Consider the following 72089-nt stretch of genomic DNA (forward strand, 5'->3'; position numbering starts at 1 on the left):
TGCAAATATTCAGCTGAGCATGAGATTTTCCTGCTGCACTTGTAACTGAAATATATTACACACAGTAGAATTCTCTTAATTATGACATCATAGTAGACTGTCTATTCTATAGGTTAAACCACAGTTGCAGTAAAACAAAGAGGCCTTCAAAAAAAAAAAAAAAAGACTTGGAACTGGTTAAATCATAGAATCATAAAAATGTAGGGCTGGAAGGGACCTTCAGAAGTCATTGAGTCCAGCCCCCTGGGCTAACACAGCACCAAGTAAACCTAGACCATCCATGACAGGTGTTTGTCCAACCTGTCCTTAAAAATCTCCAGTGACGGGGATTCTACCACCTCCCTTGGAAGCCTTTTCCAGTACTTGACTACCCTAATAGTCAGAAAGTTTCTCCTAGTATGTAACCTAAATCTCCCTTGCTGCAGATTAAGCCCCGTTACTTCTTGTCCTAACTTAAGTGGACATGGAGAACAATTGATCACAGTCCTCTTTATAACAGCCCTTAACGTATTTGAAGACTCTTATCAGTTCTCTCCTCAGTCATCTTTTCTCAAGATTAAGCATGCTCAGTTTTTTTAGCCTTTCCTCAGAGGTCAGGTTTTTTTAATCTTTTATCATGTTTTTGTTGCTCTCCTTTGGACTCTCTCAAATTTTGTTCACCTCTTTCCTAAAATGTGGCACCCAGAATTGCACACAGTATTCCAGCTGAGGCCTCACCAGTGCTGAATAGAGTGTCTTGCATATGACACTACTGTTAATACTCCCCAGAATGTTGCTAGCCTTTTTGTATCCGTATAACATTTTTTACATGTTTTCAATTAGTGATCCACGAGAACCCCATCTTCTTTTCAGAAGCATATAGCCACTCATTCCCCATTTTGTAGCTGTGCGTTTGATTTTTTCCCTTCCTAAGTGAAGTACTTTGCACTTTTGCTGCATTTCATCTTGCTGATTTCAGACCAATTCTCCAATTTGTCGAGGTAGTTTTGAATTCAAACACTGTCTTCCAGAGTGTTTGCAACCCATCCCAGCTTGCAGCTGCAAATTTTATAAATTCTCTCCACTCCAATATCCAAGTCATTAATGAAATATTGAATAGTATTCGACCCAGGACTGATCCCCGCGGAACCTCACCAGACATGCCCTCCCAGTTTGACAGCGAAACATTAATAACTACTCTTTGAGCATGGTCTTTCAACCAATTGTGCACCCACCTTATAGTGATTTCATCTAGACAGCATTTACCTAGTTTGCTTATGAGAATGTCATGTGGGTCTGTGTCAAAAGCCTTATTAAAATGAAGTATATCATGTCTATTGATTCCCCACTATCCACTAGGCCAGTAGCTCTGTCAGAGAAGGAAATTAGGTTGGTTTGGCATGATTTATTGTTCACAAATCCACACTGGCTATTTTTTATAATCCTACTATCCTCCAAGAAGTTACAAATTGATTGTTTAATGATTTGTTCTAGGATCTTTGCCAGTATCAAAGTCAGGCTGACTGCTCAATAATACACTGGGTCCTCCTTGTTCCCATTTTTAAAGATAAGTACTATGTTTGTCCTTCTCCAATCCTCTGGGACCTCACCCATCCTCCATGAATTCTCAAAAATAACTGCTAACGGTTCCAAGATTGCTTCAGCTAGTTCCTTAAGTACCTTAAAATGAATTTCATCAGGCCCTGCCGACTTATATATATACAACTTACCTAAATATTCTTTAACCCTTTCTTCCCCTATTTTGGCTTGTGTTACTTCCCCCTTGTTAATATTAATGGTGTTAAGTATCTGGTCACCATTAACCTTTTTGCTGAAGAACGAAGCAAAATAGGCATTAAGCACACTTGATGTCATCAGCTTTTAGCACTTTTTCCTCTCTAAGTAAGGGCCTATACTTTCCTTTGTCTTTCTCTTGCTCCTAATGTATTTAAAAAACCTCATCTTATTTTTGGAAAGTGTAGGGGACAATTTCCTGGTGCAAGTGCTGGAGGAACCAACTAGGGGCAGAGCTCTTCTTGACCTGCTGCTCACAAACAGGGAAGAATTAGTAGGGGAAGCAAAAGTGGATGGGAACCTGGGAGGCAGTGACCATGAGATGGTCGAGTTCAGGATCCTGACACAAGGAAGAAAGAAGAGCAGCAGAACACGCATCCTCGACTTCAGAAAAGCAGACTTTGACGTCCTCAGGGAACTGATGGGCAGGATCCCCTGGGAGAATAACATGAGGGGGAAAGAGGTCCAGGAGAGCTGGCTGTATTTTAAAGAATCCTTATTGAGGTTGCAGGAACAAACCATCCCGATGTTTAGAAAGAATAGTAAATATGGCAGGCAACCAGCTTGGCTTAACAGTGAAATCCTTGGTATTCTTAAACACAAAAAAGAAGCTTACAAGAAGTGGAAGATTGGACAAATGACCAGGGAGGAGTATAAAAATATTGCTCAGGCATGCAGGAGTGAAATCAGGAAGGCCAAATCATACTTGGAGTTGCAGCTAGCAAGGGAAGTTAAGAGTAACAAGAAGGGTTTCTACAGGTATGTTAGCAACAAGAAGAAGGTCAGGGAAAGCGTGGGCCCCTTACTGAATGGGGGAGGCAACCTAGTGACAGAGCAAGTTTGCAGATGACACTAAACCGGGAGGAGTGGTAGATACTCTGGAGGGTAGGGATAGGATACAGAGGGACCTAGACAAATTAGAGGATTGAGCCAAAAGAAATCTGATGAGGTTCAACAAGGACAAGTGCAGAATCCTGCATTTAGGACGGAAGAATCCCATGCACTGCTACAGCCTAGGGACCGAGTAGCTAGGCAGCAGTTCTGCAGAAAAGGACCTAGGGGTTACAGTGGATGAGAAGCTGGATATGAGTCAACAGTGTGCCCTTGTTGCCAAGAAAGCTAATGGCATTTTGGGCTGTATAAGTAGGAGCATGGCCAGCAGATCGAGGGACGTGATCATTCCCCTCTATTCGGCATTGGTGAGGCCTCATCTGGAGTACTGTGTCCAGTTTTGGGCCCCACACTACAAGAAGGATATGGAAAAATTGGAAAGAGTCCAGCGGAGGGCAACAAAAATGGTTAGGGGACTGGAGCACATGACTTATGAGGAGAGGCTGAGGGAACTGGGATTATTTAGTCTGCAGAAGAGAAAGATGAGGGGGGATTTTATAGCTGCTTTCAACTACCTGAAAGGTGGTTCCAAAGAGGATGGATCTAGACTGTTCTCAGTGGTACCAGATGACAGAACAAGGAGTAATGGTCTCAAGTTGCAGTGGGGGAGGTTTAGATTGGATATTAGGAAAAACTTTTTCCCTAGGAGGGTGGTGAAGCACTGGAATGGGTTACCTAGGGAGGTGGTGGAATCTCCTTCCTTAAAGGTGTTTAAGGTCAGGCTTGACAAAGCCCTGGCTGGGATGATTTAGTTGGGGATTGGCCCTGCTTTGAGCAGGGGGTTGGACAAGATGATCTCCTGAGGTCCCTTCCAACCCTGATATTCTATGATTCTATGATTGCCTTTTACATTGCTTGCTAGGTGTAACTCATTTTGTGCCTTAGCCTTTCTGATTTTGTCCCTACATGCATGTGATATTCTTTTGTACTCCTCCTCAGCAATTTTCCATGTTTCCACTTTTTGTAGGATTCCTTTTTTGATTTTTCAGGTCATTAAAGAGCTCCTGATGGAACCATAGTGGCTTCTTCCCTATCTTTCCTTCACATTGGGACAGTTTGCAGTTGTGCCTTTAATATTGTCTCTTTGAGAAACTGCCAGTTCTCATGAACTCCTTTTTCCCTTAGATTTTCTTCTCATGGGACCTTACCTACCAGTTCTCTGCGTTTTTGTTAAAGTCTGCTTTTTTAAAGTCCGTTGTCCTTATCAGGTCTTAAATTCAGCTGGAGCTGCCTGGGACAGAGCTCTGGTAAATATTTTCAAACCCGTCAGAGCCCTGGTGAGCAACACCCCCAGTTCCTTCCCTCCCCTTCCCGCACACCGAGGGGCTAAAGCCCGAACCCCAGCTCCCTACAGCTGAAGCCCAGAATGGGGGTGGGGGACTCTGGGAAATAATATCTGAGACTTTAAGCCCTGGTCCTTATTCTGTTGCTCTCACTCTTTCCTTTCCTAAGTGTTTATCATTTCATGATCAGTTTCACCCAAAGTGCCTTCTACCTTCAGATCAACAAATTTCTCCCTGTTGTTTAGAATCAAGTCTAAAATGGTTGTCTCTCTGCTTACTTCCTCCACCTTCTGAAACAAAAATCGTCCCCAATACATTCCAAGAACTTAATGGACATTTTGTGTTTTGCCAATTACTTTTCCAACAGATATCTGGGTAATTAAAGTCCCTCATTACCACAAGATCTTGAGTTTTGGATATTTCTGTTATTTATTCTAGAAATGCTTCATCCACCTCTTCTTCCTGATTTGGTGGTCTATAGTAGACCCCTACTATGACATCCCCTCTATTTTTACCCTTTTATTTTTACCCAGAGACTTTCAACTGGTCTGCTTCGCATCTACTTCTGGACCTCAGAACAAGTGTATATCCCTTCTTATCCTTCTTGAACAAGTTATACCCTCTCTACTAATATTCTAGTCATGAAAGTTATCTCACCAAGTCTCTATTACACCAAGTGTCATAATATAGCGTATGGACTAATACTTTCAGGGTTTTTTGTTTATTCCCCATACTCCTTGTATTGGTGTATAGACATCTAAGATGTTGAGCAGATTCCCCTACTGATTTCCTTCTTGTTGCTCCTATGATCCTATTGTAAATTTCCATGTCTCCCCCACAACAACATCTATCCCTCTTAATGTATCCCTTTTAAGCAGAACTCTTGCTAATACTGTCCAAATTATGTAGCAGTCATTGCAATTGGTCATAGAATGAATTCCCTGTGAGATGTCCCAGTAAAACAGCTGTGCCCTGTAACTTAGTATCACTATTTGGAGTGTACCATAGTGTATGAAATTACCTAAACAAAGTGTTAGACTTTTTTACTACTAAAAAACATACTGATAGTATATACCAGTGGTTTTCAATCTTTTTTCATTTGCGGACCCCAAAAAATTTCAAATGGAGGTACGGACCCTTTTGGAAATCTTAGACAGTCTGCAGACACACAGGGGTCTGCAGACCACAGGTTAAAAACCACTGGTATATGCTATCTTTATCAGTGGTCCCCAAACTTTTCAGGGGTGCATCCCCCTTACCACTGTCTGCACCCCCCCCCCAGGCCAGGAGCAGGGCCACATCTCCTGGGATGTGGGGGAGGGCGGACGGGGTAAGTAAGGGGGCTGGGAATGGAGCTGGGGGCAGGAGTGGAGCCGCAGCTGAGGCTAGGGATGGGGCAAGGCACGGGGCCATGGCAGGGCTGCAGTTGGCGGTGGGGCCAGACCAGAGCTGGGGGCAGAGCAGGGCTAGGTGGTGCTACCTCCCTGCCCCCTGTGGGGGCTGGCCTGAGTCCCACCGCACCTCCCTGAACATTCCTGTGCGCCCCCACAGTTTGGGGACCTCTGATCTGTATACATACATATATATGTAGGCCATGTTATCTGCAGCACCAGAGCTCTATTTGGCACAACAGAGGTGGGGGATATCAGATAGCTAGTTGCAAGTCCCTGATTCTCTGGATAATTCTGTGCTGCCCCAAGCCCTGGGGACTGCTCTAAACTCCAGTTCTTCCACCAGCTGGGGTTAGCCAAAGTTCAGCATGCTCTGGCCACACCTCCTACACCAGAGGCTGCAGTGGGATGAGGGCAGAGCTGCTGGCCCTATGCTCACTGGGGACTCCCTCATATTAAAGGCAGCCACAACAGAAGAGACCTGGTAAGTTTCCACTCTTTTTGCACCACCCAACTGGAGTAGGGGAGAGAATCTGGCCCACTATATGAAGGGTCGTGTGTGCGTGTGTGTACACTACAGTGTATTTATATATATATGATTACTGTCATGCTGTCTGGAGTGACTCATGACCATGCATGCCTACTTCAGGGCAGACCATCAGAAACAGGGCAGACACCCCAAACTGGTGGTATGTTCTATAATTAGATTTCACCAAACCAGTAACAAATGTGAACTCCTGGATCACTATGACAGTCTTACCATGGAGTCATAGACAGTCGCCTTAGACTTTCCACTCTATCTTGCCATCTAGGCAAGCTGGACTTAGTGATAAATGGTCACTTATACAAAAATCACAGAATGTTCAGGTTGCTTCCAGTCCTAAGAGACCAGTCAATTGGTACCCTAGTTCTTACATCAAAGACAACGCCGTACCCACTCCTGTAATAAACTATCTAAAGAATTATTAACTAGAAAAAAGAAATGAGTTATTTACAGGTTAAAGCAAGCAAACATATACGCACAAATGAGGTACCATCTATGATTCCTAAAGATGACAGAGGTGTGGCAATCTATCAATTCAAAATGTCTTTCAGGGCAGACCCGGGGCAACCCCTGGGCATCTCTGCCTTCATTTAATGTCTCTGGCCCTCAGAGAGTTCAAACAGCAAAGAGATGAAAAATCTTCATGTAAACTATTTTTATTTACCTCTTCCAGTATTCGAACTGATGGGTCAAGACCTTCTGGACATACTTCTCCATGGATGGATGGGGCAATTAACAAAGCTTTTGCCTTACACTGGCCCACTTAATTTTTGATAGTCCTCCTGGATGTGTGTGGAGGGGGGGGGGAGGGAGCAGGGGAAGATTCCCGTGCCTGGATTCACAAGTTCAGAGCAAACATTTTCAAGGTTATAAAGCAAAAAACTTAAATTTTTTCTTATAGCATGGAATACAGACATTACAAGTGAGATTAATGCATGCAGCAACTTACAAGCATTTCATGGAGTCTAAACACTAAATACATTCTTGTAAGACTAATATCTACTTTGAACAAAACTAACATATGGGTAAGCTAGTTTGGTTTACAGCTATGAGTTTGTCAGTTCTTAGCTAAAGCCAACAGCCTTGGCCAGAACTGGAACTTGGTTTACCAGCATCACAATTACATGTATACATGATATCATATGTTATAAATAGAACAGGACTAATAGAGATACAGTTTTTATTCTCCTTATTTCACAGATGCACAGAGGGACATAATACTAGTTTTCAGCGGAATTAGTTTGTAACAACAACGCTAGCCTGGCTACTGTTACAAAAACACTATAATAACAGAACATATTGCAAAACTTATCAAATAGGCTATAAATCAGTAGAATAATTAAATATATCTATATATGTATAAACAACTTACTTGTATTTATTGTGGACTCTCTCCACAAATCTATTTTAGTCTCACAGCCAAATAGAATTTTCATGTCATTGTTATGCTAAGTTGTACATCACACCTCTTATATTCCCCTCTATTTGGCCTTGAATAAAAATCAGTACAACAGTAATATAAATGGTATGAAAGTAGTCATGAACAGTAGCCCATCTGCACTGGACAGAATTCTACAAATCAATTAGACGGTCATAAAAAGCTAAACAGATGTGGATGAATCAACTGCAGAAATGAAATGGATTGAACTCTTACATTTATTGTTCATATATGACCCTTTTTAATAACTGAAGATGGGTAAATTACACTAATTAACCTTTAAAAATTAGATGATTTCTAAATAATAGGCTTTAAACAATACCTATTCTTTTCATTGTTGCTGTAAGTGTTTTGTTCATGACAAGGCATAGTTCCATTTGAAGATCTACAGAGGTGATTGTTTAAATGTGATTTTTCTCTTTCCTTGTCAGATTATTTAATACAATGCATGCTCCCTTCTCTCCGACAGTGCAAATCAAGTAAGCTGTGGCGGTAAGAAGAAGTAAAATTCAAATATTATACCTAGTAAAGCAAGGCAGGATAATTCATCTACATGGAGGCAGGAGCGGCGCCATGGTTTTTGGCGCCCTAGGCGGGGGTCCTTCCGTGCTCCTGGTCGTCGGCAATTCTGCGGTGGGGGGGTCCTTCCGTGCTCCCAGTCTTCGGGGCACTTCGGCAGCGGGTCCCGGAGCGAGTGAAGGACCCGCCGCAGAATTGCCGCCGAAGACCCAGAGCGCGGAAGGACCCCCCGCCGCCGAATTGCCGCCGAGGGTGGCAAAATGCCGCCCCCCCAAATCCTGGTGCCCTAGGCGACTGCCTAGGTCACCTAAATGGAAGCGCCGGCCCTGCATGGAGGGCAGGTTTGCATCCCTCTGGTTGGTTTGGACTTTTCCCCTTTTTAGCTAGGGGTAAATTGGCTGTTGTGGAGGCAGGATAAGGCCATTCCCGATCTCCACCAGCAACCTGCTTCTGCAAAAATGCTTTGCACTGCAAGAGACCAACCTGCTGCTCATGGCCAAGGCTGCAGTTTTCATCTGATATGAGGGCTCACCCTGCGCTTGGGCTGATCAGTCAGTGTAGTCTCTGGTCCAGCCCAGAAAGGCCATACTGCTGTTGCTGTAGATAGTGGTAACTGAGGCTTTGCCAAAGTTGTTGGACATCCTGGCAGGTTCTTCAGGAACCAACAAGGCTGCAGATTCCATGCCAGCTCATGTCTTCACACCATGCTCCCAACCAAGTCCCTTTGCTCCTTTAGGAGCCACTTCTTCACCTGTTATCCATAGGAGAAATAGTAGGCAGCAGTGGCAGGATTACATGGGAGCATGTAGGACTGCTCTTGCAGCAGGGACTTTTCAACCTAGCCACCTTAGTACCGTGACTGCCTCTCTCTCCATGACACTAGATACTGCAAGGAAAGTGAGGCAATTTGACTCCTGTGCTAGAACATGCTTCCTTGAGGACAGCACATCTGGCATTTGCCTATAGTATTTTCCACACTTCTAGTGCTACTACCTGCCCACCAATTATAGCTGCAGATTTGCCACACCCGCTGTAGCACCAGTGGGAACATTAGTGCAAACATGTGGCGATGAGAAAGGAAGGAGACAGGAAGCCAGGTTGTGGTAGCCGAAAAGCCAAAAAGCCTCTAAGCCTCCCAGGAAAACTTTCCTGGGGTTTTTATTCTTTCTACCTCTCTGCTTACAACACTTCTAAGTGGTTGAATTCTTGCACATAGAAGAAGCATACAGTGTACAGCAACATGAGATAACAAACCCATCTCTTGTGCACGTGAAAGCCAGCTGCGAGGGAGACAATCAAGTCAGCCAAATAAGTTTCCTAATCACAAACGCTGGGGTGAAGGTCACTCCTGCCTCGTAGCTCTAGACACAGTGTGCCACATCTGTGGGCTGGCGATTCGGGAGCTATGCGTCCCTACACAAACAATGTTCCAGTGGCTTCCAATGTTCCTACTGCTACGTCAATTAAATCTACGCAGCTAGTTTTCCACAGACGATACACTCTATACCCTTGAAGGGGAAATGTTGGAGGATGTGAGAGGAACTTTGTGGAGATTTTCTCTTCAAAAGTCTCCTCTCTGGATTTTCATTTGGAAGAGGATAATCTGGCCCAATATAATTCGGTACTATGGGGTTGAAAGCTTTTAATTTATTCTCACAGATGCAAACAAACTTCTGGACTTCTTATTCATATAAACATGCTGACGTTCAGTGTTCTGACCGCTTAGCTTTTCTTCCAGATAATTTAGATTGGCATTTTTAAGGTTAACGTTTCTCTGTGGAAGTGTAATTTCTTAATTAAAATTAAACAAAGAGATCACTTATTATTTATTTTTTAAAACTCCAGTACAGCTCAAAACAATAGATTGGGAAAAACAGTGAATGGTTCAAGTTTCCAAAATCACTGCTACTTCCTGCTGATGTGAGGGCTGTTCAAAAGGGTACTTCACTTTTTGGTTTATTTATTTAAATCCTGCACTCAGCTATAAGAAATTAGCCTCCTAGAGATGAATCACTCCCTAGTCAGGGGAATTTGCAGCAAAGAGGCAGATCACACATACATTCCGGAATCAGAAAATAAAATATCAACTGGTTTATTATATTCCCCCATTCAATGTCTAAAATAGGGATGTTATGTATCTAAAAATGATGTGGACTCTAGTAGTTTAAAGAGTGATAACTGTTAGCACCCATTGTACTAGGGAGATGGATTCTTTTGGTGATCTTTTAACATGAAGCTCTTTAATAATTGAAAAATTATATTGCTGTGAAGAGCAGTAATTCTTCCCATGTTATTCTGAAAGCTGGTACTCTGACTGAACTTGGAAAGATAGCGAGTGCTCTACTGAACCCTGCTTTCAGATAGGCTAGAATGGTCTGCTGCATGACAAGGGAGAGAATCCTCTTCAATTATCTGTGAAATGTTCTGTGCTGTGGGTGGGATATGGATTTTTCTTGGCCTCTTGCGGTATACAATGCTCAGGCTTCTAATGTCAGTTTTTAGGCTTCTCAGTCAAAGCATACATCTTGATAAAGTAAACATCAGCAGAGAGAAGGTACAGCTACTTTCAGTACTGCTAGCTGGAGTACTGTACTTTGGAGTCCCAATTCCAAGGAGGACATAGACTCATAGAACTATAGGATTAGAAGGGGCTGCATGGGTCACCTCATCTAATCCCCTGCCAAGATGCAGGGCTTCCAGACATGCTGAAGAAAAGAGAACAATTAAGGTCAGGTCTGTGTTAGAAAAGGTTTGCTAGTATAGTTATACCAGTATAGCTATACTGGCAAACCCCCCTAGTGTAGATGGAGTGTATACCAGCAAAAAAGTTCTTTAGCTGGTATAGCTTATACTGGTTCAGTGAGTGAAATAAGTTATTCCAGCAAAAGCACTTTTATTCCATTGGACACTAAACCTTTTGTTAATATAGAAATGTCACAAAAATACCCCTGTTCCTAGATGGCATTACTATGATAAAAGTTTCTAGTGCAGAGCTAACCCAAGAGATTTATTAAAGCTTTGGTCCTGCAAATTGGTCTATATGGAACCCCATCGTCCATCTGTATGGAACAACTTGCAGACTGGGGCCTAAATTATGGTATGCACGTGGGCATACTGTCTAATAATAGTTTATGTGAATAAATTATGGTTTTAGTTTTCTTATATTGTTTTATTGAGATCCTTGGGATGGATGACTAGAAATCAGGCATTTAATTAAGCAATATAATTTCTAATTAAATACATTTTTTTAATTTCAAAGAGGCTGGACATGAGCATGTGGAAATGTTTATAGGGCTATCAGCTGAATCCTTGCATATGGTACTGCGATGGGATGAGGATGTGCTGAATGTGAGAGTCCACTCACAAGAAAATAGTCTGCACAAAGTTACTGCAATACAACCCAGACTCAGGTGCCTTCAGCTAGTGCTCAATTATAGGTCCCCACTGCCTTTGAGGAGAAGCAGTTCTGTACTACGCAATTAACATACCTCAAACCCAGGAGTGAAATACTGGCCTCAATGAAGTCAATGGGAGTTTTGTCATTAATATAATCAGTGGGGCCAGAATTTCACCACAGGTGTCCAAATGCTGAAGGTTGGGTGAGTTAACAAACCACACCTGCTTTCCCATTAACCCTCATTCTTAAAGGATTTTCTCCTATATATTACTATTATTGTTAAATTACAGTAGCACCTATGGGCCCCAATGGCAGTTGGGGTTCTATTGTGCTAGGCACTAGGCAAAAACATAAGAAACAGTCCCTGCCTCAGAGAATTTACTAGCTAAATAAGGATCTCCTGGGGTTAAATATCATTCAGACTAGATTAGCCAATCTGGTGATCTTCCTACAGCAGTCATCCCCATCACCCTGATGCAGAACAGCCTCAGCAGCTAAGGTGATCGTGATAGGTCTGATTTCTCAGTCCCTTTGCAGGCAAAACTCACATTTAGCTCAGTGGAGCTGTGGGTTTGAGAATCTTGGGATTGATGCATGAAGCAACTTCTAGCAGCTCTTTCATATAGGAGTATGCATGAGGTAAATTCACCAATATTAGTCACTTCTCTGTTCCCCTACAAAATACTTTCTTTTCCCAGCATCTGCCAAATTGGGAGTGCTGCTAACACTAATACAGTAGAGCTTCCCCCTGGACTGGTGTTCTTAGTCCATGTTGCCAACAGTCCAGCTATGTTCTTTTGCTTTTTGTGGGGAGGAAGAAGCACCATTAACTTATGTGGCTTCCTCCCCACAGAGGCTACTGCATAGCCATGAGGGAATGCAGCCAAAGACAACATGGTTGCTGCTGGAGTTATGATGTTGGGGAAAGAAGTCACAGCAAGGCTGCAGAGAGGGGGACATCTCTCCATGTGGTTGTCTCCTGTCTCTGCCCATCTGGTCTTCTCTGCAGATCCCCAACAAGATTGGAAAGCCACACTCCCTGCCCATTCCATGGTTAACAGGGTTTAATCTGATTTGAGTGCATGCTTTTCTGGCAATTCAATAAACTTTGTCATGGCATTCCCTGGACTTCCCATCCCCCTGTCGTGAGCTTCTCCATGAACAGGATGCTCTAGCCTTTAGTAGTAGTAGTGGAGTTTTTTTGTTTGTTTTTTTCCTGATTATTTAAATGACAGATAAGCTGTATGGGTCTTGCTCTGGTTGCACTGACCAGAAAATCTGTAAACAGAAGAGGGAGCACAGACTGGAAGTCTGCTGCAGCTTTTTGGCAGGAATAGTCTTACTGGCAGTGAAGGGAAGGAGGTTGCTCCTGGAACTGCTAGCTATCCGTGTACAGTGACACATGAAGATGCTTTTCCATTTTTAAAATGTGCAGCTGTTTTTTTTTGGTGGCTAATTGGGTCTGTGCCAGTATGTGGCCTCTTTACAATAGTGATATTTTTACTATAGGAAAGCAGTACTATTATCTAGTAATGGAATCAATGTTTGCCTTAAAAATTATGATAGAATAGGTCTTGCATGTATAGAAACATAGATGGATGCTCTGCAGATGGCTACTGCCCTCTCTAAAATCTAGCACTGGTTTATAACACCAGTATTTCCTCTGGTTCTCCTTCTCCGTCAGAAATTGCAGTCAACATGTGACCTTACCAATAGGTATCACCGCTGGTACTAAAAATTGGAAAAAAATAATTGACCTGTAAATTTTACTGAGGAAGTAATGCTGGGAACGACCTTAAGCTTAGTTATAGACTGTTATAAAACCAATTTTATTGGTTATAAAAGGTTAAGTTAATGTTTGGGGGGCTATAGAAAGGCTTTACATCCTCTTCGCTTTAAGGACTGAAAATTAGGTTCTGTGATCTTAAATGTAAAGAGAGGCTGCTATAAGGGGGAACTCAGATACAGGTACCAATCATCTAGCCATGCTTTGGTTTCAGTTGGCTTTTAGGTGTTTAAGGCTGAAGTGTTTTGTAAGATTAAGCTTTATTTTATTGTCTGATTTTGTTTGACTAATCTTTGTGCACATGGTAAATTACACTGAAATGCTTAATAGTGTAAAAAAAAAATCCCACTTACCAAATATTTTGAAGTAATTTTAATAACAAAAATTAGTAGTAATGTAGCAAGTAATTACATGTAATCATTTATTGTAACTGGTAACTAATTCAATTACTAAATAAAACCTGTTACCTAGTATAATTAGAATTTACTATGGATTATTAAATATAAAAACTGTAATAGGAAGAAATAGGATTGATTCTCCTTTATCAAGTTTTTATGGCTCATTCTGAACCAAATCTTTTTTTTTTTTTTTTTTTTTAAAGTTGTGGTCAACTCTTGATGCTGAGAATCTTCTGCTTCTGTAAGAATAAAATGTTTGTTCTGCTATTGCTCTGCAGTGATACTGGGTTAATGTTGATGTCAAGTGGCTGAAACACAAATGGGAATAGAAAAAAACACTTTTTTCTTTTTTCTGGATTCAGAATTTCTTTGTCTGAGCTCTAGAGCGCAGACAACCAGTTTGGTTTTCTAAAGGAAATGTTTTTATTTTACAGCAATATTTTTCATGCTTTAATTGGTGCTATTGTTTTTAAGGGTTCCAGGTCTGAATCATGTAAGAACGCTAAATTCATAGGCCTGTGTGCTCCCTTCAATTAACATTAGCTGAAGGGTGCCAAACCCATCATAGTCCATGAGTGTGTATGAAGCAGGTGTGTTTGGATAGGGGCATGACTGGGTGAGCAGTTCCACACCATATTCCTTTTCTTTCTTGACTAGATAGGGGCTCCTCTCTTAACAGCATAGAAGTTAATGATGCTCCAAGCAACATTAATTCCCACTCCCCAGTTGCACTCCTTTTGAAGGGGAGAGATTGGCACTAGTAGGAATGTCAACAAAAAGATGATTCTAGAGTGAGACTTGCTGCCGTAAGCTGGAAAGAGGTAGCCTCTTATTGCTTCCTTCACTACCCCTCCCAGATATATATGGGCAAATCCTCCGCTGATGACAGTTGGCATAGCTCCATTGACTCCAATGAAATGACACTTATTTACATCAGCTGAGGAACTGGTCCTATGACAGAAGATCCTTGAATTGGATTCACAAGGCAGACTTAGGCACTTACCTGCCACTTTAAGCACTTAAATCCAAAATTTAGACCTCCAACACTCCTGCTCAGCTACTGCTTAACTTTCCTCAGTAAAAGTCCCTGAGGAGCCTAAACTTCTGCAGGAGGGCATGCACACAGCAGCCTCATTCCTGACACTACCAAGCACCTCAGTGCCTAATTCATGCCTGTGCCCCAGTGGGATTCACGGACTAGGTATTCCCTGCTGGGCCTGATCCAGCAGATGTATTCAGAGGCCACCTAAGCACACTTCTACTGGCTGGAGCTCCATGGAAAACAGCTGCTGGAGCCTCTTTTATGCTTAGTAGCCTAGTGGTTAGAACACTCAGGATGTGGGAAACCTGGGTTCAAATCCCCACTCTGGCTACTGCAGAGTAGGGATTTTGGGTCTCTCACCTCCCAGGTGCATGCCCTAATTGCTGGGTTAGAGGGTATTCTTGTGGGGTTCTCTCTCCTGTTAAAATACTTAATCATTGGAGCAGGGACTTGAACTTACCTCTCCTACATTCTAGGGAAGGGCCCTAACTACCTGGCAATAGACTCATTCATTGTGCCAGAGAGAGACTATTTAAATATTTTTTTAAACTACTGTCAAGCAGCATGGAGAAAACAGCCCTGAGCACTGTGATCCTGATGGTCATCAATATGAATAGGTTGCTCCACTTGTATTAGCAGTAACATGGTCTTTGGATGGGTGGGAGACAGCCACAGCAATCTGGATGGAGAAAGAAGAAATTGCAGTTACTTCTGCAGGACACTTTCCTGAAGTGCCATTTCTGGGCTCAGCCAATGAGTGCTGACGGGGGAGAAAAGAGAGCAATACAGAACTAGGGTAACCAGGGAGGAAGCTCAACCTTAATGAAACATCTCAGCCAAGTTTTTCCACAATAAAACATGCATGGACAAGATCAGTGAACATTTTCCATGTCTTCTTTTGCTTGATTTGGAGATATTTCAGATAAGCACCTGATAAGGCCCCTGTCTATCAGGGTCATAGCATTAGAGATGGGGGAGGGGGGAGAAAGAAATACAGCACCATTATTGGGACAATAATTATAAAAAGTTGCTTCACCCCCACCCCCTCAGTTTTGGGATGCCATTGCCATCCGCTCTTCCCAGGCTGGGGTGTGCTTAGAGAGCCCTTTCTGTAGGGCCCTGTACTAGTGCTAAGTCAAGGGGTGGTAGTGTGCAGGTTAGTAACTGCATATGCACCTGTGGAGACTGTCTTTATGTTGGAGGATATTACCCTGCGATGTATCCCCAAGAAGCAAAGGTCTTGTTCAAAAGGAATGGGCAAACCAGGAAGATATGCAGCACTATTATTTACCAGGAGTGGAAGGGAAAACCACCTATCCTGGCAGCCCTGAGAAATCTGCATTGCCTGGCAATGTGTTTGCCAAAATAGAGCACTATCTTTCCCTTTTGAGCTGAGTGTGATCAAAACGGCATCCGCACCAGAGACTAAGGGACAAGAAGGCGGGAGCTGAGCAGCTTTGCCCCATGGAACAAAGTTGTTCAAGTCCCACTATTGTAATACAGCACATAATACTTATTAGCAGTGGTCCCCTCCAAAGCCCCAACAAACCCAAATGCAATCTGCAGCACCTGGGTCTTTGGCTTGGGATCTGACATTCTAAAGAGATCTTTCCTACCAGGAGAAGATTCTCCTAGGAAGACCTCTGTAACCACTCAACACCCCACCCACCCCAGGTGTCATGACTCCCACCCCTCTGCTCTAACCACTAGACTTGCTGTTCTGCAAGTCCAGGCTTGGTTGCTCTAATGAGTATGTGGCTCTACCTGTGTGAATTTGCCATGAGTTAGAAGCACAAAGGGTGCACCCAGCTGTGTAACAGTATTTAAGAGGGGAAGTGACATTGAGTCTAGAGTACCTCAAAACAGTAGAGGGCACACAATTAAGTCTTGTGCAGCAATGCCATGTGGGATACCAATGGCAGAGCTTCCAGAAGCAAAATATTGTTACAGCCACACAAACCTCATGGGGGGGGGAGAACCCTCATTCAGGAATAGTTATTTCACTTCCAAAGCAGCTTTAATTGATGTGGGATAAGACACCAGATAACTCAGAAAAATAAAACACTTATGTGGATGCAAAGCAGTTTATTTAAAAAAAAAACCAAAACTGTTCTGTGTAGACAAGGCCCTACATTCATCTCCTCTCACTGACTTCATACATTTAATCAGCTTATTAAATGAGTGGCCTGGTCTAGATTAGGGAATGTTTAAAAATGCATTAAGTAGCATTTAAAAAAAGATTAGCTCATGGGTTAATACCTACTGTAGAAATTTTTTTTTAGTGTTTAAATCCTAGTTAGCTAATTGTGGTCAGTCTTTACAGGGCTATTGAAAAGTGGGTGCAGTCTGCCTCTATACACCTGTGTATCATTTATCTGAAATCATATCTTTGTCTAGTGATGTATTATGGGTGTATGTATTTCTGAAGCCTGGGAGAAAATGACAAACATTTACCAACACAATTTGCTCTTCCTATGCATACTCTTGATTTTGTGATGCCATATTTCTTTTTCTAAGATGACAAATGCACTCACACATTAAGTATTTTGTTTTATTTCACAAAATTACTTGTTACTTACATGAACACTAACATTTTAGTTAAGGTAGCCCTTTTGAATATTATTATTCAAAAGATTTTCCCCTCTGATCCAGAAAAGCACAGATGAAATACAGATTTTGCACAGTTAAATTAAAGCAGTTTTTCACAGCTGAATAATAATGTAGATCCTCCTTTACAACAGAAGGGAATAGATTTTTACAATGCTACTTGCAATGCATTCATCATTTTAAAGACACAACCTAAGGAACTTGATATACATTTTTTGGGCAATACTGTTACAAAATTAAAAGCAAGTTTCCAAAAACATCCAAATGAGAGAGTTAATAGGTAAGCTTTATTTTCATTACTAAAGTCATCCTGGGTGAAGAGTACTTGTATAAGTCTATAAGAGTTAAAATGAGATGAGATTTAGGAAATTTCATCAAAGAAGATCATCAACCTCCTTGGACTTTGCTTCATTTGTTTTTCTCAGTAATGCTTGTTTAAGTGCATTGATCTTCTCATCAAGTTCAGCCAGTGAATATTTCTGTTTTGAAAAAAACCCCAATAATTTACACATTGGAATTGCTACACAAATGTTCAAGCACAACTTCACATTTTACTACAGGAGTCGTCATTCCATACTGAAACTCTTGATGTTTCAGTGCTAAGATGAAAATACTGTACATTCAGAAATTTATTTGAAAACTGAAGTTACCTACAGAGATCTTGTAACTACCTCAATTTAGCAGGAACAAAAAAGGCTGAATATTTGACTCTTCAGCAACAGAACAAACAATGGTTAACTACTTTAAAAATTGATGAAAACCAGATAAAGTTTAGTGTAAGTATCCGACTTCTCAAATAGCTACACACTACTGTTCGATAGATTTTCTACTAAAATATTTTTAAAATTTGTGCACTGAAACATATGTACAACCACACAGCTGAAAAACTGGTATTTGAAGGGAACTCAGTAACCCAACATATAGCTAACTACACATAGAAAGCAATTACGCTGGCTGTGCACTTTGACAATACTGTAGTAAAATGTGGAACTACTCTGTAGTTATAAGCATTTCATAAATTAAGGTAAGTAAAAGTTAATGGCACTTACATGGGGTCGTTGGACCTTCCTCCTTTTGCCAGAAAAATTCTAGAGGGAATAAAGATTAACCACAGACTTAATATATAGAGGCAGATCATGGTGTTGTGGAGTCCTGGGCCAGAGCAAGTGGGGGCCCTTCCCTACCCCTTCCACCCACTTTCCCCCTACCCCAGGGTCTTGCCCTGCCTTCCTGGCGCTCCAGCCAACGAGTGGGATCGTGGTGCGGGGGTGCCCATTTTTCCGGGGCCCTGGGCCACAAGCCCTATTGGCCCAGTAGCTAATCCACCACCATTAATATAGCATCTGCAGAGGATTCCTTAGTCTAGAAGCTACAAGATCTCTTATCACTGATACAGGAGTAAGTCTTCAGAGCACTGAAGGGAACGCGGACCATCATTCCATAGATACCAAGAAATCCTCTTCAATTAAGTGAATTTTAGGGGTGGGAGAAATCCCAAGCAAAAATCAAACAATCTACTGCTTTTCCAGAGAACAGCCAGAAGCTGCTCAAACTTCTTTACGCTGCACAGCCTGTATAACCCAATCATATCCTAAACGAAGGCCACCTTTAGAGGTAATAGGGTAGTTTGATATTTAGTGGATGCCTTGTCCATGCCAGTGTTTCTCAACACTGCTAGTATCAATGGTGCAAACATTCATGCAGACATAGTACCAATATACTGCTGGAAGTTTAGGCACTGACCTACACTAGCTGTACCACTGCTAGCGTAAATTCCATCCAAACACCTATTGGTACCCAGAGAAGATCCCAAAGCACTTTGTGTGGGGAAACTCAACATGTTAAGCAGAAAGCTCCCTCCTGCACTACCTTTAATTTCCAAATAGTCTCAAGGTGTAGCTCCATGTACAGCACAGAGAAATCCAAGTAAAAACGTAGGGCTGCATTTAAAATTTAAAGTATTGCTGTTTTACTCTTTCTACCAGAAGGCTCCCTCATCTGCTGGTGTCATTAGGAGAGAGATTCAGTCAGGAAGTGAAAATCCAGGGGAGAGGGCTAGTCCATTTTAGTGACACGGGAGGGAGAGCAGGAGAACTGAAGAACAAACATTTTCCCAAGGTAATTAACATGTAGTAAGAGCCGAGGCAGGGTTCTCTCCTTTGCCCACTCGGTATACCCTCACTATCAACCCCATCAGCAGCTCCCTCAGTGCTCCAGGGTAACAGCTGAATCCCAGGGCTCTTCTCTCTCTGACAGACAACCTGTGGAACTCCTTTCCAGAGGATGTTGTGAAGGCCAAGACTATAACAAGGTTCAAAAAAAGAACTAGATTAAGTTCATAGAGGATAGGTCCATCAATGGCTATTAGTCAGGATGGGCAGGGATGGTGTCCCTAACCTCTGTTTGCCAAAAGCTGGGAATGGGCAATGGGATGAATCACTTGATGATTATCTGTTGTGTTCATTCCTTCCTAAACACCTGACATTGGCCACTTTTGGAAGACAGGATATGGATCTGGACGGACCTCTGGTCTGAACCAGTATGGCCATTCTTATGTTCCCCCTTAAACAGGGCAGATGGCCTTGTTGGGCACCTACTTCTCCTCAGTCCCCTACAAATGTCCCTTGCCCCCTTCTGAAATGCAGGATTTCTGCCTCTACAAGCCTCCTCAGTGGCCTGGATTCCCTTTACTGAAGAAGGGAGCCTTCAGGTGGGGCACTTTTGAGCCACTTGCCTCCATCCTCTGTAGCTTCTACCCTAAGCAGATTCCTGTCTCCTACATTTCCAACAGGAAGCTGAAGCCCCCTAGGGGGGTAAAAAGATAAATTAAAATTGAAAGTTTAACGTGCAGCCCAAAAGTGTATTTTACTGGCGAGGAACTTCAAATATGAGTTAAACTAAAGAATTGGATCCCAGAATCAGACACTTGCTGAAAAGGCCTATATTACATGAAGTTTTGAATCTCTTTCAATAGCAGTTCTATGTATTTATAAAGACAGTCAACTTGAAACTAATCCATTTCAAAACTTTTAGCTACTAATATTCCAAATAATAAGATTTCTGTAACTGGGCATTAGAGAAACATCTTTTCCAGTTTCACTCTGTGCATGTGCTAGTTTTTTGTGAAGCCAGTTCAACTGTTTCCCACTGTTTAAGCCTTTCATATAGTGCAAAAATATAAGTCTTTCATGCACCTATAAACTCTCTTTTTACTTAACTATGCACTGTTCTGCTGGGGGAAGCATTACATTTGTTTGCTACTTTTCCATATTTCAGAAAGAGGCAAAAATATACACAACTTTCACCGCTTATGCACACTTATTGACAGAATTTGGTCTGAAGACTAGCTTAAAAAAAGCATTGGACGACATAAAATAATCTCCAAGCAATTTATCTTTCTTCCCATGCCCCATGCTATTGTCTGTCATCCCTTCCCTATTCCAGTATTGCCAATTTCAAGAGCTCGAAAATCATGATTAAAAAAATCATTTTTCAGACAAAGATTATATTGTGTTTTTTCAGTCTCTTGATTTTTGAACCTCCCCCTGCCAATCCCCACTATGAGAGAGACCATTAGTTTTGCCAACACTCTCAAATTCATTGTGAAAGGTGATTTTGGCCCCTGCTACAGAAGCTCTCACCCCCATCTCCCCATAACTTGCCCAGCAATTAATTCTGTCTCCCACCATCACTTCAGCTCCTGTCAGGCCCCCTACCATTAGTCAGTCCCCCTCAGTTCAGTTCCCCACATTAGCCTCACTTCTGCTCCTCCTGGGGTTCTTCACACCCCTCTCCCAGGCTTGGGGAAGCTGCAGCAGGGTCCCCTCTCCCCCTTCACAAGCTGGCAGATTGGGAGGGGGAGGAACAGAGGTATCATCCTGTCCATCTTTCTCACAGGAGGGAGTGGAACCGCCTTGAGCTGCATGGCTCTTTGCTCTCTCTCCTCCTCCTTCCCCTCCTGTGAGAACAGCGATCAGAAGGGACTGGCTCTGCGAGGGTGCTGGAACTTCTCGTGTCATTGAGAAAGGAGTTCCAGCATCTCCTGAAACCCTCTCACTTGCAAAAAAAACACTGAGTTGGCATTAGCGCTGTTCCTCACACCGGTTCTTGACACTAATTCTCTATGGTCATTAAAATGTAATCATATTGTGTATAAAAGCAAGACATCGTCACCTGAATGAAAATCATAAGTTTTTGTAGTTTAGAAATTTCATATTTCTATGGGAAAAAGTGTTCATCCAACTATCAAAATAGTATCTACCAATATAACTTCATAAGATCTATTTCCTATATCAAAGATTTAAGAAAACAAAAAGCCCCAAACACATTTAGGTGTGCTGAATAATGGAAGTTAGAGAGAATTACTTACCACAGATAGAAAATATTCAGGGGACATTCCTTCCAACTCAAGAATTTTATCTTCAAGCTTTTTAATTCTCTGATAAATATCTCTAGGTACTGGACCACCTTGATGTAACAGTCCAAATAGGAAGAGTCAGGAAACCATCTGAATAACTAACATTACTATAAGCTTAAACTTCATAGTAGGGCTTGAAGAATTCACCTACTAGCCAGAAGATGAGATGAAAAAAGGTGGGAGGGGGAAGGGTAACCAATATGATCTGATGAGAAGCCAAGCCCTATTCAGTTGCCAGGAGAGGAAATGTTGCTGGAACTAAGGTGCTGTTCCTGGACCCTGCATGGAAGCTCATTCATTAGCCTCCAATGTCTGGTGAATTTAAAATTCCATCCTCTCTACCTAGTGGGAGGGATAAGATTTGCCACTTTCCATTCTGCAGCTGCAAAGAAGGAGTCTCAGCTTCTTTACCCTTCTCCTATGTGGGTTTTTTTTTGGGGGGGGGGGGGGGGGGGGGATGGGGGGATTGGTGCCTCAGTAACTCTAGTGCCTGCCTCCGTCTCATTGCTTCACAAAAATGCAGGAACATGAAACTGAAGCTAGCAGTGTTTTGAAAAGCAGCAGTCATACTGACTAGTGTGCAGAGGTTCTGGAACTGTCTGCAGAGCTATGAGCAGAGGTACTGGAGCTGTCTGCAGACTCCGGAAAAAAAACCCACTATCAGATGACATGTGAAAGTTATCTTTCCAATCCCCAGGGCTAGAAATTGTTTTTAGTGAATGTAAGTTCTGCAGAAATTGATGACAAGCACTAGTGGTGATTGGACAAATGGATTTTTTGAGGCATACTTTAGTTCTAAAACCCTTATAGCTTAGAACAGCAATGATTTTGAAAAAAAAATTTAACCCTAAAAGAAACTTAAGTCCCTCTTCATGCATGTTGCATCTAGGATTTAAATCAAAAAAACGAAAAACCCCACACAGTAGGCTACAGGAGACTTAATACTGGTAAATTTTAAAAGGCAAACCCATTAGTTAGTAGCATGTATTTTATTCTATTCATTAATCTTCTGTTCCTTCTGATAGCTGCCCATGTGCAACTAGACATTAGCAGGCACCTCATGCACCACCATTCTACTGATTATGTGGAAACCTACAATCCCATGTGGTAGTGCACCAAGCATCACCACTTCAAACAGGACGCAGCTAACGGCCATCAGCAGAGAGCAGGTGGTGACCGGTCACCTATGGGTCCAACATAGATATCTAGAACTGCACTGGAGGGAATTCACCACTAGAAATGAAAGAACAGGTGTCCTGACAACAGCTGCCTAATTCATTGCGGGGGAGCAAGGTCGGGGGAGAAGAAGTGTTTGAGAAAGACAGCCTGCTGTTTCCTGGGATTTTACCACAGCATCTTGGCCTATGACTCAGCTGTCTCGTCCACGTACTAAACAGAACTGACCATACAAAAACATGCAACGTGATGAGGCAGATTTTATAGTACTCCAATTTATAGATTGCTATGTAAGTATTTAGCCCAGTAGCAGCTTTCAGGATGAAAGGTAAACATGTGTGGTACCCTGGAGACATATTTAATCTGTTTTTTTTCAAAGTAGTAACTAATGTGGCCCCACCATGCTTTTATTCCCTCTATTGGCTGCCCATCCACATCTTTACCTTACATCAGTTCCAGCTCTGATTTGATTCCATTAAGGAATCTAGCCCAACCCTTGGCAAGGCAGCATTGAAATAAGTATTAAAGCTGTCGTTGAGCTTTAACTTTCTTCTCTACTTCTCCACACTTCTCTACTTTTGGAGCACACACAGACCGTATTTGGGAAGCCAGTCACAAAACGTCATAGCAAGTCCTGGTCAGGGTTTCAAATAGTTTTTCCTCCCTGTTTCCCCTTATGGCTGGGAAAGCTTTGGCAGGGAATAAAGCTTTCTTCCTTCAAGGCTGCTCTCTGCTCAGCAGCTGCTATTTAAAACTGCTCCCCTCTCACTCCTCCTAGCGCTGCTGTCTTTTACTGCAGTGGTAGTAGAAGGACAGCAGTGCTAGGAGAGAGCTACTCTGACTGCTGGTGAGCAGAGAACAACTCTGCAAAAATCCCCCCCCCCCTTTTTACTCCTCTGAAACAAGAAGCAGGGAGTGGGTGTCTAAAGCAGGTCACATTGTGACACCTGGAGATTTCCTGTGCAGTTGCTAAGAGAGGAGAAAGACGAACTTGAGGCTTTTCCCAGGGCTGTTGACTTGGCCAGGAGTTGAGCGGAGATGGATAGGAACTGAGTTGAGACTGAGATAGCTTACCTTACCTTGCAGTGTTTCAGCTGGCCTGACCCTTATAGAGAAAATTCTGCCACCTACTATTACAACAGAGATGTGCTGAAAAGCATGCAATCCACAGTCACAGACTGAACCTGAAACCTTGCCTAACTGTACGATATTAGTGATAATTACAGTACAATCGAATATATTAATCACACAATTAAAGCATGCGGTACAAACCTGTTTGTAACCGTAAATGAGCTTCAATGTTTTGCAGTCTTTCCTCTACTGCTTGGTTTCCACAGTCACGAAGCAGGATACTTGCTTTATGATTGGACCCATGTGTTCCTTCAGATCTAGTCTGGGGACCATAGGTATTTACAACTCTAGAAACTAGGTTAAAAGAGGTTACACGATTACCACATATGCACACGTAGTCAGTTCTTCTCATATCAAGAACTTTTTCATTTAAGTAATAATGTAATAAAAATGTTTTTAATCAATAATTTTTTTTAGTACAGTAGTTTTACTAACTTCACTGTGATAACCAAGCTAACTTTACTACAACTTTTAATGTGATGAAAGTCCCAAAGACATTGAAGACTAGAGGTTCAATAAAATGCATTTCTTAAAGTATACTGCCTAACTAAAAATTAGGTATGGATAAAAATAAAGCTTTAATTTCTCTTTATCTGAGGCAAATGGCAATTTCTCTTCACACTTTCATGTGGCAAACATTCAAGAATGTTTTGAGTCAAGTTTTATTTGTCTTTTAGCTGCTAATCTCAATAACAGCAATGGTTAGATTAGTAGCTGAAAAACAAATAACATCCAATCTAAATTAATGATTGGCTAGAGCTAGTGTGAGTGGGAAGAAAAGTCGAGAAAAAGCCATGACCTAACATTATGGGCTGCATTACAACTACCACTATGTTAACAAGTAGAATATAGAAGGAGAAACAATTACAAGAATTAGCAGAAATATTAGCAAAGGAGTTCTCAATGTTTTGTTATTTGGGTTTGCAACTTGGAAGTCTGGTTGGATCCTTCGCTGCTTCTGGATGCTCAGATAGCTGTGGCCAAGCATGCTTTTTGCCAACCAAGTCAAAATCTCTTGACCAATCTGTGTGGACTTTGACAAACAACATTATCCATTCTTCCGGGTGGTCTTACTGCACTGTGCTGTATCTGAACACCATTCAGGAAACTTCAGATGGTGCAGCATGCTACTGTGGGCTTACTGAGCATTTCAAGCAGAGAGCATGTTACACTTGTGCTCCAGAGTCTGCATTGTCTTTGTTTCCAATTCTTTTCCAGGTGCAAATAAATGTGCTGCTTTTCACTTATCAAAAGGTCTGAACAGTATGGGTCTGGGCAACCTTTTCTATAATACTGTGCTGAACTCAAGACACTTCAACTAACAGCCTCAGGTTTAAAAAGGAAGGGACCTTAACGCTGGGCCTCACTTCTCCAATCTTCCTCCTGGCACAACAGACAATGATTAAGCTTTGCAACATGCTATGACGCTAATCTACTGTATTATCCTAGATTTTTTCTAAAAGGGTGTTTGAGTGGGTAGCACAGGTAGACTTTCAATTTTCAGGAGGGGGGGGGTACTTTTATTGTTGTATTTCAAATAAGTTGTACATGTGCCTAGTCAGCAATGAACAGGCACATTTTTGCACACTTAATTTCAGCACTTGGGAGATCTTGGGTCAATTCCCTGCTCTTCCAGACTTCCTGTGTGACTTTTGGCAAAGCACTTAGCTTCTTTGTGCCTGGACAGCAGTACTTCTCTACTTCCTGTGGTGTTGGGAGAATAAATATATTAAAGACTCTGAGGTGTTCAGATACTACAGTGATGGGGACCATATAATTCCCTAAATAGACAGAGTATAAGGATTATTTTATACACCTTTTTTTCCTGTTTTTTCCCCAGTTCTCCCCCCTTTTGAGATTTTTTGGGGGGAGAACCTTGCTCGCTGGGTTGTCCCCTCCCATGCAGTGCTGCTGTACCCTCTCCATTAGCAGAACAGTACTGGGAGGAGATGGCAAGGGTTTAAGACCTCCCACAACATTGGCCAAGGAACTGAGTGGGGATGGAGAAGAGATCAAAACCTTCCATTCAGGATGGTTGGAGCAGTCTCTTCTTCCTCATCTGGCAATGCCCACTCAGCAGCAAGTGAAGGAGTATTTAATAGCTGAGCAATCCCTGTGATAATGAAGAAAATGTAAAGCCTTGCAGTACAATAATTCTGTAATTATAACTTAAGCTGGGCTTGCCTCCCATTTCAATACAACTATTTTGGTTAGAGGGACATTCATAATTTTTTTAAAAAAATCAATTCCTTAGCTATGTTGCTAAAACCAATTTAGAATATTAAATGCAAATAATTCTTAAATTTTTCACCTACAAACTGGGATTTTTGGTTTCTTTCTTTTTTTTAAATCTTTCATCTCAGACAATGAAGACAGACTAGTTTATTTTTGCTTGTAGTAAAACACACCTTTAGATTCTCATGCACTAGCACCATGCTGCTGGCTTTTGGGTGGAAACTTTGCAGGGGGAATGATTCAAAACTGTTTTTATTAGACTGAAAGTCAATACAAACTTTCAATGATATTTTTAATGTTCTATACAAAAATGTACACATTTCAGTTGAGCCACATTTGATGAACATTGTCCAGGTGGGGACAATGCCAGATTGTGGCAAATATATTTTGAAGACAAAAGTACATAGATATTAGCTAATTACTGCTTACCCTTTACGTGACTCTTAAATCCAGGATAAGGTGTGAAAACTGCATCTGTTCTGGCACAGCTATTCTCTAAGGAAATTTTTTTTAAAAAGAGAGAGACCTTAAGTGCATATTTGTAAATTAAAATGCTCTGACCACTGGCTTTTGGCACATCGAATTTAAACTCCTCTTCCTCCAAGGTATGCAAGGCCTAGGTCCCAGTCCTGTGAACACTTATACACAAGTGGACCAATTGAGTTCAATGGGACTACTCACCTGTATAAAATTATTCATATGTGTAAACGTTTGCAGGATTAGAACCATAATCAGTTCCAATCTACTTGTGTTCTAATTGTCCTCATCTCCTTGGTCCATTTGTTTCTCCATATCTTCTACTTATTGCTGCCTTTTCTTTCAACTCCTACTTTAGGTTTGGTTTTCTATCTTTCTGCCCATAAACCCTTCTCCCTCTTCTTCAAGTCCCTCCTTAAAGCTAGTTTCTTCCAAGAATCCTTCTTAGTGTAGCATCTTGTTCCACTTTCCCTTATCTATATTGATGTCTTGTGGCTTGTCATTATTATTAATAGTAGTAGTTTTGTAGCTTGTAAAATTTTAGCACCCGCCCCCTGCCAAGAACAGAGCCCATCTCTCATTTCCTTTCATATTCTAGCATTTGTATTTTATTCTTGTCCATGTACTTAGAGCTATATTAATGTTTTATAATAAAATGAGCATAGAGAAGTTCTAGAATCAGCTCTTCTGCATGCAAGCTTACTTAATATAACTTTAAAAAGTGACATTTTATTATCTAGCACCTCTTAAACAGTCTATTAACCTTTAATGTTTGTCTAACTTTTTAGAATGTTCTTTTCATTCCAACACTTATGAAATTATAAAACAGTGATCTTTGAGATCAAAAACATAGCATGCCCAACAATTACTTGTGATATCTGGGTAAACAGATACTGGGAAGATACTAGAAGACATAGGAAAACTGCAGTATTTTACTACTTATTTATAAATAAGTCTCTTCAAAACACTTCTATAATTGTTTTGCTCTGGATATTATCACTGAGTGTTTAAGTAGGACACATTTAAAAAACAAACAATTTGACTTAAGACCCTTCACATTTTTTCTTTTAATTCAACCCTCTAGTAATTTAAATAAGTTACAATGAAATATATTCTCTTTTAATCAAACTAACATTATACTTCTCTAAGTTTGGACTTTCAATATACAATTGGTAAGACATTAATTGCACTGCAATTCTCCTGCATTAACTTAATTTAGTGTTCCTTTTTAAAGTCAACAATTACAATAACTTCATAAAGTAAGTATCTTCACATTAATGAGGGCATCTGATTATAGACTCTGCAGTTTTTAAAATATAGTAACAGCTCCTCTTCATCAGTATGGACTCCATGAAACTTAGAAAGATCAGACTAGTTCTGGGAGAGTAATCTCTGCATTTTGTCTATCCAATAATTTCCACATCGCACGTACGAATGGTCTTTATTTTAAAAATGAAGTTAAGTTTTGTTTTTTAAATATAAATGACACTTTAAAACAAAAATAATGTTTAAATTTCTAGGAAGATTAAACTCTGGTTGGATAATTACCTTGATTACAATCAATAACATTGCAAAATTCCCTGACATTATTTTCATTGATCTCAGCTTGTTTCCTCTCAATGAAGGCTGATATCCTCCTGTCAATCTGCAGGTAATAAACACGGTGACATGTATCTATTTCATTGTTGCAATTCAAAATGAAAGAAAGGGCATTTCTCAAATCTAGGCAAGATGGTCACTTACTTCTGCTTTTCCAGCTTTTATCTGGACCACCTCTGAGTCAAAATTAATATGAGCCTCTTTCAGATCTCCTGAATCATAACTTGTATATTTTTCTTCTATCTGTGAGGTACTATCAGATAACTTTGAATTTGTATCCAACTTCTTGCCTTCAGTTTTATCTGCATCTTCAACAGGGACTATATTTTCCTCTTTAATCACTGACTGGAGTTTTTCTAAAAGAGGCTGAAACAAAAAAGGATATATGATAGGGTTCAAAATGGCAACACGCTTCTCATTACAATTTCTAAAATAGACTGGTTAAAATAATTTGAGACACCATATAATATCAACCTAATATACAATCCAATAAAAAACTAAAAATATAGTACTTCCAAATTTTATGCCCTTATGACCACAGCCTGTTACATGTTTGTATATGAGAAATTGAAAAAAATCCAAAATGTCTGAGCAAATCTGTCTGCTGCTCATCTGTTATAAACCAAATCAAAGCTTCAGCCCTTTGCCACCAATGACACTTAATTAACATGTCATTCAGATGCCTACTCAGAACACTAGGCTTAGTATTTTTCCTCCTTAACATGAGAGCCAATGCTCTCACTCTGTAAAGCCCTTACTTTATCACTACATCACTAGAGATTCTCCACTTGAAACTGCAGTTGCCCAAAGTGTATGAGACAACACAGACACGAAATATATATAGGTGTTATGCTGAACAATCATGCTTTTCTTGATATGGCTGATTATCTACTTATATTATGAAATTAAATGAGAGAAAGCACTGGTAGCCGTAGCAGCAAAATAAATGCTTATCATTCTACTGGATGTTCCTGCACAAGATGTAAAAACAAAAGCCTATCAAAAAAATAAGTTGTACTACATGTCTTCCCCCCCCGCCACACACACACACACACTCAAGTCTTCCCTGAATTTTATAGCTTCTTTCTCCCCTACAAAACTAGGATTAACTATTACTTATAACAGGACAATTTCTACTAGTCTAGTTTCCTGAAAAGGAATGAAATTAGTATGTCTAAATTTAAGGAGACAGCAAGTAATTTTTACTTGCTTTTAATCTTGCATTTTGTCTTTTTTTGTTTGTCATATTAAAGACTCTTGATGTGTAAAACAAAGGCCCTTTTTTATCCTGTAGACTAGCAAGTTAACAAGTTCCTCTAATTTTACCCCATCCCCCCAAATACAATATGCTTGGAATCATTTACTGAACAGATAAAATGAAAAATTGAAATGTATTCAAATCACCACCTTCTTCAGATGTCAGACCACGAAGCGGCAAGGGCTCAATTCTGTTTAGCTATTGACTGTCCAAAAAACCTCAAACCAACCCCCCCCCCCCCCCAAAATCACAACTAAATTACAGTGTAGTTGCTACTTCTGATAGGGCCAAAAAGTTTCAAATAGTTAAGAAAAAGTGACTGGCTACTTGGCAAAATGAGACATTAATGTCAAAGAAATTACTTTCTTGTTAAAACCTATGCTGAAAATATGTTTAATTGCAGTAAGACACTCCAGGATGTGTCATGCTGGGATAATGCCACTTCTTGAACCACTGAAAGCACTCCATGAGCCTCAAAACTCACCCAAGGCATGGAATCATTATCATAGCATGACACACACCTGCCGTGTCTTATTGCTTAATTATAACCCACCATAGATGGAAATGTATTGAATTTACAATGCAAGTCTAGAAATCAATGGGGCTGCATTTGTTCAATCTGCTTACCCATAGTGGCCTGGTAGGCTATTCCCACAACTGTTCTGACAACTCTGTAAGATAGCAGGTTTGAGAACCTATGAAGTGTAGAGGAATCCCAAATGTATAATATATTTGCATGCTTCCCAAGTTAAATACTTCAATACTAAATCAAACAATTGAAATTATGCAGTGTATATAATCTAGCTACATTAAACGTGACCAAAGAGATCAGCATTTAAAAGTGTCCAATAAAATATTTACCTGCAAATATAAAATATGTTGCTGAAGTGCACTAAAGAGCAACGTAGGCTGGAGTGCCGAAGTACTTTGAAGCTTGCTCCAATCGATTACAATTTTCACCACATCATCTCCAAGGTTAAGCTTCAAAAGGGCAAACAAGCATCATCACAAAAATTACATCATTATTCTGTATTACAGAATGTCACAAGTATATGGGACTGCTACAGGGTAACAAAAATTCTCAGCCTGTTGACTGCATTTTTATGTGGGAAAAGAAGAATGGTTTAAAAATGTTAGTCTTGTATTGAAACTTCAATTGTAACTGACACTCCTCAAATAAATCACTGTGTATGTTTGCATGAAGTCTGATTTTTTTTAAAAATACTCTTTAGTTAATCAATGCCATTTTTATTGCATTAACTTAGCCTTTTAATCTCTGTTAAGAGTTAAGTCAGTCTATCCAATCAGCTTCTATCAACTGTTACAATAAAATATTTTGTTTGTTTCTTATTACTGTAGTTTGCTTTTATTTTAGCTGGTTTGACAGCATAGCTAGTGACAAGACCAAGCCGCCAATATGCTTGTTTCATAGAGATGATTGCTTTGCAAACAGTGGAACAAAAATAGGTAAAATGTTTGTTTAAATTACCAGTATGTTAAAATAATCTATGGCCTTGATTCTAAGGTGAGCTGAGAAGTGTGGGCACTAAGCACTCTTCCAGATCAGGTTTTAGTCTAAAAAGAATTTAAATTACATTTTCTTTTGCAAGAAGCCTACATAAATAAATAATCTTTACCAAACCCTAGGTTACGCAAAATGGAGACTGTGCAGCAGGACCTTCTCCACCCCATGAAACCTACTTCAAAATCAAAGTTTAACTTCCTATGCAACTGAACCATTGCAAACTATTTCTACTTAAACAAATTCCATAAGATTATACTCCTTAGCGAAAACAATGATGTACAATTTACAGATTATGCACATATTGAAGTTAGCTTTTAGAAACTGCATCTATTAAACCTCTAATCAATGTGCATGTTTATAAAAATAATTTCATTTTACACTACTAAACTTTTTGTTAATAATCACTAATGAAATACATGCATGCTCTTCATTTCCACCTCTATTTTTGTGTCAATAAAACTTGTTATTCTCACAGGGCCTAATCCTGAGAAATAGCAAGCTCTTGGCAACTCCCACCAAAGCCAAAGAGGTTGTTTTCCAACCAAATAAGGCATTAAAGACTCCCCAAAAGTGAATGAAGAGCTCTATACTTAGGCATAATTCCTATTTAAATCTACAGGGGTTACATGACTCAGTGACACTCAGAATCAGGTCCAGAATTCCTAATTCATTCACATACTTGTGCTGCTTGATCAATATGATGCTCACAAATAGTGTAAGCTCCCAGTTTTTAAAAAGAAAATTAGACTATAGCTAGATAGATGATTATGAGTTTGCATGCCTGAAGCACAATACCTTTAACATATCTCCCCACCCCCCCACCCCCAAAGTAGGGGCCAGCTAATGGCATCAAATGTGGGTAAGAAAACAGAACACATATTTAGTTCTTGAGGATTTCAAGATAAATTTTTTAAAGGGCTGACAATTGAAGATTGAAATGATGAGCAAAAATACATCTAAAGCACAACATACATAGGGAGAATCAAATGTGAATAAAGTAAACAGAATGCTAGCAATACATTGGGAGGCAAAGCAGTCAAATATTAAACTACTTTACATATTAGCAGTGAAAATAAGAACCACAATAACAGTGTTATAGCTAAACAAAATATGAACCTGATCCTGCATCATTAAGCAGGCAGCATTCCCATTCCTGTTCTGCTTGAGTAAATGTGCAAGATCAGAGCACAAGCCAATACATGGGAAAGGAGATGGGAGACTCACGAATTCTTATAGCGGCAGAAAAACTAGTGAAATAATGAGTCTGTATTTTTCTTCTTACTCAGCATCAAAATTCTAAAAACTAACAACAAAGTCACAACAGGTTCAAGCTTTCTATCTTTTGGTTCAGCTAGATATAATATCAAGTATTTTTAGATATATTTAAAGCAAGATTTTATTCTTTTTGGTATTTAACCTGCACATACTGTATTGGGAAAATTCATGTTTTGGTAAGCATGCTCATTTTGAACATTTATTTACCTAAGAAAGTGAAACTTAATGTACATTTTATTTAGCTCATGAGATTATTTATCTACATCTATGGTGCCAATCAGGCATACATGCATACACACAGTTTGTGCTAAATGTTTCCATAAAAAAAGTATACAGTCCACATTATTTTGGATATTGTTACTTATAGTGTCTGCTAAGTGTCAGTGGAGTACATATACCACATATTATAGATTAAAAAGAGTACTCCTCAACATTCCCTCAACAATCCCTCTTTTCAAATAGTCACAGCAACAGTTGTATGCTTCACTTGATATTTTGTAGCTCCTATTTAGGCAGTTCAAAGTGCAGAAACTTAGCAAGATTTCTGAATGGGAATAATTTAGGGATAAATAGTTAAAAATGGTAAGTGAAAAGGTTGGGTTCTTTTATTCATAATCATGCTTTAGTCACCAGTAAAGACTAACCCCTATCTTCACCTAATTTACACTTTTTTTGTATGTATATAATGTTTTCACCCCTCAGCTCACAGAGAGCCAACACTAATAAATACTGAATAAGCAAATTAATCTGTCATAGTAATGTTTCCCCTTGCCTTAACAGTACTTGTAAGGACTGTGATGGACTGAAATGCTGTAGTTTCTGCAACTACTATACTAGCATTGGCTGACATCTATTTTGTTGCAGTTGACGGTGACTTTAAGTCACTCCATCACAATGGATATCCCTATGGCTCGAAACAACATCAACAGACTAGCAATTTTTAGACAAGCTACCCCTGTTGTGGAAGCACACCACTGTCATTAAATTCTACGAAATCAGCATGTGGTCCTTACTACACATGTACTACTAGGCCCAGAATCTAAAATGCAGCCCTATAAGTAGCCAAGCTTCGGGTAACCAGTGAAGTACTGAATAAGGGACAGAGATTAACCATTTTTAAAAGAACATTAAGTTCAAGGATTTAAGCTGTTACATAGGGTGTGTCATCTTTAGCATCAGGTACCTAGTTTACATTATGTATATGTGCCAGCTCCTGTTTTTTATATATGAGGTCGACATTTCTGCAGTGTTGAGAAGCACAAAAGGAACAGTGCTCTATGTTCTATGACCACTGCTATATGCATATTACCATACTTTTTTTTCTTCACCCACTCAGTTGTTGTGATTAGTGAAGAATTATGGAAAATGCTGTCCACAATACAAAGGGAGGCTTTTGTGTAAAGCTAGCCTGATACATCTAATACTTAGCACTTTACCACCTCTAAACACTGTATAAACATTAACCAATCCACACTGCATTCCTATTAGAGAGATAGGCGAGTGTTGTTACAGATAGGAAAAACTGAGATACATAAAGGTTAAGGCCCAAGTTTTCAGACCCTTTATTTTGGGTGCCTCAATATTTGAGTGCTTCGATAACTATGGTCTGATTATTAAAGATGCACAGTAGCTGCAGCACCCACTTGACATGGCAAGAGAGGAGACTTGGTTTTGCCAATACCAAAAAACGTCAAATAATGTTTAATGGTTAGACTGAGGAATAGTTGGGGAAAGTAGATATCTACTTTACAAAAAGATTACGAAAATGTTTGAAGTTGTATATATATTTCTCTCCCTCTCCCTTCAGACGTATCTTCTAATCTTGGTCCCTAAACACTTGTGCATGATTTAACTTCACAAATTTGAGAAGTTACACTGATTTCAATAGAGGTAGTCATGAGCTCACAGGATTGGGATTTTTTTGGGGGACTGTAAACAATTTGAGGCAAGGACTGTGTCTGCCTGTGGACCCTGATCTTGATCACAGCCTCTGAGCACTACTGTAATATCACTACTTAATGACAGTGGGCTCTCCTCACCTCTAAAAACAGGCCCTAGATTTTTAATCTTAAACACCACAAAACTGAAGCCACTTCTAAAAATATGGCTCAAAGAAACTTGCTCATGCCCCACATCAGCAAAGTCAAGCCAAAAGTCTAGGTAGTTCTAACGTCAAGTGTCCTGATCATTTTTTTTTCAAGTTATAATGGACTACTTAATGGTTTGTGGACGACATTCATACTAACCTGTTGAGTGTGATAAAATCTACACACTTTGTCATAGGAAAAATATTTCCTTCATAAATAAATTCATAAATTTAGGCATATACTTCACAGGCAATAGTCACTTTTTTTAAAGCCACAGTTAACAGCAACACATTTGCTTTGCTGTTAATATGAAATGAAGTAGTGATGAGAGTCTGTACACCATCCATCACTCAAGCAGCAGCAAGATATTTGATCCTTGGTAATAGCAGGTACTAAACGACCATTAAAGCAATCCCAGATGAAAGGATCTCCCCCCAAATAAGGGAGCCTTTACTGGATTATGAATTTTAGTCGATTTCTCACCAAATAAACCCAAACTGTCCTATCTCCCGCCCCCCAGGAACACCCCCTGCTGCCTCTGGTTACTACTTTCATCCCCTCTCCCTGGACAGCTGCTGTCTCCCCCCACCATCATGCCCCCCTGCCTGTAACTGCTGCTCCGCCCCAAACGGGGCCCACCTCCCATGCCCCTACCAGCAGGGATTCGCACCACCCCCTGCCCTACGGACCTATTGCTGCTACTACTGCCGCCCGCCCCACGCAGGGTCTCCCCGCCGCTCTGCCCTCACTGACCTGCCCCGTCAGCCTGGGCAGCGAGCGCAGGGCGCCGCTCAGCACCTCCCTGGCGGCCGGGGCGGCGAGAGTCTCCGGCTTGTGGGCATCGGGCTGACGCTGGCTGGACTCCCCCACGGCGGCCATGATACCCGGCCAGGCTGCTGGCTGCGGGGACCATGCCTCCGCCTCCTGCCGCCGTCGCTCTGAGATGACGAGCCCCGCGGCCGGCCTCAGCGCGGCGGAGAGCCGGGTCTGTCCCCGCCCACAGGCCCGACTGACGGGCGGAGGGGCCAATCCTCGACTCCGCTCTCGGGCCAGGCCTGCGCTGGGCTGCGGGGCCTGCTGAGCCCTGGCTGAGTCAGGGGGGAGGTTCTATCGAAGCAGGGAAAGGCCCGCGAGCAGAGCCCATCCCTGGCACGGAGCGCCCACAACCTGGAGCCGGCCAGTGCGTGGCCCCTGTCTCCCGGATGCCCGTGCCTACCCCGGGACTGGGGTTAGGGGCCAGGCTCCTGTTTTGCCACCCAGCGGGTTCAAACCCCCTGAGTCAATCAGGCCCCTGCGGGCACCATGAGACTGGCTTTCAAATCGTGATCCAGTACGTGAGGGGTTCTTGGCTTCGCGTGTTGAAGCGTTGCAGGGTCACCCTTTCAATCTTTTCTCTGCAGCCACGCGGATTAGGGACTTATTTTTTTTAAATGAAAGATGAGCTCCGGGGTAATAACCTGGGGGTTTTTAGAAAACACCAAAGTATTGTGACTAAATAGACAATGTGGGCAACATTGTTTTTGTGGAGTTGTTGTGCTGGGATGTTTTGGGGTCCAGGTTTGTGGGTTCAGTAGGAATGGCTGGATTGGCTCTGTTTTGACAGTACAATTTGGGGTGGGTAGATCCACCTTTACCATTTTGTTTGGAGCAGCTGCCTGATCTAACCTATGCCCGCCACCTTTCTTTACTGTAGAGCAGTGTCACACCCATCCCTGCTTTCTTCACCTGCTTCTTTCAGAGACACAATAGCTTGGACTCAGTAACTTCATTATTTTGGGTCAAGTATCAGGGGGTAGCCGTGTTAGTCTGTATCTACAAAAACAACAAGGAGTCTGGTGGCACCTTAAAGACTAACAGATTTATTTGGGCATAAGCTTTCGTGGGTAAAAACCTCACTTCTTTGGATGCATAGAGTGAAAGTTACAGATGCAGGCATTATATACTGACACATGGAGAGCAGGGAGTTACTTCGCAAGTGGAGAACCAGTGTTGACAGGGCCAATTCAATCAGGGTGGATCTAGTCCGCTCCCAATAATAGATGAGGAGGTGTCAATTCCAGGAGAGGAAAAGCTGCTTCTGTAATGAGCCAGCCACTCCCAGTCCCTATTCAAGCCCAGATTAATGGTGTTAAATTTGCAAATGAATTTTAGTTCTGCTGTTTCTCTTTGAAGTCTGTTTCTGAAGTTTTTTTGTTCAATGATAGTGACTTTTAAATCTGTAATAGAATGACCAGGGAGATTGAAGTGTTCACTTACTGGCTTATGTATGTTACCATTCCTGATGTCCGATTTGTGTCCATTTATTCTTTTGCGGAGGGACTGTCCGGTTTGGCCAATGTACATGGCAGAGGGGCATTGCTGGCACATGATGGCATATATAACATTAGTGGATGTGCAGGTGAATGAGCCCTTGATGGTGTGGCTGATGTGGTTGGGTCCTCTGATGGTGTCGCCAGAGTAGATATGGGGACAGAGTAGGCAACGAGGTTTGCTTCAGGGATTGGTTCCTGGGTTGGTGTTTCTGTGGTGTGGTGTGTAGTTGCTGGTGAATATTTGCTTCAGGTTGGGGGGTTGTCTGTAAGCGAGGACTGGCCTGCCTCCCAAGGTCTGTGAGAGTGAGGGATCATTTTCCAGGATAGGTTGTAGATCGTGGATAATGCCCTGGAGAGGTTTTAGCTGGGGGCTGTATGTGATGGCCAGTGGTGTTCTGTTATTGTCCTTGTGGGGCCTGTCCTGTAGTAGGTAATTTCTGGGTACCCGTCTTGCTCTGTCAATCTGTTTCCTCACTTCCCCAGGTGGGTATTGTAGTTTTACGAATGCTTGATAAAGATCTTGTAGGTGTTTGTCTCTGTCTGAGGGGTTGGAGCAAATTCGGTTGCATCTTAGGGCTTGGCTGTAGACAATGGATCGTGTGATGTGTCTTGGATGGAAGCTGGAGGCATGTAGGTATGTATAGCGGTCAGTAGGTTTCCGGTATAGGGTGGTGTTTATGTGACCATCACTTATTTGCACTGTAGTGTCCAGGAAGTGGATCTCTTGTGTGGACTGGTCCAGGCTGAGGTTGATGGTGGGGTGGAAATTGTTGAAGTCCAGGTGGAATTCTTCAAGGGCCTCCTTTCCGTGGGTCCATATGATGAAGATGTCATCAATGTAGCGCAAGTAGAGGAGGGGCACTAGGGGACAAGAGCTGAGGAAGCGTTGTTCTAAATCAGCCATAAAAATGCTGGCATACTCTGGGGCCATGCGGGTACCCATAGCAGTGCCACTGACTTGAAAGTATAAGTTGTCCCCAAATCTGAAGTGGTTGTGGGTGAGGACAAAGTCACAAAGCTCAGCCACCAGGCGAGCTGTGGCCTCATCAGGGATACTGTTCCTGACAGCTTGTAGTCCATCCTCATGTGGAATATTGGTGAAACAGCAGAACTAAAATTCATTTGCAAATTTAACACCATTAATCTGGGCTTGAATAGGGACTGGGAGTGGCTGGCTCATTACAGAAGCAGCTTTTCCTCTCCTGGAATTGACACCTCCTCATCTATTATTGGGAGTGGACTACATCCACCCTGATTGAATTGGCCCTGTCAACACTGGTTCTCCACTTGCGAAGTAACTCCCTGCTCTCCATGTGTCAGTATATAATGCCTGCATCTGTAACTTTCACTCTATGCATCCGAAAAAGTGAGGTTTTTACCCACGAAAGCTTATGCCCAAATAAATCTGTTAGTCTTTAAGGTGTCACCAGACTCCTTGTTGTTTTCATTATTTTGGGAGGATGGCTAAGAGCAGTGACTTGCCACAGGCTGGCTGCGGAGGTCAGCTTCATGTGCTACTGAGTTTCAATGTAAATAAACCTGAGCTCCACCATGACTCACTTAGCGTTGCTTCATTTGCATTCCCTCAAAGCTTTGCCCACCTAGTCCTGCTCCACCACAGCCTGGCCCACTTGCACTCACCCTGCTTCGCTCTCGCCCACCCTTTCGCTCTATAGCAGCCTCACCCATCCTGTGCTGCAGTTTCAGCCACCTATACAATGTATTGCCATAGCTATATTATTGCACATAAGTGCCTTGCAAGCATGCACATACACTTCATCATAGCATAACCTAGCATACCCAGATCTTCTTTTTATTTTATTTTATTTATATTACAGTAATGTTGTCTAGAGACCACAGTTAAGAATGGGGATTTGTTTTGCTAAGCACAGTTGAAACACAGGTAAGAGCTGATTAATATCCCAAAGAGCTGAATAGACAAGCCAGATATAAAGTGAGACAAAGGGATATAACATACAAGCAGATTGAACAAAATGATGCTTTGTAAACAACAAGTTAATTACACATTTTTGTAGCTGTTGCTTGGTTGGATTTTTTGTTATAGTTTTTGGCTGAGGCTTATAGGACAGGAGTAGGTAAGGAGGGAAGTCAGGAAGGAATTAACTGAAAGGAAAACAAAGGAAGAGAGAAGGGACATTGAGAGGTGAGGGGGAGAATGAAAGAAAGATAGGGAGAAGAGAGAAGAAAGGATGGAGGGCAGTACGAGTGAGTCTGAAATTAAGAGAGAGAAGAATGTCTAGAGTAAGAACTGATGGTGTCATCTGTGTCCAGAGTTCTCTGCTGAAATTGCTTCTACAGTTGCTCCTGCTGTCTTCCTCTCGGCTGTATCCACTTGCTCCCCAAACACCTTTGAGAAACAGTGGCCACTGTCTGGGGTTCTCTGCTTGGTGTTCCCTTCTGGCTCCTGGCTTATGTCCCTGTAACCCTCATTCCTGTCCCTGTTTTCTCATTAGTTGTCCCCCATAATTTTTTGAGCCCTGGGTTCAGTAGCTAAGGGAGGGGCCTTCAGCGGTTGGTGGGTTTCTGCTCACCTATCTTCCCAGGACTTCAAGAGGTGCTCCTGCTGGCTTCAGTCTCTGGTCCCTGGACTGGTGCCATGCTGGAGTTTTCCCTTTTCCCTGAGTCTACATGGCTGGAGGTGAGGGGAAGGCCTAGTTCCCTCAGAATGGGGCCTTCCTTGCATTGTTTAGGGTCCTGAGGAATCATGGGGGGAAAGGAGTAGCCCCAGCTGGATCAGATGTGATCTCCCTCCCTACAGGAGTGCCGCCAGCTTTTCTGCTGCCCTAGGCGGCGGAAGGTCCCGCCCCAAAATGCTGCCCCCCACAGAGGTGGTGGAAGGTCCCGCTGCCGAAATACCGCCGCGGTCACCGCCCCCCAAATTGTAGCACCCTAGGCGACCACCTAGGTCACCTAATGGGTTGTGCTGGCCCTGCCTCCCTACTCTTCCCAAAGCTATGCCAAAGGAAAAACACAGTGAAGACTAGGTACTATGAGCTCAAACCCAGGGTGGGATATAAGGCTGACATTGGTGAGTTTACCTTTTGATAAAACTAAAATGCCTTGTCTTTACTATGTTTTTACCTTAGGGTAACTTACATGCATTAGATACCCTGAGGTAAAAAATGCAGTGGTTTTTCAGCAGTAAAGACAAGCCCACGTTTTTGCTATCTGTAACATGGGGATAATAATGCTTTTCTAAATTAGCCTCACAATATCCATGTGAGGTAATCACTGTAAAGCAGATTGAGATTCTTGAGTAAAAGGTACTATAGAAATACAAATTAATTTATTATTAATTATTGTTATTGCGGATATTTCTAGGGCATTTCTCACTATAGAATTTGGACAAAACTTTACACCGTTTTATTTAGTGAAAATATTTCCTAAGAAATACTCTGTCTCCGCATAGCAACCAAGCCCACTACATTGAAAAAACAGAAATAGGGAAATACTGGCCATTTCCACAGGAGATTAATTTCCAAGGAGGATTCCAATGTCTACAGTTTGCAAGTTGGTTGAACGAAGAGTTGCATCTTACATGAATATCTAAGGGTATGGCTACACTGCAAAGAAAAGCCTGAGACACTGAGTCTCAGAGCCCAGGTCAATTGACTCAGGCTTGAGGGGCTCAGGGGCAAAAAATAGCAGTGTAGATATTCACACATGGGCTGGAGCCCAGACTCTCAGACCCTCTCCCCTTGCTGGTTTTCAGAGCCTGAGCTCTAGCCACAGCGGGAATATTTACATTACTAATTTTAGTCCTACAGCACAAGCCTGAATCAATTGACCTGGCTCTGAGACTCAGCACTGTGGTTTTTCTTTGCAGTATAGACTTACTTTCTAAGTTGCTAGACTTGGGTTTAGATGGATTTCTGGTGGTCAGAGCCAACGTGGGATCCTGAAAAGCCTGCTTCTAGAGGTCCTCCTAATTTAGAGGAACTATAAATGCAAAGGACAACCTCCATTTTAATTATTTTTATTTTGAAAGTACTTTGGTAGCTTTTTCCTGCAAACATGTCCTTGAAAAAAGAGATAGAACACTAGCTGTGCAAATAGAGAAAATACATCAATTAAGTTTGGAAAGAGGTGGCAAAAAATATTTTGGAGGCCTGCCCAAAAATGTGGAGTGAATTCCAGAGCCAAGAATGGCCAACTGGGACTTTTGTGCCACAGACTCATGCAGTACAACCTGTAGGATAGACAATATATAAATGTTGTGATTGGATAAAAATGGGTCTCTCTAAATTAAAAAAAACCCAAATCCATCAAACCACAGCACTTTGAATTTCACATGAAAGTGACTTGCTAGTCAGTATGAAACGGAAGTATAATATTTTCTCATTCATCTCTGTTGCACAAGATACAGGCAATAGCATTATGCAGTGGCTGAAGTTTCCAAGTGGCCTTCAAGGGTAGGGTGAAATAGCACTTACTACATTTGTCAGCCTTCAAGTGACAACAGCATGGGTAACTATAGCAAATTCCACTTCTGAGAGAGGTTGCAGTTTATTGGCCAACTGAAGATAAGAGAAGGTGTATCATACCATTGTTGCTATCTGGGAACAGAGCTGTATCCAGTAAGATTGGAACCACTTTAGCAATTGATAGATGGATTCCCTCAATTTAGTTTTCAGCTTTACTAACTAGCAGAGACTCAAAGTATTTCCTCTGTCCACAAGCATTTTATTCTTATATCTGGCAAGTGCTTTTGGAGTGGTGAAACAGTTCTATCTGTAAATGAAGAAAAGGAGACATAGATCTGAATATCATAAGAATATTGGTGGTGACGCTGATCTATGGTATCTCACAGTCTCCCACAGTGGCTTCACGTATATGAACATAAGGAGTAATGAGACTGATTCCTGTGGACTAGAGATCCCTAGGAGAAGAAGAACAGTTGTCCAACACAGCCCTCCTTGATCTTTGAAAAGAATGAGTAAAGCCCATGTAAAGTACTTCTGTCTGTCCCATTAAAGTATTGAACATGGCTAATAGATCTAATAGCACCAGTGTGGACATCTAACCTCTGCTCATTCTCTTTACAAGATGATTAGCCACTGGGAGTAATGATTTTGTTGCCATATCCAGGTGTGAAGCCCAACTAATTGTGGGCCATAAAAAAAGGAGAATATTGAGTGTTACTGTAGTTCAGAGGTGGGCAAACTTTTTGGCTCGAGGGCCACATCAGGGTGCGAAACTGTGTGGAGGGCCAGGTAGGAAAGGCTGTGCCCCCCAAACAGCCTGGCTCCGGCCCCCTATCTGCCCCCTCCCACTTCCCACCCCCTGACTGCCCCCCTCAGAATCCCTGACCCATCCAACCCCCCCGCTTCTTGTTCCCTGACTCCCCCTGACCCCTATCCATACCCCTGCCCCCTGAAACAGTTAAGTGTAAAATTACAGTACAAGATGTGCTGATATTCTGGAAGCTCTGCTGCATTAGACTGCAAAATATGCCACAATGTACCAGTTAATATCACAAGGTGCCCAATAGTAACATTTTGGCGGATTCTGTAATAACCTCAAGTTGCTATGGTAACTCATTGAAGTAGATATTAATGAGAATGAGGGGAACTAAAGGGATAGTCAGCGAGAGTTGCAGCACCCCTAAATTAGTGGGGTGTGGAAGTATGGATAAGGATAAATGGGTTGAAACCCTTATGCATATGTATGAGCCTTAGCAGGCGTAAGCATAACTAAAAAGGTATTGCCTGGCCTGGTTGGGGGGGGGAGAGGGAGGAACACACTAGGAGATCCCAGGATGACAAACACCGGTGGTGATGATGATGAAGATGATGACTGACACCCAAGGTCCCCCCGCAGGAGATGTGAGTGATGCCATTAATAGGGTAAATACTATGCACTTATCTCTCTATCTGCTATTGTATTTCAGGACTTGTGGGATTGTTTATCTGTTTAGTGGATTTGTTAATAAAGGGACTAGTAGTAAATTGCAATTGTTTCTTGTGTGCTTGTAGGGTCTCTTAATCTCATGATACAGATAATAATATTCCTGATGCTGTAGCCCTCAGGAGATTAACCTTTATTGATTACTGTGGTCTAAAAGATTAATCAGTAATCAATTTCAATCAGTTATTAATCAATCAATCACCCATCCCTCAGTAAAACTACAACAGAGAAATAATGCGTGGACAGAAAATAAGAAAATGAAATCAAACTGGGCAAAAGTATAAGCTCATACAACTGAGGAAAATTGTTTGAAACAGGCATATTCCGTGGAAGGAAGGAACCTGAAAAGCAGTAATTCTAAAAGACACTTAAGAGTTATAGTAGACAGTAAAGTAGCCAAAAGTTTGGTATGGGATATGGCAGTAAAACTGGCCAACGCAATTCTGGTCTGCATATAAAGCTGCATCTCATTAGGGGGGTTACTGTAGGACTCTGGTAGGACCATACCTGAAATATAGAGGTACATTCTGGGCATGTCATTACCAGAAATATATTTGCAAATTGGAGAGCGTTCATAGAAGAGTGACAAAAATAGATACAAGGGTTGAGAGATTAGCATACAAGGAAACATTAAAATATTTAAATATGTATAATTTGACTAAGTGATAAGATATTTGAACAATGCAAATACCAAGGAAAGAAAGGAATTTGGAATGGTTTTCCTTTGATATTTTCAACATTGAGGAACTGAACTATGATAAGATTAGCTCTCATGAGGCTTTGGTCCCAGAAATGGCTCCCTGAGGCATTAAGAAACCTGTGAAAATATTAACACAAATATAAACACTAGGCTATTTGACTTCATCCAAATACTGCTGTCTTTAACGTTGTCTTCTTTGCAATATTTATTTCTTTTTTATTTATCTATATTAATAAAATGATAAGCTCACATACCAAGCTCTGGGTGCCTACATATAGTTTAAAATTCATAACAACATTTAATTAATATACAAAAATGTACATCAGCTGGTCACCACTCTGAGTTACAAATACAGTACCTTCTAATTAACATAATACTAATACAATCTTTTCCAATATTCAACCTGCCCCTTCTCCAAGTCCCCAAGAAAAAAGATGTACTTTGCAGAGTGTTCAAAAGCTTCAGTTTTGTGAAGACAGTGTATTCCAGAGCTGAAGGGTGCATGCCATACCAACAGCTCCTTCCCTTACATCAGAAAAGTTCCAGCCCAGGTGGATATCAGGCAACTGTAGCAGCATGGAAGTGGGAGAGAGGTATCCTTCAGATAAGTTAGACCTATTTAGGTCTTTAAGGTATAAACACCTAGAATTCTACTCAGAAGCACACATGCAGATCACAGAACACTAGTGTTACGTGTTTTCAGTATGAAGCTTTGCTTAAAATGCAGGCTGTCATATCCTACACTAGCTTTAGATTCTGAATGGTCTGATTTAACTCCAAGTAGAAAACATTATAGTAGTCAAGATTCAAGGTGAAAAAAAGGATGGATATAGCAAGGTCCACGTCCAAAGTAAAAGGTCATACTCCTTTGTCCAAGCACAAATGGAAAAAAAAACTCTTAAACTCAACTGCTATCTGAGCATCCAGTAGTAGCCATGGCTCTAACCAAGACCATAAACCCTGATTCAGTAAGGTACTTAAGTGTATGCCTCACTTTAAGCACATGAGGAATCCTGTCTAAGACAATAGGGGTACGTCTCCACTGCAATTAAACACCCGCAGCTGGTCCATGTCAGCTGACTCGGGTGTGATGGGTCCTCTCCGGGGTGCCACTTGGAACTGGGGTACCACTGAGCCCCCTGACCTACCAGCTTGGGCTCCCTCTCACACTGCACTGCTGTGCCAAGCTGCAAAGCCCTCCACCCTGCACTTTCACCAGCATTCACACACGTAGGGACACACCCAGCTGCAGTTACTCGCAGGCTTTCTAACCACCAGCTTCCCAGCCTGGGACCCCAGAGCAGAACCGTCCTGCCCTGGTAAAAATCAGGCCAGTATATGGGTTTAATACCCAATCCGCCTCTCCCTCAATGTGAAGAGAACAATGCACACTTGTGGTAACCAAGCAGAGATTTTCCCCAAGCACTCCAGTCAAAGCTCACTGGTTTAGATTAAAACAAAAACAAGTTTATTAACTACAAAAGATATATTTTAAGTGATCATAAGTGAAAGCAAACAGATCAAAGCAGATTACCTAGCAAATAAACAAAAAACGCAAACTAAACTTAATATACTAAATAGATTGGGTATGAATAGCCGATTCTCATCCTAACTCATGGTACAGGCAGACTTGTAGATTCTTAAGGCACAAGCTGCACTTGCTTTGCAGCTTGGAATCCCCAAGTGTTTCATAAACAGGCTAGAAATCCCTTTAGCCTGAGTCCAGCACTTCCCCCAGTTCAGTCTTTGTTCCTCAGGTGTTTCCAGGAGTCTTCTTGTGTGGGGAGTGAAGAACCACGGAGGATGTCACTCCATGCCTTATATAGTTTTACCATATGGCAGGAACCTTTTGTTTCAAAGCTTGATTCCCAGTTCGGTTTGTGGAAAAATATTGACATCCCAAGATGGAGTCCAACATCATGTGGCCTGGTCAAATGTCCTTGTAAGGTCATAGCAGCCATTAGTTACGGGCTATCTGTAGCGTTCTCAGGAAGGCTCAACAGGTGGGAGATAAGCTTCTCCTAAGGCCTGTTGTTTTCCCTAATGGCTCATTTTCCTGAATAGGCCCTAACCAACCAGCCATCTAGACTGAAAGCATCTTGTCTAGTGGGCATTATCCAGGTGTAACTGTATTTGAAATACAGATACTTAGTCAATATTCATAACTTCAGATACAAAAATTATACATGCATACAAATAGGATAATCATATTCAGCAAATAATAACTTTTCCAAAGACACCTCACATGACTTATCTTGCAAAAATAAATAATAATTATGCTATAAGCATATCATCAGAATATCACTATGAAGAATATGGGGTGCAGTGTCACATAGGGCTCATGGGGCTCAGATTGTATGGCTACAAGCTCTGCACACTTCATCTTAGTGGGGAACTAAGTCCTTTGCTATGCGTACAACCTCTCTGTCCTTTGCTACAAAACTACTAAGCCTTTCAAATTGACAATCACCTCCTGCTATAGCAGTTGAGCTTGTAAATTTCTGTAACCAAGTAACTGGGCAGTTATTACATCTGTCATTATGAGACTGATCCAATGAGCACCTGTCCGTTTACTTCCATGGAAATTGGATCCAGGCCTAAGTGCACAGTTAACAATTTAATTTCAGAGGCAAGAATTGCTGGCTCAATAAGGTATCACATAACCTAGTGATTCTCTAGCCTTTTTGAATATTTCATTATATATGGTTGACAAATGACTCCCTTTTTATATTTTTATGTTATTTTCTTTTTGAGCCATAGTTTTTAGTGTGTCAGCTTGGATTTGTTTAAAAGGGGCCTAAGGGACTTAGACGTCCATTGCACAATGAACTGCAAGAATTAGGTTCCTAACTTTCATAGGCTCATTTGAAAATCCCATCCTGTATCTGTACCACATACTACATTCTTCTGTTACTTCTGGCTGATTATGAAACAAATAATACTTTAAAATATAGGCTATCTATCTAAGTGCTTATACAGCCACCAATATCATAGTAAATTGACAAAATAAAAAGTCACATTCATCTTTTCACTATATATATTTTCCTATTGGAGCTCAAGGAATTGTTAATGGAGTCTTTGCCATCTCGGGTCCTGATCCTGCAAACATTTATGCATGTGCTTAACTTTATGTACATGAATATTCCCATTGAATTCAATGGGACTATTCACCTGTATAAAATTAAGCACATGTGTAAGACTGCAGGATTGGGGCGTATGTTGCGAGTTTGAATCTGATCCATATAAATAGTAATAGAAAGTTTGTACCATTTGATGTCAGTTTAATGACCTATTAATATGAGTTGGTGGGATCAGTCCAGTCTGCAAACCACACTATCACAATTAACATCTTTGTTGGCAGTCTCAGTGGAGAAGGTGAACACCAAGCTAGCCTTTGCACCTAAATCTGGGGTTTCCAGGTCAGGGCTGCGGCATACTGAAGCTACTACTTGTGTTGTGCATGTTCAGAAACTAGCATACAAATACCTAAAGAATATTTTGTGTGCATAATTTTTTATATAGAATGATATGCAGTAACGTATACATTATATAGTTTCATCTTAGTTTTTATTTTTGTTTTAAAGAAACTGAATAAAATCTTTAATACCAACTGTCACCTTTATACAAGTTCTATGCTTAATTAACCCTGTGCAGTCCCCTTGGAGTCAGTGGGATGGGACTGATAGATGAGGGTAGAATTTGACCCAAGAGCCTGTCCCTCTTTTGACTTCTCACATGTAAATGAGAAATTAATATTTTGAATTTTATTTCTACAGATACAGCATTATTATTATCCAACTAATTTGGAGTTAAAAGATGAGAGACTCACGGATCTCTCAATTTCTTATTTATAGAACTTGGACTGTCTAACTGTAATAAGAGTAATCAAGAGGCCCAAAATTGGTCTGAAATAAGAAATACAAATGCCAAAAAGAAAAGATAAAAGATGACTTTGTTAGCTTATATCACATGGCCCTGTCTTAAAATAAGGATACTAGAATCGGTTGTCTTCATAGTTCCTTCTCCTTGGTATTTATTAATTGATCAAAAGCATGTACAGAACTTGATTCATACAGGATGAATCCCATTCCATTTTTTAAAAAGTCTTTTGGTGGGAGCAAGCAGCCTTTTTTAAAAGTGAGAAGAGTAACTCCAGGTTAGTAAGACAGATATGGGAAATTCTGAGAAGTCTCACGCTATACTGAGTTCTCAAAACTGTCGAAGAAAATTAACATAGTTACTGTATTTTTCATTTACATTTTCTGAGGCTGTTTTTCCATTAGATCTTTGTAGATCTTGGCTTCAACTGAATTTTATATATATACAGCACTTTAGGTGAAGAGCTTTAATAATAGGAAAAACATTTGTTATTGTATGTTTATAAAAATTGTCTGTTTTTAAAAGCATTTTTAAAAGCAAATCTGTTTAGCTAACTAATTTTCAGAAGTCACGTTGGTGCACTTTGGAATATTTCTATCTACAAGACGTCAGGACTTCAGCACAGTCTCACAAAGAACTACACAGAGGAACTTTTTCATATTTGTTTATTCTTATTAGGCCAAATTCTGGGCCCCACCGTGGCTACTTTTTGCTGTGCTGCCCTTGGATTATGACATAAAGCCAGCATAGTTGGCCACAGGAGGCTCACTGTAATGGAGGGAGGATTCCAGTGATGGTTTTACATTTCTTTATCCTTGCTGCTTCCATAGGGGGCATGGCTGGAAGAAACAGCACATGCCTCAGCCATTTTCATAAGCCCTGATCCTGCAAACACTTACTCATGTGCTTAACATTAAGCACTTGTGTACTCTCATTGAAGTCATTGTTTTATGTTTCTATCTGGCCCAAGTGAAGTCCGTGGGACTGTTTGTGTGCTCAGAGTTAAGCATGTGCATGTTTGCAGGATTAGGGACATAGGTTTTAGCATTTAATATGTTCTGATTTTTTAAATGATTCAAATCTGTGTTGTCAAGAAAAGGCACTTTTTTTTGTGTTAACAATTTGTGTGAATTAAGGTTACATTAGGAAACTTAAAAAGAGTAAAGCAAAACAAACTCTAGAGACTTAATGTAGTCTTTAAAGCTAAAATGATCACCCTATCTAATAGCCTAATAGATAACATTGGCTACCAAATGACACTTGTTCCTCAGGCTGGCTGGGAATAGAATACCCTGGAAGTCATGCTGTTAGCTTGAAGTGGGTCTTTACCTCACAGCTTAACAATTTTTAGTGGCTAGTTATTGAATAGTACCAAGCGCGTCCTACTGAAAATTGCAACCTTCCCAGTTAGAGGGTGAATTTAGTGATCACAGCTGGATGAGGAAGGGATAGGATTATACATGGCAAAAGCAGCCTAGGAACAAGTGATAGGTGAAGGTGATAGCCTTGGGACCTTCACTTGGGCTGGCTAAATTTTTGTTCCAGTTACTGGCTTTGGAGACATGAGAGCTCATTTGCTCAGTTTGATGTGGTCAAAGGAGTGAAGAAGACTCCTGTTATAATCAGAGGCTTGGTGCTGCTCTGCCCCTAAACATTTTTTAGACCAAGACTAAAGTTATGAGTTTTGTGAGTATTCTGCTGTTTTATAATTTAACGCTTAAAACTGAAGTTTCCTTTATGTCCTTTCTGTTTTTATGCCTGCAGCCTAGAAGATGGACATTTTACAAGCCATAATAGACTGCTCCTTTCCCAGGTATCTCCTGCTTGTTTCCTTTATCTGTGAATAGGAAATGGCTTAAAGGCACCTGTGTTATGAAGGTCCCAGGGGCAGCTGCCTGACTAGTGAATGCCTGATTATGTGTTAACATGCTTTGTCAGATATTGGCAGAATCTGTTCTCTTCTTTTGCCTTTTCAGCAAGGGTGCCATTGACAGACTGGCTACCCATTTATAGAAATGTTGTCCATCAAACTGTGAGGAAGGACAATGGTGTTTTTCTGTGGCCAGTGACTGTGGGAAACTTTTCTTTGGCTATTCAGGCAATTTTTGTAGCTTGCTCTGAAGAGGAGAGACTGATGAGTGCAAAAAGTACAATTAAGCAAAGCCAGACTTCAATTGAAGGCTGTAGTGTAGTCTGCTGTTCACATTTTTTTTATTTGGAAAAAAATCTATGGGTTTTCACGTTGCTGTGTGGCATTCAGCGGGGGGCTATTACAATCCTAAATTTTTTTTCTAGACCACCTAATTCTAAGTAAAAATTAAATGTAATGAGAGCCACTTGGAGTTCTGAATATTTTAAAGCATAATTCCCACAGAAGGGATTCGACCTAAACTGCAGTGAGCATCAGTTGGCTAATTATAGCTGCATTTTATATTACAGCAGGTGTCAGATGCAGTCATCTCAATAAAGTCCACATAATACTCTGGGAAATAACAAAAGCTTTTCTTTGAATGTGGGTACTAATTTCTGCTAGGTGTCATATGAGCTCTGATACTTCTTATTGGCATTAACAAGAGCACTGCTGCACTCAAAAATGCTTTTTGCTTAGGATGAATTGATACTGTAAAGCACTTACTAGTCAGACTTGGCAGATGTCAGTAGTTAATACTAGTGTTGCTGAGGTTGGAATATAATGCAAAGAGTCTTATGTAAATACTTTTAGATGATGGGTTGGTTTTGAGAAGGAGTCTGAGCACTGCACCAACTCACTTAATGAAAGCTAAATAGACAGCAGTGGGATATCTGCATTTACTTCAGCTCCTGTTTTATGTTAAGTCCTCTACAAGTAAAGGGCAGATGGTAAGGCAGTAAACTAGGTGAACAAAGATGTTAGACTTGATAAGCACTTGTTAGGTTCACAGTAGTTTCCTGAACTTGTGTTAGTGGCAAGTTGGAATTAGTGAAGTGGTAAGGATGGTAATTTTTGTGTCTGAGACACCCTGAAAGTTACATCTTCCAAAAAGCATCAGTAGATATGTGTGCTGAGGCTACAGTCTGTGTTTTTAATTGAAGGAGGAAGCACTCAGAGCCTGAAATGGATGCTTTTTATATATTTATAAATCAATTAAATACTAAGAAAGGGGGTGGGGCATATGCAAATTAGGAGTGGTGACTGCCTCATAATGCAGTTGCAGGGCAATGGACAGGGGTAAAAGCAAGTGCAGCAATGACTGCACAAATGATTTTGCCTTGTCCAGCTGGTGGTGGCATCGGCATTTTCAACAACCACCTCAGGTATTAGAACATGCTGTAAGGCCATAGGGGCTGTAATGTTACCTGTGGGGACTCAAGAGAATGCTTACCAACCTCAGGGCAGACTATTAGGAAGCAGGGCACAAACCCCAAACTGGTTGTGAGTTCTATACCTAGATTTTACCAGCTAGGGTTGCCAACCCTCCAGGATTGGTCTGGAGTCTCCCGGAACTGGTATCAATCTCCCAGTGACTATTGAAAGCAATCCAGGAGATTTTAATAGAATATTTTAAGAAAATGACATTACGTCATGTTGGGGGTGGGGGGAAATATCTCCCAAAATAGCTTCAGTCAGCGTTGGCAACCCTATCACCAACCAATTATAGTGCCAGAGTAGTTTACACTTGATAACAGCCTTAACATGGAGTCACAGACAGTCCCTTTGAATACTCCAATCTATCTTTCCCCGCAGGTCAATATAGTCTTTGTGATAGCTAGTCCCTTACACCAAGAATCACAGCAATATTTAGGTATTCCCAGTCTCAAAGGACCAGTCACTTACACCAGGCCAGTTGCAGTTTGCATCTCACACTAAGGACAACGCTTGTAGCAAATCCTATAATAAACTAACAAGATTTATTAAGTAGGAAAAAGAAATGAGTTATTTCCAAGATTAAAGCAGGTAAACATATACACACAAGTGAGTTACAATCTTAAATTTCAAAAGATAATAGAAGCTTCTATAATAAACAGGCTCTATATGTTTTTTTAGAGCTAAGCAGCTGGGGATCTCTTCCTTATGCCTAGAAAATCTTTACCCCTCAGAGTCCAAGTATCCTACAGATAACTAGTTCCTTTTGTTTGGGGTTTTTAGCCCCCTCCTGCCATGTGCTCTGAGCTGCAAACTCAGATGATGGGAGGAATCCACTTGCATGACTCATCTCCAAGGGGGGAGAACAGAACAACAAAGTCTTTTGTCCTTTTTAACATCCCACAATAGTCCATGCGGTATCGATGGACCTTTTCTGTTGGGAAGGATGTAACACCTTCTGTTGTAGATCAGCACCTCACACTAATTAATGTCTCTTTCCTGTCTGGTGATTTACATAGTTACAGAGTCTCACAATAGAACCACTCAAATATTACCTACAATATTGGATACAGATGTTATAAGTGAGATTAATGCATGCAGCAACTCACAAGCATTCAGTTAATAATTAATAAAAGCATTAGTCTAAACATTAAACAAATATAATTCTAATACCTATTTTAACAACACCAACACACAGCTGAACTGACTGATTCCAGCTATGTATTTGTCAGTGTTCAGTTGAGACGTGGCAACTTTGGCATGAGCTGGCACCTGGTCTACCAGTGTCACAGGGGCTCCAGCACAGAATAGCAAGATATTTCTGGTTCTCTTGCACCTGATGTGGCGTTGCTGGCCACACTGGATCTGACAGGAATAGTTCCTCATCATGACCAATAGTTGGGAGGGGCCTCCCAGAGACCACTGCCAAATGTTGGGCTAACTGGGAAGAAAAGATAAAGGAAAGGCAGGTGCCCAGCATATAGAATCAGAGTTGAGAAATATTGGTAGGTAATGAAAAAGCAAGATCTCCTGATAACCAAGTCTCAGGTAGCAGCAGCAAGCCAGGTAGCCAGTAAGTTCCAACATAACCAGTTTTTATATCTCAACAGGCTAGATTGCATCCCACACTGGGCTTCTCTTGCCTCTGCCATACAAACCTTTGGAGAAATGCAGAGGACACAGAGCCAATGTAATAACTCTTTAATATAGTGAAAACAATTTTCATTAAAAACCAACAAACAGTGAAACCGAAACAAGAACAAAACGGAGGTACAGAAATTGGGGTGTTTCCTCAGCACCCTCTCTGAGAGAAAAGAACCCAGCTTACAAAAACTATTATTATTATTATTTTATTTATTGTGGTAGTGCCCAAGAGCCCCAGTCATAATCAGGGCCTCATTGTGCAACAGGACGCTCACTGTACAACCACATTTGAATACTCTGTCCATACCCTAAAGAGCTTACAATCTAATTTAAGAGAAGATGCTATAGGTGATTGTAGCAAACAAAAGGAGAGAAGTGGGGGAAGGTAACCATAATACAAACACACAGATATGCAGATTGACAATGTTTAAACAAGCATAATCAATCCCCACTTTCTTTCATCCTAGCCAAATAAAACAAGAGAAAGAGAGAATAGAAAAGGAAGTTAAAAACAAACAAACAAAAAACCCTCAGCTGAACCCTCATTGGCTTTCTGCTCTATCTATGGGGACTGCCTTAGGGGGAGCTCACAGATGTGAGATATCTAGCTGTAAGAAAAAGATAGAAGAAAAGATATGAGAATGTAAGTACAATTACAAAAGCACAAGTATATTAACTAGCCGCCATCCCCATGTACAGATGAATTTCCTAATTTATCCCATCCAGATTCTCACTCCACCTGAGCTCTTCTGAAACCTACTGATAGTAATATTGATCTTAATCTGGAACGCTCTCAGGTATTCTGGAAAGCATGGGGAAGATAAGAGGGAGGTGGAGGGACCTCAGAAATTGTCTTTGCACTAGTTATGTCTTTTGGTGCAATATCTTATGGCAGGCCTTTATGATTTGAGGAGACCACAATGTGTGGAATCAGCAGGCCCAGAACATTTCAGTTTTGCCTTGTGCTCCTGCTTTTTGTGTTCCTGCTTTTCGTGTGGGCAAAAGTTTGCTAATTCTCCTTTCTCATTTTCTTACTGATGCATGCCGATTAGGAGCATACATAATTCTCTCATTGTCAAATTTAACCTATTTGCACCTAGCTTTGTGTTCAGTGGTTCAATTGCCCATGGATATAAGCAAAACTATAGGCAAACTAGAGAAATGTGGTCTAGATCAGTGGTTCTCAAAGCCGGTCCGCCACTTGTTCAGGGAAAGCCCCTGGCAGGTCAGGACGGTTTGTTTACCTGCCGCGTCCGCAGGTTCAGCCGATCGCGGCTCCCACTGGCCGCGGTTCATCGCTCCAGGCCAATGGGGGCTGCGGGAAGCGGCACGTATCGAGGGATGTGCTGGCCGCCCTTCCTGCAGCCCCCATTGGTCTGGAGCGGCCAACCACGACCAGTGGGAGCCGCAATTGGCCAAACCTGCGGACGTGGCAGGTAAACAAACTGGCCCGGCCGGCCAGGGGTTTTCCCTGAACAAGCGGCGGACCGGCTTTGAGAACCACTGGTCTAGATGAAATTACTATAATGTGGGTGCACAACTGATTTGAAAAAAAGCATACTAAAAGAGTAGTTATAAGTGGATCACAGTCAAACTGGCAGGACGTTTCAAGTGGGGTCCTGCAGGGTTCCATCTTGTGTAGAGTACTATTCAATATTTTCATTAATGACTTGGAAGATGGAGTGAAGAGTACACTTATAAATTTTGCAGAGGACACCAAGAAAGGAGGGCAGGATTAGAATTAAAAATTATCTTTATAAAGTGGAGAATTGTTCTGAACCCAATAAGATGAAACTCAGTAAAGACAAATGCAAAGTACTACACTTAGAAAGGAAAAATCAGATGCACAAATACAAAATGGGGAATAACTGGCTAGGCAGTAGTACTGCAGAAAATGATCTGGGGCTTATGATCACAAATTGAATGAATGATCAGTTTTATGCAGTTGCAAAAAAGGCACACATTCTGGGATTTATTAACTGGAGTGTTATATGCAAGACATAGAAGGGAATTCTTCTGCTCTACTCAGCACTAGTGAAGCCTCAGCTGGATGACTCTGTCTGGTTCTGGGAACCACAGTTTAAGATGTGAACAAATTGGAGAAAGTCCAGAGGAGAGCAACAAAAATGATGAAAGGTTTAGAAAACCTCGCCTATGTGGAAAGGTTGAAAAAATTGGGCATATTTAGTCTACAGAAGAGAAGACAAAGGGAGGACATGATAACAGTCTTTGGTGGTTATAAAGAAGACAGTGATTTAAGTTAGAAAGTATCCCCAATATCTAACTCTAAGGCTAGTTAAGCAATGGAACAGGTTATCAAAGGAGGTTGTAGAATCCTGACCACTGGAGGTTTTTAAGAACAGGATAGACCAGGGATGGTCTAAGTATACTTAATCCTGCTTCAGTGTGTGTGGGGGGATGGACTAGATAACCTCTCAAGGTCTCTTCCAGCCCTACATTTCTATGATTTCTTTGTCCACCGCTATGTTGTCAAGTTGGGCTGCATCCTGCAAGTGCAGGATGAATCCCACATTCCCAATGGAGGATACAAACATCTTGGTGACTTGGTTTATGGCATTGTGTATTTCCTGGGAATAATGTGTAGATTAGGACCAAGAGAAATAAGCAATATTTTCCAGGGATGAGCAAGTTCTTTCACATCATGAAAATATTGTTCAGTTATAAAATACTGGTCCCATTAGAAGCACAGAAATTATTTATGCTGCAATTTATACCCTACTGAATTTTCAGGGTCCAGCACCCAGAATCTCCCCTGTCTTAAGCTCCCTGCTGGATCAGAACTCCTGAGAATATACTTATTGCTGGGTAATGTGCCACTACCTCTGTGATAAAGTGTTGCGTATTATGTAAAATAGAACTCCCTTCCTGTTTCCTTAGGCAGTCTCATTCCATGCAGAAGATTCCCTGAGGGGAACATGAGTGCTGTTGGCAGCACCCAGTGTTGTTTTAAAGGAAGTTATTGTAAAAACTAGCTCTCCCACCAGTGGCTCTCAGAAATTGCTGCTGTTGCAGATGACAATAACAGAATTGCTTCTAATTCCTGTGATTTCTTCAGAGGATTCCTGGCTAGGCATCTATTTGTCAGGCAGCCTCAGACAGTAGTAACTCTTACCACCATAGGTATAACATGGCTTCTGTGCATATAAGTCTCCAGATCCTTCTAACACCTGATCGGTTCAGGATAGTTTTGGGTGTTCCTGACACAATTGTTCTTCTGGCAAGTGAAGTCAGCCAGCTAATGAACTATAAATCCTGTTGTTGGGATCTTGTTGGACTCTACTTTATCCTTAGGTGTCCCTCCTCCTTCCCCTTCAGTCAGAGCCTTAGGTTATCCTGAGTGTTAGGAGAAAGGTTAGGCTGCTGCAGAATGTATATAGTGCAGACTGTTGCTGAATCTGCCAGTCTTTGCCTGCTCTGGATAACATGGCTGGTCTAATGAGTCAATGCAGTGCTGCTGGAGGAGGGCCCAGGTTCTGGCACTAATATTTAGCGCTACAGTTCCAGGTCATGCCCTTGTGCGTCTCTTTGGAAATTCCTTGGATGAATTTCCAGCCCATGCCTCTCTTAGTAAGTGAAGTTTTTTGGCCAGTACAATTCAGTGGAAGCCCAATTATACCTTTCTTTGTAAATGTTTAGAAGGCACAAATACCATTTGCACTTTTTATTGTGGCTACAAAGGACAAATATGGTGATGCAAAATCATGGAAAATTTTATGCTTAGTGTATAAATATTTATCTAAAACTAAAGTAATGAGACTAGTTAATTGTTTTTCATCATAAATACTGAAAGACAATATTAGATTTGAATTCACTCCAGATTAGTTAAATATTGGTGTAATTCTCTGGAAAATTGTGGGAAACTGGGCAAAATCCTGGGCTCACTGACTACAAAGGGGCCAGGATTTCACACTATACGTTTATATAGAGGCTTTCAACCCAAAGAATCCAAGAACACATTTAAATTATGTAGAGTACATACAGCACCACTGGCATGCAGCAACTTCTGACATGGATGGAGGCCACCTGTCAGTCTACACAACACTGCGCAGTAGTGGAGTGAAGAGATATTTTGGTCAGGAACTCTTGGGCCCACCCCTACTGTTAGAAAAAGTGCTGTGAAATCTGTTGTTATCCTCACCACTGTCACCATCACAATAAAACTTTGCACTTATACAGCAACTTTCATTCAAAGAACTTAGAGGATTTTATAAACATTAATTAATTAAGCCTCAGTACCCCTGTGCATAAGTTTTTATAAAGTTTTATGTGTAAACTGAGGAACAAAGAGGTTAGCTAACTTACTCATGGGCATTTAGTTAGTTTGTGGCAAACAGGAGTTCAGCTTAAAAATCTTGACTCCCAGTTCACTGATCCAATTTCAGTGCAACTTACACACTGATATGTATACCCATCATTCCAGAGAGACTCTCTGAGTCTTCAGACTGCCTCCAGCAGAGAGAGAGAGACCAGCAAGGAGAGCCAGGGAAAAAGCCACCTGTCCTGCACACCCTACCAGAGCAGATCTGATCCCTGCTGCCTGGGAGGAAGAGATGCTGACTGGTTGTGGAGCTTGGATAGCATGCTGGACTGTGTGTGATTGTGTAACTCACACACCTTCTGGGTGTGGAGTTCTGTCCCATCTAGTGGCACTGAGACCACTTAGAGAGAGAGATAAAATGAGTCTGCTCTACAGCATTTGCTAATAGCCAGTTGGCTTTTAGCTCATGCGATAGAGGCTCAGGCACTAAGCTCCAGAGGTCCTAGGATGAGTCCGCCCCGTGGATGACTGGGGTTTGTCAGTGTTACAATTGGTTTCCCTAGATAGGCTTCAAATGCACCCAAGAGCTCTGCTGCTGTCTGACCTTTTGGATCCACCATCAGATTCGTGGGGGGAAAGTGCTGTTGTCTCATAAACACCATCCATTCATGGCACCAAAATGAGGCCACTTGCTGTAGCCTGTGCAGAGCTATGGTCCTCCAGTCTCTGACCTGGCAGCTCCCCCTTAGGACACAGGTAAAAGGGGAGGGGCAGAAACTTTGGGAGCAGGGGAAGGAATCTAAGGGAGAAAAGCTTTGGGCTGGAGGGGGGGAAATAAGCTTCTTAGGGGGAAAGGAACTTTGGGAAGTGACCGAGAAGTTAGGAACTTGGGGTGTGGGTATTGATCCTTGGAGGGAATGTGGTGGGGGAGTGAAGGATGAGCAGGGGTAAGGAACCTTGTGTGGCTGGTACAGGGAGCAGTCCAAGGAGACATTGAAGCTTGGAGAACCAGAAGAGACCAAGTTGGATTACCTTGTGGACAGGTGGGAAATAGGGAGGGGAAAGGCAGGACTGAGCCTCTTGGAGGTGTCCTCGTGCTACTGTGAGTGAGAGTGCATTGTTCCCCCCACAACTTTATAGGCAAAAATACTTCACTGTCTACAATGAACATTTCTAACTGAATGGAATGCTATATGTCAGTGGTTCTCAGCCAGGGGTACGTGAACCCCTGAGGGTATGCAGAGGTCTTTCAGGGGGTACTAAGCTCATCTAGATCAGTGTTCTCAGCCTGGGGATTGCAGCAGATCACGGGACAGGTTTAGGGGGCCGTGCAGGGTCAGCATTAGGGGGTGGCAGGCAGGGCAATTGCCCGGGGCTCCACAAAGCTAAGTTACATGCTTCAGCCCCACTGCCTGGGCTTTGGCTTTACACGAGGCTCACAAGTGAAAAACAGGCTCAAGCATCACACTGAAATGTACGTACAATATTTATATTCCAGTCAGTTTATTTTATAATTACACGATAAACATGAGAAAGTCAGCAACTTATCAGTAACAGTGTGCGGGGACACTTTTGTATTTTTATGTCTGATTTTGTATGCAAGTAGTTTTTAAGTGAGGTGAAATTTGAGGTACACAAGACAAATCAGACTCTGAAAGGGATACAGTAGTCTGGAAAGATTGAGAACCACTGCTATATGTCTAGAAATACCATCTCTTTGGGCAGAAATCCTGTGGCCTCCTGAATGCTGGGGAAGGCTTTGTGTGCAGCAGAATATATGGGGGAATGAGGAAGTGGAAGTGACAAGCAGAGGGACTCCATAGACCCTTGTACTGCATGTTTAGAGCTTAACAACTGCTTTCTCCAAGGTAGGGTGACCAGATGTCCTGATTTTACAGGGATAGTCCATATATTTGGGGCTTTGTCTTATATAGGCACCTATTACCGCCCGCCCCATCTCGATTTTTCTCACTTGCTGTCTGGTCACCCTACTCCAAGGGAGCCTGAAGGGTTTGTGCACTAAGGCGTGTCAAGGTCACCGAGGATCATGACTACTACACCCACCAAGACTTACTCTGTAATAGTGTCCATGGGACAATTCCATTAGCTCTTCTGCCACAAGTGGAGCCCGCTCATGGACTGAGAATTCATTTCTAAACTCTGTGCCTTCAGAGTATGGACCAAAGCCTGTTATTGCTCTATGCCAAGGATATTGCATCTATAGAGGTACAGCAATTGCCTCTTTAGCTTAATATTTTTTTAAATCAGGATTTTCAGATAAGTGAAGGCAATATAATACATAATAAGTCTGTGTACATATACATTTTCATTATATTTTATCTCTGTTCTGTAACACTATGAAATGGATACATTTTGTGTTTTATAAAATCAACTTATATTTAAACATATCTCAAAGAGGGGGAAAAAAGAGTTTGTGTATTAGAAATGCATACAGAATTTTTGCTGGTAATGCTCATGTGAGAGTCAGGAAGTCACCAAAAGCCAGGTTACTTGAGGGGGTGAAGGATTGTTAAATTATTATGATCTTAAAACCAATTTTCATAATACCTTGGAGAATGGATTTATAATAAATGTAGAATATATTTTCTGATTTGTGTTGCGGTTTTCAAGGTCATTCAGTGATAAAATACAAACACTTTTATTTTTCCTACTCAAGCGCTGTTTCAGGTGCATAAATGCTATAGTTAACATAGAAAGGCATTTAAAAATCACAATTCATTGATAAAGAAATTATATCTGTCCACAGAAAACACAATAATTTTCATCTAGCGAACCGAGTTTAAAATGCACAGGCTCAGGCTTGTTTGGTCCCATTAGTATTATAATATGCATAACCTACTTTATTAAAAAACTGTCACGTGTATAATAAATGCAGTACGTGCACAAGATTTTCAACACTCCTTGAAAATAAATTTTAAATCTACTTCTGTCTTTATCTAATACCTATTTATCTGCTCCTCTACATTTTTAGCTTCAGGTCTCCCTCTTGCCCCTCCGTGTCCCCTCCACAGATTGCATCAAGGTTTGCAAGGGGCAAGGCTCCTTGTATCTTCCCCAGCCTCTACAACTGTTCAAGGGCCAGGGACAGATTAGCCTATCATTTTTCACAAGAAAAGGTAAAGGGTCCTGTGATGTTAATGTAGATTGAAAAGGGTGCTAATTAACCCGACAGGCTACAGTTGAGAGGAATCAGGTGGCTAAGCAATGCCTTGACTGAGGGAGCGCAGCTGAGGAGGAACTTATAAAGACAGGAAATTGGAAGAAGAAGAGGGTTGCTGGGAAAGTCAGCTATCACTTCCTGGGAGAAGGGAGGAGTGTTTGGAGGCTTCAGCAATAGGTAGCCTACAGTTATTCATTGGGAGGCTAGCAAACCTAGAGTGAGGGGAGTGCCAGATGGTAAGGAAAGGGCTCAGGAAAAGGCAGTAAGGTCTAGAAGGGACCAGACCTTGGCTGCTGACTAGAGGGGGCCCCAAGAGTGCAAGTAGGGTGGTACGCTCCAGTATGCAGTACCGGCAAGAGATTTTTAGCAGGTATGGGGTACCGGAAAGACATGGGGAGGCTAGAGACCCCGGAGAGGGGGTGGAGCTGCACTCTGCTCCTTAAAGAAGCAGAACGTGGCTAGGGAGGGCATTCATTCATTATATGGGTTTAACAGCACAATACACATTCTAACAAACTTAAACAAAGGCTTCAAGGGGGGGGGGGGGGGGGGGAGGGACAGAAGTTGTTTAAACAGTGTTTTTGATTCCTGCTTCAGCCTCTGGACTATGAACATATACAGATGGGAGCATTCTAACCAAGGGACTGAGAACTTTAGGGTAAACTGGAGCCTTCATATTTCCTTGATCCTGTACAGATGTACTTATGAGTTGGATATAGTACAAAGACTGTTCTAGCCTCATTGATTGCTGATTTATTCTTCGAATGATTGCTCATGTGTATTCCACAATAGGTGTGCGTGTTCACCACGTGCACCAGTGCTGGATGTTTTTCCCCTAGCAGTACCTGTAGGGGAGCGCCCCAGTGACCCCTGGAGTGGCACCTCCATGGCGCGATATAAAGGGTGCTGTGTGCTCCCCCCACCCTCAGTTCCTTCTTGCCTCCAGTGAAGGTGCTTTGGAACTGCTCTGCTCCAGCTTTGCAGTAGCTTGTCCCCAAAACTGCTTGTTCGTTCAGTATATGATATCTGTAGTTAGTTTGCTGTTTAGTTAGTTTAGTTTAGCTAGCGCGCCTGGGCCAAGATATGCCCCGTGCCCCGGGTTTTAAGTTGTGCGACACTTGTAGGCGATCTATGCCAGTGAGTGATCCGCACATGGACTGTTTCTGCTGTTTGGAGGAAACCCATCTCAGCGATCGCTGTAAGATTTGCAAGTCGTTTTAAGCCTTGGACCAAGAGAGAAAAGGACATTAGGCTCTGGGCTATTCTGATGGAGTCGGCGCTGACCCTGGCTCTGGCACACCGCTCCAAGTCGGCACCAGGCACAGCAGTGTTGGTGCGCGGTGACCCTTTGGCACCATTGACTAGTCGGCACCGCTCCCCGTCCACGGGGCACGCCAAGAAGGCTAGGAAGAGGCCTTCTTCACTGCAGCATCGGAGTAAATCCGGGATCGAGGACTGCCCACAACGGGATCACGGTCCTGTGGTCAGGATCGCTCCCGGCGCTGCCACTCCTCCTGGTCCAGGTACAGCAGCAGGTCGTATGTCAGCCTGGCCTCCCTTCGTAGTCGTCCATCGATGGGCCAGGCCAGCCAGGCCGAACAGCTGGCTCCGCTGGTGCCACAGCAGGTGCAGTGGCACCGGGCCCTGTGGCCGGCCCAATGGTACCAGTAGGCACCGTGGCCCCCAACGCAGCTCCCGGTGGGGACTCGCTCAGTGGTCAGAGCCTCAGAAGGACGAATAGCCTCCATCTCCAGACCTCCAAGAAAGGAGTCGGTGAGACGTACATCCTTTGCACCGTGCCCGGAGACCGAACAGGTGGTGGACCCTCCGGTGCCAGTGGACACACAAAGTACCACGCTTGTCTCCTCACCCTCCCCAGATGAGGTGATTACGGCCCCTCCTCCCTCCATCCCGCAGGAGGACTTTAGGGCCCACCAAGAACTCTTAAAAAGGGTGGCATCAAGCCTCCACCTCCAAGCAGAGGAGATGGAGGAGCCCTCAGACTCCCTGTTTAATGTACTGTCCTCCTCGGCACCGGGCAGGGTGGCATTGCCTCTCAACGAAGGGGTGGCGAAAATTTCAAATGCCCTGTGGCAAACCCTGGCCTCATTGGCCCCCATCTCTAAGAGAGCAGAATGCAAGTATTTTGTACCTGCCAAGGGGCATGAATACTTATACACCCACCCTGCTCCTAACTCCCTGATGGTTGAGTCGGTTAACCACAGGGAACGGCAGGGCCAACCAGCCCCTACCCCAAAAAATAAAGATTCAAGGAGACTGGACTCATTTGGAAGAAAAATTTATTCGTCCTCAAGCTTCCAGTTATGGGTGATGAACCACCAGGCTCTCCTGGGCCGGTATTAGTTCAATCTGTGGGACTCCCTGCCCAAGTTCGAGGACTCCCTCCGGGAGCACGACAGGAAGGAGTTCAAAGCACTGGTGGAGGAGGGCACAGCGGCTGCCAAGGCTGCGTGGTGTCCATGAGAAGAGCGTCATGGCTCCTGCTCTCTGGGCTGTCCAGCGAGGTGCAGACCTCCCCGCAGGACCTCCCGTTTGACGGCAAAGCTCTGTTTGTGGAGCAAATCGATACAAAGCTGCATGGCCTGAAAGACTCCCGCACGACTCTCCAGACTCTGGGTCTCTATGTTCCGGCTCCGGCTAAACCTAAGTTCAAGCCAGACTTCTGCTCAGGCCACCCATTCAAAATATGAGACTGCTTATAGGAAGTCGCAGGACTATAAGAGATGCTCACAGAGGCAGTCTTGTCCTGCCCCCCAGCCTGGGTCCTCCAAGGGCGAGCAAGCAGGGAAAAGGCGGTTTTGATGGGATGCCCAGGGGCGCCCTGCCAGTTCTCATCCCTCCAGTTTACTTCCTTCCCGCCCAACCACCCCTCACCCCTATCCCTCTTGGGGGACTCCTTGCATGAGGCTCTGCTCTAGCAGGAGGTGAGGCGACTCCTGGGCCTAGGAGTGGTGGAAGCGGAACCGGGGGATTTCAAAGGCAAGGGGTACTACTCCCACTATTTCCTTATCCCGAAGGCCAAAGGGGGGCTCAGGCCCATCTTGGACCTGCAAGTCCTGAACCAGTACATCGTGAAGCTCAAGTTCCGCATGGTCTTCCTGGCCTCCATCATCCCCTCCCTGGATCCTGGGGACTGGTACGCCACCCTTGATCTGCAGGATGCGTACTTCCACATTCATATATTCGAGGGGCACAGATGCTTCCTCTATTTCATGGTGGGGCAGGAACACTACCAATTTACGGTCCTCCCGTTTGGCCTGTCCACTGCCCCCAGAGTATTCACAAAATGTATGTCGGTGGTGGCGGCCTACCTCAGGCGCCAGGGGGTCCAGAACTTCCCCTATCTGGATGACTGGTTGGTCAAGGGCAGCTCCCAGTCGCAGGTGTGGGATCACGTGGCACTCCATCTGTCCACGTGCACCACTTTGGGCCTGTTGGAAAACAACACCAAGTCCACGTTAGTCCCGGTACAACGCATATGGTTTATCAGGGTGGTCCTGGACGCCGCGTCGGCCAGAGCCTCCCTCTCACCAGATAGGTTCAAGACCCTGAAGGGGCTCATCGACATGGTCACAAGGTTTCTGGTGACAACAGCCAGAATGTGCCTCCAGCTCTTGGGTCACATGCCGGCGTGCACGTTTGTGGCCCGTCACACCAGCCTCAGGATGAGGCCCCTCCAGCTCTGGTTGGCCTCAGAGTTCTCCCAGGCCAGGGACAGGATGGACAAAGTCCTCACGGTGCCTGAGCCAGTGATCACCTCCCTACGGTGGTGGTCCTCCCCAAAAAACATGCTCCAAGGGGTCCCGTTCAGGGGCAGGGCCCCGTCGCTGGAACTGGTGTCCGACGCGTCGGACCTGGGATGGGGGGCCCATGTGGGGGACGTTCAGACCCAAGGTCTGTGGTCGGCTCAGGATCTGACCCTCCACATAAACGTCAAGGAGCTCAGGGTGGAAGGCTGGCGTGCATGGCCTTCCGCTCGCACCTGGAGGGCCAGGTGGTCAGGGTCCTCATGGACAACACGGCCTCGATGTTCTACATCAACAGGCAAGGTGGGGCCCAATCCTCTGCCGCGAAGCCCTCCGGCTGTGGGACTTTTGTATAGCCCATGACATCTGCCTACAGGCCTTCCATCTGCCGGGCGCCTGGAACGTGCGGGCGGATTGCTTGAGCAGGGACTTCTCCTCTCAGCACGAGTGGCCTCTCTACCCAGAGGTGGTGCACAGACTTTTCCAAGAGTGGGGAACTCCCCAGGTCGACCTGTTCGTGATTCAGCAGAACCGTCGCTGTCCCTGGTTCTGCTCTGGGCAGGGGCTGGGAGAGGGTGCTATTCCCGATGCCTTCCTCCTGTCCTGGTCAAGCCAGTTTCTCTATGCCTTTCCCCCGTTCCCACTGATCAGCAAGGTCCTGGAAAAGATAAAGACGGACAAGGCCCGGGTTCTTCTGATTGCCCCGGCATGGCCCAGGCAGCATTGGTACGGGACCCTTACAGGCCTGGCGGTTGCCCTGCTGTGGCCATTGCCGTCCCGCCCGGACCTGCTCTCCCAGGACCAGAGCCACCTCCTCCACCCCAACCGTGCGGCACTCCACCTCACGGCGTGGCTGCTCAATGTTAGATAAGGAAGAAAGGACGTGCTCGGAAGGGGTTCAGTGCATCCTCCTAGAAAGCAGGTGGCCCTCCACGCGCCGAGCCTACTTTGCAAAGTGGTCTCGGTTTTCCAGATGGGTGGACAAGCGGGGCGTTTCCCCGGAGGCTGCCCAGATCCAGCTTATTCTGGACTGCCTCCTTCACCTTAGAGCCCAGGGCCTGGCGCCCTCATCAGTCAAGGTGCACCTGGCGGCCATATCAGCCTTCCATCCGCCGGTGCAGGGCTACATGGTATTCTCCCATGCTATGACTGGCCGATCCCTTAAGGGGGTTGGATCGTCTCTTCCCGTATGTTAGGCCTCCAGTCCCACAGTGGGACCTAAACCTGGTGTTGGCTCATCTCTCGGGGCCCCCCGTTTGATCCGCTAGCCACGTGCTCCTGGTCACACCTCTCACAGAAGGTGGCCTTCCTGGTTGCGATCACGTTGGCTAGGCGGGTCTCGGAACTCAGGGCCCTGACCTCTGAGCCCCCATACACGGTGTTTCATAAAGATAAGGTCCAGCTCCGCCCACACCCTTCGTTCCTCCCAAAGGTGGTCTCTGCCTATCACATGGGTCAGGACATTTTCTGCCGGTCCTCTGCCCCAAGCCGCATGCGTCCAGTGAGGAGCGCCGCTTCCACACGCTGGATGTGAAATCGGCTCTGGCTTTTTACCTGGAGCGGACTAAGCCGTTCAGAAAGTCCTCGCAACTGTTCATCACCTCGGCTGAGCGCATGAAAGGTTGGCTGATCTCCACTCAGCAGCTCTCCAACTGGATCACCTCGTGCATCCGTACCTGTTATGACCTGGCGGGAATCCCTCCACCACCAATTGTGAAGGCGCACTCGACTAGGGCTCAGGCCTCATCGGCTGCCTTTTTGGCCCATGTCCCCATTCAGGACATTTGTAGGGCTGCCACGTGGTCTTCAGTTCACACGTTCACCTCGCATTATGTGATTGTCTCTCAGACCAGGGAAGACGCCGGGTTCGGCAGGGCCGTTCTCCGTCCCGAGAGTTTGTGAACTCCTTCCCACCTCCAACAGATATAGCTTGGAATCACCTATTGTGGAATAGACATGAGCAATCACTCGAAGAAGAAAAGACAGTTACCTTTTCCATAACTGGTGTTCTTCGAGATGTGTTGCTCATGTCTATTCCACATCCCGCCATGCTTCCCCTCTGTCGGAGTTGTCTGGCAAGAAGGAACTGAGGGTGGGGGGAGCGCGCAGTGCCCCTTATACTACGCCATGGAGGCGCCACTCTAGGGGTTGCTAGGGTGCTCCCCTACGGGTACTGCTAGGGGAAAAACTTCCAGCACTGGTGCACGTGGCGAGCACACACACCTATTGTGGAATAGGCATGAGCAACACATCTTGAAGAACACCAGTTACGGAAAAGATAACTGTCTTTTCTCCCTTGCAATGGACAAAGATCAGATGTCTGCTGACTTTCTCACATGAGTCAGCAGCCTTTGATACCTGTGGTATAAGCAACATAGCCCTTGTTTGAGTGGTTTTTTTTCTTTCCTCTCCAAATGTCAAAGCCTGTTCCCATTGAACTCCATAGCAAAACTTCTTTTGATTTCAATGGGAACAGGATTTGGCCCCAAGAAAACAGAGAATGTAATTTTGATCAATTGCTTATCTGTCCAGAGACAGTTCTCATGTACGTTCTTCTGCCAGGCTGATTTTGATTGCCCCTCCTGTATGTCATGCTGAGGAAAATAATAAAACAATTTGGGCTGTAGTTCTATCAAGATGCACATGGCACACACAGTTCTATGCCTCTTTTCCATCAAACCCAGATGGCGCAGCATCTTTGCTTTCCTAATGCCTGGCGGAGAGCAATACTGAGGCCTTGTCTACACTGCCACTTACAGCGCTGAAACTTTCTCGCTCAGGGGTGTGAAAAAAACACATCCCTGAGTGATGCAAGTTTCAGCGCTGTAAAGTGGCAGTGTAGACAGTGCAGCCGTGCTCCCAGCGCTGGTAGCTATTCCCCTCGCGGGGGTGGGTTTTTTAACAGCGCTGGGAGAGCTCTCTCCGAGCACTGGTGCCACGACTAAGATGTATCCTTAGATAAAGGCAAGCTGGCAGAAGCTTAGTTTGGACATTAGGGAGGCACTGATAGTGTGTTAAGGAAAGTGGGGTGATTGTCCTTCCTATCCTTCTTTCATTTAAGAAGTTTCAATTTGGGGTGTTGCTGGATCCTCAATGACACCTGGAAGTACAGGTGGCACCAGGGGCCCAAGGCATCATTTTACAACTGCATCTGTTTTACAGATGCAGTTGTAAAATTTTAGACAGGTAAAGGGGGTGTCAGAGGGGATGGGGAGAGCATGGGAAGGTCACGTGCCCCCCCCCCTCAGGTCTCTCCCATGAGTGCAAGAAATGATTTCTACTTGCATCACTGGGGGTCCCTGAGCTGCAACCCTGGAAAGGGGGGCAGGCCCAGGGCCATCCTTAGGCATACATAGCATACGCAGCTGCGTAGAGCAACTGAAAATTTGGGGCACCACCGGGATAGCAGGTAAGAGCGGGTCGTCTCCTGCCCACCCAGTGCACGCTGCAGTCTCCTTCGGCAGGGGCCATATTCACAGAGCCGAATGCGCCACTGCGGCGCATTCTGCCAGGGCTGGCTCCAGGCACCAGCGTAGCAAGCAGGTGCCTGGGGCAGCTAATGAAGAGGGGGGCGGCACATCCGGCCGTTCGGCGGCAATTCGGTGGCGGGGCCGTCACTCCCTCTCGGAGCAAAGGACCTGCTGCCGAATTACCGCCGATCGTGATCACAGCTTTGTGTGTGTGTGTGTGTGTGTGTGTGTGCGCGCACGCGCTTGGGGCAGCAAAAATGCTAGAGCCGGCCCTGCATTCTGCATGAGGGAAAGGGTACGGGGGTCTCCGCAGGGAACTGTGACTCTCTGCCGCCATGAGGCGGGCCGGGTGGCTCAGTATCCTTTGCTGCCTTGTCCCTCCCCCCTTCCCGGGCTGTGAGCCCAGGCTGCTGCAGCGTCTGCTGTGTACAAAGCTTGGTGTGTGTTAGCAATGGCGGGGGGGTTCTAATTCTCAGGGCCGGCTCCAGGTTTTCTGCCGCCCCAAGTGGCAAAAAAAAAGCAAAAAGCCGCGGCAGCGCGATCTCGCCGGTCCACTCTTCAGCGGCAATTCGGCGGCAGGTCCTTTGCTCCGAGAGGGACTGCGGGACCTGCTGCCGAATTGCCGCCAAAGACCCCGGACGTGCCACCCCAATAGCGGCCGGAGTGCCGCCCCTTGGTACTGGCCGCCCCAAGCACCTGCTTCTTTAGCTGGTGCCTGGAGCCGGCCCTGCTAATACTGTAAGCTTATGTTTGTATTGCTAAGTTGGGCATAGGGGCATCAGTTTAATAATACTGCATAGGGCCCCATAAATCCTAAGGACAGCCCTGGGCGGGCCTGGGTTCCCCTGCCAGCCACTGTGGATGTGGCACCATGGGGCAGTGAGTGGGAAGACTGCCTAAGAATGAGGAAGTGGCAATGAGGCAGTGAATGGGAAGGCTGGTTAAGATTGCTGAGGAAAGACTTTGATACCCCAGAAGGGGAAAATGTGTAGTGACCTGGATGGAGGGTTGAGTCACGAAGAGGCAGCAGCACCTCATGGAGCGAGAGAGGGGCTGCAGACTGCAAGAGAGGTGGAGAGATGGCATGCAACTGTGGGAAGGTGTGTTTACCTCATGAAGCTAATCCCCAAAATGGCCAGGAGGAGGTGCCATCCTAGCAGTGAGTCAAGCACCCCCTCACAGGTCCCTGCACATGCTCAGACATGCTGTGTTTTCAAAAAACAAAAGGGTTGATTCAGTAGTTGCATTTATAACTAATATAAAAAAAGGCAGAGAGATGTTACAAGCCAAATACTGATGACTTATTTGAATAATATTTCTTATTCTAGGGATAGAACGTTACCCAAAATGCCTTAATTTCCAATTCTTTAATTTCTAAAAACTTACCTTAATTGAAATTTCTCTGTCACAAAGACATACTTCAGTCATGGGGTGTGACTGCAGTGCAAGTACCTATACCTGAGCTAGCTTTAGTCTAGCCATGATCCTATGATATAAATACATCATCTGGCTTTTTCCCAAATATAGAAAAGAGATATTTATTGAACACTTCTGCCTTTTCTGCATTGTTAATAATTCTATCATTTCTATCTAGTAATGGACAAATACTATTGTTAGGATTCCTTTTGTTCCTATTTCACTTTAAAAACTTCTTCCTATTGTACTTAGTTATGCTGGTCATAGATTTCTCATATCTTTTTACTTCCCTTATCAGCTTTCTACAATTCTTAGTTTCTGATTTATTTTCATTATTATCAACTCTCCTTTCTTCCATTTGTATTGTATACAGATATTTGTCTATAATATAACAAAATTGGGGTTTTCTCCAGCTTGCAAAGGATCCACTGCCATACCCATAGTCTTTTTGGCAGTTTTATTGTTGCCTCAGCTCACTCTGGGCTACAATCCCCAGGGGATTTTTCCCTTTTACCTCTCAGGCTGTCATTGCTGCCTCTTCCAGGGGATTCTGGGCGTATGTTTACATGGGGATAAAAAAACCCCTGCAGCTGGCCCAGGACAGCTGACTTGGGATTGTAGGACTCAGGCTGCAGGGCTAAAAATTGCTGTGTAGATGTTTGAGCTCAGGTTGGAACCTGAATTCTGGGACCCTGTGAGAGTGGAGGGTCCAGAAGTCGGGATCAGGCTGGAGCACAAATGTCTACACAGCAATTTTTAGCCCTGCAGCCTGAGCCCTATAATCCCAAATCAGCTGACCTGAGCCAGTCCTGCTACTCTTGCTTTCTGTATCTATGTCTTGTTCCTAGGGCACTGCCACCCAGGACTTTTCTCCCAGGAGGCCCCTTTTCAGAACAGTTCCTCAGGTTCTCATTGCCTCCCTTCCCAGGGGACCCTGGAAGTATGTCTACACTGCAGCTGGGAGCAAGCCTCCCAGCTCAGTCAGACAGACTTGTGCTGGCAGGACTCGTGTATTAAAAATAGCTGTGTGGACGTTACTGCACTGGCGGAGGCTTGGGCTGGCTCCCATCTGCAATGGGTATAGCTCCCATCTGCAATGTAGACATACTGGCAGTCCTGCTTGCTCAGCTTCTTAACTGACTCACAGGGTGTCTCTTTTAAAGCCTAATCTGTGTCAGTAGATGTGGCAGAGGTGCACTGGCTCTGCTCCCTCTTAAAGGACCAGTGTCACCCTTTGACAATATATATAATGTTTTATAGCTGCTTTCATTCCTTTCAGCCAGATTGTTTTTATAAAGAGTGTGGCCCACTTCTCAATTATGAGACTGAATTTTGGGGCATGCAGTAAAATATTCTTAAACAGTTCCCAGTTATTCACATTTTTCTCCCATCTGATTTGGCTCATAATTGTTTTCAGATTTTTGTGAAATTGGCCCTTTTTAAAGCACCAACTATATATATTACTGGTTTGGGCTTTATTCTTTTTGCACGTAACAAATGTGATAAAGTCCTGATCACCTGTATCGAAGCTACTGCCAGTTTTTAGTTCTGTGATCCTCTTTTTTCTGTCAAAATGAGGTCTAATATAGAATTCTTTTGTGTTAGATGCAACACTTCCTGAGTTAGGAAATTGCCATCTATAATTGTTAGAAATTCCCAGGATGTTTTAGTATTAACAGCATGAGACCTTTAGCATATATCGCTCAGACTACAGTTCCCTATACGTTTTTTTTTCCCCTACATATTTTAACTAGGTGCTTAAGGAGCTGGTCATTCTATCCTCTAGTGTGATTTGATGGCCTGTAGCAAACACCAGCTAATTCCCCAGTTTGTGTTTTGTCTGTTAGAAAACTGATTCAAAAGCATTCAGGATCATTTGCTTCTGAGTTGTCTGACTCCAAAACAGGTAGTGTCATTTTTGACAGTGCCACGTCCCTTTTGCCCACTTGATCTTTCCTAAATAGGTTATCACCAGTGGTATTTACATGATTGGAATGTTAAACTTCCCACCAGATTGCAGTAATGCCAAGTAGGCTAAATTTATACTCATAAATGAACAATTCTAATTCTTCTTGTTTATTACTCAGGCTTCTAGCATTGGTGTATAGACAATTAACAAATTTATTCTCTTCACATCCTTTAGTGTCTTTATTTAAACCTCAGCATCTTGATTTTGTGCTAAATGAGTGATAGTTTGTTCTCTCTTTTCACCCTCCCCTCCTGAGTAGTTTAGCAAGCCTGCCTCCTAGGAAATTAGTTCCCCTTCTGTTTAGATGGAGGCTATACAGCGCCTCCCTCCATGCAGAAAGTGAAACAATGTTCCACAAAACCAAAGCTTTTCCCTTACACCACTTACCTAACCAGCGGTTCACTTCTAGTCTTGCATCTAATTTCTTGATATCTCACATTGGGAATGCAAGATTACGTCATATAATTAAACCAAAGAGACTGATATTTAGATCTGCAGTATTGAATAATTGAATTAGTTACCATGTTTGATTAATACTGAAATGACAAGCATCTAAAATTATGAGTTCATAGGGCTGGGGGTTTTGGGTTTTTTTGGTGGTTGATTGGTTGGAATAAGCCAAAGCACAAATGAGGGATTTTAAATAAAAAGGTAGACGAATATGGAGTCTAGAAACATGAGAGGATTGGGTGATTCATTTTGTATACTGTTTTTAGATTACTAATTTCCCTTTACTTAAAACTCTATGCCATCTACCCTACCTTGATTTGGTAAGACATGTACCTGTCTTCTGGCAGTAGGGAAGGAAGGAGAAATTTTCTACCAAATCTAAAATTCTACCAAATACGTTTTCAGTATTAATATATCCAATATTTCCAAAAAGTATAGTGATACATGTGATAATATCATGTGTCTGTGTGTGAAATTATCAAATGTGAAACAATTAACTTTAAACAATTTAAAAAGTTTTTGTGTCATAACTAATATTTTCAAAAGTACTGAGTAATTTTGGATGCCTCCTTTTTTGGGTGCTCAACTTGAGACCCCTTTAAAAGGGCCTCCTCATTTTCAAAGGTTAGACACTCAGCACTTTTTGAAAGGCAGACCATTCTAAGGTATCTCACTTTGGGCACCGAAAAATAGAGGCACCGAGAAGCATTAATCACTTCTGAAAGCTTTGTCCGTACAGCATTTTGGTTATATTTAAAGCAATCTAAAAGTTTCTGAGATAGAGGCACAAAAGAGTCAAGGATTTGGGGGCAGGAGGTTGGGTGGTTAAGGTGTCCCAGAAAGAAAACCTGGAGTTTTGGGTGGAAAGGGGTTAAACTGTCCTATAATTATAAATCCCTCTCCTGGTGAATGTGTTGCATTATGTTCCTTTTGCCAGATAACATTTCTTTTATCACCTAACCTTTCCCATACTCGTGACTCTAAACTGATGAGCCAAGTTAAATTTACCATCTTTTAGACCAAGCACTCCCATCCATTTTTTAAAATTCTGATTGCATTCTTCCTCATTTGTGGGTTTCATCCTGCAAAGGGTTGAATACTCTTGCTGTGATCCTACAAAGCACTTAAGCGCCTGGGGAGTCCCATTGACTTAAATGGAACTACTCATGCTAAAAGTTACACGCATTGCTTAAGTACTTTGCAGAATAAGAGATTTAAAATCACCTGTAACAAGTCCAGAGTTTGGTATCACTATTGCTAAATAGATGTAAAATTAAAACATGAAGTCTTGTTATTGAGATATATGGTGCTCTATTCATCTTTGTTTCAGAACAACAAATTATTCCTCTTAGAATAATTCTTTGTTTTACTCCTTTATTTTACATAATACATAGATATTAATCTTAGAGTTAAAACTTTGTCAAATACTCTCTGAAAATATAAAGTAATAAGTCTGCTGCATACATTTGTTTCCCTTGTTCTTTATATTGGTAAAGAAATCC

The 72089-nt window shown here is 42.8% G+C and overlaps 1 protein-coding gene across 2 annotated transcripts; it reads right to left on the minus strand.

Annotated features, from left to right (window-relative positions):
- Positions 1–16999: 16999 nt before the first annotated feature.
- MBIP (MAP3K12 binding inhibitory protein 1) lies at positions 17000–35173 on the minus strand. 2 transcript variants are annotated; one of them, XM_024195985.2, is made up of 9 exons: positions 35003–35173; positions 30224–30343; positions 28249–28470; positions 28054–28150; positions 26458–26523; positions 23935–24087; positions 21439–21536; positions 18119–18157; positions 17000–17548 (listed from the first exon to the last, which is right to left on the minus strand). In XM_024195985.2, exons 1-9 carry the CDS (start codon positions 35126–35128, stop codon positions 17444–17446), a joined length of 1026 nt encoding a protein of 341 aa, XP_024051753.2. In that variant the 5' UTR covers positions 35129–35173; the 3' UTR covers positions 17000–17443. The 2 variants fall into 2 exon arrangements, with proteins under 2 accessions (XP_024051753.2, XP_024051754.2); XM_024195986.2 differs by lacking the exon at positions 30224–30343.
- Between the last annotated feature and the right edge of the window lie 36916 nt (positions 35174–72089).

The sequence above is a fragment of the Terrapene carolina genome, unplaced genomic scaffold (assembly GCF_002925995.2).
Source record: "Terrapene carolina triunguis isolate 2854851 unplaced genomic scaffold, T_m_triunguis-2.0 Scaffold96, whole genome shotgun sequence".
NCBI classification, from domain to species: Eukaryota; Metazoa; Chordata; order Testudines; family Emydidae; genus Terrapene; species Terrapene triunguis.

Coding starts and splice junctions, on each gene's coding strand:
- MBIP (XM_024195985.2), bottom strand. CDS start 35,128: ATGGCCGCCGTGGGGGAGTCCAGCCAGCGTCAGCCCGATGCCCACAAG. Junction 28,471..30,223: donor AACATATTTTATATTTGCAG/GTAAATATTTTA, acceptor TTTTTGTTTCAG/CCTCTTTTAGAAAAACTCCA. Junction 24,088..26,457: donor ATTTAAGAGTCACGTAAAGG/GTAAGCAGTAAT, acceptor CTTTTAACCTAG/TTTCTAGAGTTGTAAATACC.